Source organism: Quercus robur, chromosome 5 (assembly GCF_932294415.1).
Source record: "Quercus robur chromosome 5, dhQueRobu3.1, whole genome shotgun sequence".
NCBI lineage: Eukaryota > Viridiplantae > Streptophyta > Magnoliopsida > Fagales > Fagaceae > Quercus > Quercus robur.
This window is the reverse complement of record NC_065538.1, coordinates 35,959,166-36,031,254: the sequence shown is the minus strand read 5'-3', so window position 1 is coordinate 36,031,254 and position 72,089 is coordinate 35,959,166. Positions and strand designations below refer to the sequence as shown.

The 72,089-nt window shown below is 37.8% G+C and overlaps 1 protein-coding gene and 2 long non-coding RNA genes across 5 annotated transcripts; 2 read left to right on the top strand and 1 right to left on the bottom strand.

Annotated features, from left to right (window-relative positions):
- The first annotated feature begins 10,962 nt into the window (after positions 1-10,962).
- LOC126729076 (uncharacterized) lies at positions 10,963-11,928 on the top strand. Its single transcript, XR_007656486.1, has 2 exons — positions 10,963-11,476; positions 11,560-11,928. It is a non-coding gene; the product is annotated as an uncharacterized LOC126729076 (long non-coding RNA).
- Positions 11,929-39,717: 27,789 nt separating this feature from the next.
- Positions 39,718-46,615, bottom strand: LOC126725864 (shikimate O-hydroxycinnamoyltransferase). 2 transcript variants are annotated; one of them, XM_050430855.1, is made up of 4 exons: positions 46,470-46,613; positions 45,907-45,954; positions 43,740-44,199; positions 39,718-40,884 (listed from the first exon to the last, which is right to left on the bottom strand). In XM_050430855.1, exons 3-4 carry the CDS (start codon positions 44,175-44,177, stop codon positions 39,991-39,993), a joined length of 1,332 nt encoding a protein of 443 aa, XP_050286812.1. In that variant the 5' UTR covers positions 44,178-44,199; positions 45,907-45,954; positions 46,470-46,613; the 3' UTR covers positions 39,718-39,990. The 2 variants fall into 2 exon arrangements, with proteins under 2 accessions (XP_050286812.1, XP_050286811.1); XM_050430854.1 differs by lacking the exon at positions 45,907-45,954 and having other exon boundaries at positions 46,470-46,615.
- A 20,758-nt stretch (positions 46,616-67,373) lies between these two features.
- Positions 67,374-69,224, top strand: LOC126729075 (uncharacterized). Of its 2 annotated transcripts, XR_007656485.1 has the most exons (3): positions 67,374-67,579; positions 68,160-68,215; positions 68,970-69,224. It is a non-coding gene; the product is annotated as an uncharacterized LOC126729075 (long non-coding RNA). The 2 variants fall into 2 exon arrangements; XR_007656484.1 differs by lacking the exon at positions 67,374-67,579 and having other exon boundaries at positions 68,040-68,215.
- Positions 69,225-72,089: the final 2,865 nt, after the last annotated feature.

The following is a 72,089-nucleotide window of genomic DNA, read 5'->3' as shown; positions in this document are numbered from 1 at the left end:
TTAAACTACTTTCTCTAGAATATCCTAAGCCGCTTTTGTCAGAAAAAAGACTTTTGATGTTCAAGCACTTCGTCAAGTTTCTTGGAGGCAACATGCTCCACTTTGGCAATAGCTTGAATCACTTCAAGCTTCTAAAGTTGTGATTTACAAATATGTATTTTGTTGGCTTTTATTCCGTGCCAAATTTGATTATAATTTTATTCAATCTTGTGTACCTTGTATTTATTGTGGGATGTGATTGTAAGGGTTGTGTGTTAAAGAAAGAGAGAGAGAGTGTGAAGACTCAAGCAAGTGAAGCTAGAAGAATTCTCGCGGGTGTCTCGCAACTAAGCTTCTCGTGAAGTGAAGCATGTGCCTTGCACATAACTGGAATGCGAAGAGTCTATACAGATGGAGACAGCTATGTCTCGCGAGTATCTCGCGGGTAAGGTCTTCCTGCGAGACATTATGTTCTGCCAGTCTATACTGCCTGATACACACTTTCTGTACCCTCATTATATATACACATATTACCCATAAATGTGATAGAGAGCTTCTGAGAGAAACCCTTACAAAAACACTTAAGAGTTAGAAATTGTTATACCAACAATTCTTTACACCTTTGTTTGTGGGATTTCCTCATCTCCTACCTCTCCATTTCCATACCATTGAGAGGTCAATAGCCCAAACACTTACCACACCTTTTGAGAGTGTCCAATGAGGTTTTGGTGCTACTGGGAAACATTGGAAGAAGCCAAGGATGGCAGATGCAACATGGAGCTTGTTGCGGGATCCAGAGAGCTAGACAAGACACGGTTCCAAGAAGCGTTGTTGGAGTAGGAGCTTGGAGAGCTTAGGTACAGAGGGCAGATTAGGCTTGGAGGGTCTCTTGCTTACCCATGTATCCCAACTGATTGTCTAGTGGATCGATTTCCGCTTGGAGGGCGGCGGAGAGGTTTTTCGCCGAGTTCTTCGGTTTCCTCTTCGATAACACGTCTCGGTGTTATCTGTGTTTGCATCTCTCTTCCCTACTCTTGTTTATTTCATTTTACTGCTGTGTTGCTTTAATTAGGAAGTAGAGTAGCACTCTTGTTTGTTTGCTTGCGTTTACATTATTCCGCACTTAGTATTAAGTTAGTGTAAAATCAATCAAGTCGTAATTTGAATTGGGGGTCTAAACAAGCTCTTGTGTTTTCACACATTTCGAGCTTTCAAAGCTCAAGAAACTTGATCTTGGAGTAGGCCTTGATTAGTTCTCCATTCAGTGCCTCAACTTCACACTTCGTTTCTTTGTACCTCACGAGTATACTCTTGTAGTCTTGTTCAGCTTTCTTCATTTTTCTGATGGCTACCTTAGCCATTCTAGCATACTCTCTGATTTTCTCAAGAAGAGAATTATAGGATTCTTGCAATTCCTTGGTTTCTTCATCTTCATCATTAGATTCTTCCCCAATTCCCACAGACTCTACTTTGGTGTGCTCACCAAGTTCTTCCACTAGAAGGCTTAAGTCTTTCGATGAGTCCATAGGTGCAATGGCCATAAATGTAGAGTAATTTCCTTCTCTGTCACAACTTTCTTCCGAATCATAATTGGAACCATCTGAGTCACTAAGGTTGGTTGCAAAGACTTTACCCTTTGCTTTCAAATACGTGGGGCATTCTTTCTTCACATGCCCATGCCCTTTGCACTCAAAGCATATGACCATTTGAGACAGTGAGGAATCTTTAGAATCCTTCTTCTTGAAGTCTTCTTGTCCTTCTTGAAATTTGAGAATTTTCCCTTCTCAAAAGACTTTCCATCTCTCTTGAACTTTAGGAACTTACGAAAGTTCTTAGCAAGGCACGCCACATCCTTTCAACCTCATCCTCATCTGAGGAGTCTTGAGCTTCCAATCTCTCATTGAATGTCTTGAGAGCAAGAGATTTGCTCTTCCTTTGAGATGGTAGAAATAGCTTATAGGTTTGAAGAGAACCGATGAGTTCTTGAATTTTAATCTCATCAAGGTCTTTGCTTTCTTCGATGGCAGTGACCTTTGCACAAAAACTCTCTAGCAATGATCGTAGAATCTTCCTTACAATCTTGGAATCCTTCGTCTTTTCTCCCAAGTTGAATTTTCCAATCACCACTTCATTTAGATTCCTATCAAATGAGTCAAATGAGTCATCTTCACTCACTTTCAACTCCTCGAAGCGTGTGGTAAGAATTTGCAACTTGGTGTCCTTCACATTTTTGGTGCCTTCATAGGTCGTCTCCCAGATTTGCCACGCCTCCTTGGAAATTGTAACATGAGAGTTCCTATGAAATTCGTCAAGAGAAACACCATAGAAAATAGCATTTAAAGCCTTGCTATTAGCATCAGTTGCCACAAGAGCTACCTTATTCCATGTGGATTTTGCAGCCTCTAGCCTAGTCCATCCTATCTCGACAGCGTCCTAAACACTATCATCAATGGAACATAGAAATGCCCTCATATGAACTTTCCAAAAAGCATAATTGCTCCCATCAAAGTATGGAAGAGCATTAAGCGATTGAGATTGATCCATCTCAAAAGGGGTCTAGGATCACACTTAGGTAATGAAACCACAACAAATGCACCCACTCTGATACCAATTGAAAGCTCGAATTTGTGTGAAAACACAAGAGCTGATTAAACCCACAAATTAAAAATTATGGCTCAGTTGATTTTACTCTAACTTAATCTAAGTGTGGAATAGAGTAAATGCAAGCGAACAAACAATAACTACTCTAAGCCATATTCATCAAATATCGACACTAAAATGAAAGCTAAATAAGTAGGGAAGAAGAATGCAAACACAAGATAATACCCCGATGTGTTATCGAAGAGGAAACCGAAGAACTCAGCAAAAAACCTCATCGCCGCCCTCCAAGCAGTAAATCGATCCACTAGAGAATGAGTTGGAGTACATGAATAACAAAAGACCCTCCAAGCCTAGTCTACCCCATGTACATGAGCCCTCCAAGCTCCTGCTACCAACTGACTTGACGAAGCCTTATCTTCTCTAGCTCTCTGGATCATACAATTCAGCCCGATTGCATTCACCAAACAAATGGCTTCTTCCAGTGCTTCCCAGTAGCACCAAAACCTCACTTTACACTCAGTATGGGTGTGGTAAGTGTTTGGGCTATCAGCCTCTCAAGAATTTGGATATGGAGAGGTAAGAGTTAAGGAAAACTACAATGGATTGTGTAGAGGATTGTGGGTATGACAATCTCTAACTCTCAAGGGTTATGGCTAGGTTTTTCTCTCTAAAAAGCACTCCTCTCAATATGAGGGTAATGTGGGTATATATAGTATGGGTAAATAGATGGTATATAAAATATGACAAAATAGCAAAACAGAATGTTTCGTGAATATCTCATGGGAAGGCCTTACCCATAAAATACTCGCAAAAACCAGTTGTCACCATCTGTCATGTCACTTCGTGGGAAGTCTTCTTGCGAGCTACCTGTGAAAACTCCTTTGATTTTCAATTTTTCTTTAGTCTTCACACTCTCTGTTTGTTTTTAGACCCCTTAAAAACACAATTGGATTAACCTAGTAAATTAGCTAAGTGATTACTTAGTTCAAATTTCAGATCTAGGTTAATACAATCATATAATCATATTAATGTAAAATGCGGAATATAAAGAACACAAAGATATGATGACCCAGGAAACCACACCAGTAAAAACCTGGGGAGGATTTAACCTAGCTATCCTCAAGGTAAATCTGAATCCACTATGAAAAAATGGAAGTTTTACAATAGCGACTTAGACCACTAACATCCTATTGCTACCCACCAGTAGAAAACTTACTGACATGACCACGTGCAAGCTCCAAGACCACAGACTCCTTCTTTCTTGGATTCTCCAACAAGTACAAGCACTCCCGCTTGTATATCTTTAAGCTCTTAATGCAGCAACTGAATCGATCACCAAGTTCTTGACATAATCTTGAATCTTGGAAACCCTAAGTATGTGTGAAGGCAACCACCTCTTGATCTCACAAAAGATTCACACACACAGCATAAGGAGCAACCACAAAATATGGCTAGGGTTTTCTCTTTTATACTTAAGACAAAACATAAAACCCTACACGTCAAACGGGCTTGGACTGAAAATTCTGCAAAAAAACATTCTGCCCGAGTTTCGATCGATCGAGTCTAATTCTCGATCAATCGAGCTAGACAGAATTGCACTATAAATTCTACAGTAACTTGATTCCAACTTTACATAAAACTCATACACTTTGAGCAAGTCTAAACAAGACTAAAACCTATTTTGATCATGGTTTGCCAACAATACAAATTAGATTTCTAATACATTAGTTCCTAATCCTTAGAACCTAACACTCTCTTTCACACACAACTCATACAATGAAATCCCACATAAAATACAGGGTATATAAGATTGAACAAAATTACAATAAAATTTGGCACGGAATTACAACCAACACAAAATAGTTGTAAATCACAACTTTACACATTCCTCAATATATTTGTCTCTTTCAATATATGTTGTTAATATTACTATATATGCATTGTTGTTATGCAAACTTATCATGGTTTATGAGAGAAATAATGATTGGCTGGCACCCAGTAAAGGCTAATGGGGATCATTTGTTTTTATGTACCTTGGTAAAATTATTGATTAAACTAATTAGACACTTCCCACACAAAAATAAATAAATAAATAAAAATAAAAACTTAACACCTGGAGCAGAGGAATCAGTACTTTTTCATTGAAACCTATTGAACTAGCTCTCAATCGGCTTGATTTTCTATGTAGGTAGAAAAAAAATGCTGGTCCAATAAACATGAATACCAAAAAGAAATACAACATTTACGGGAAGTTTGGATTAGTTGAAGTCTCCCATCAAATGATGAAATATTTGCTGTCCATGAATTGATTCTTACCAAAAACTTATCAATTACAGGGCTGCATTCTTATTGCATATAGCTTCAAACAATTTGATAAACTGGATTTGGTTTGTTATCTATTTATTCTTTTGAAAATATTTGATTTATGAAAATTGTGGCTATTTAAGAATTGTAATCTTCTTTTTATAATTTAACATAAAAGCCCAGTTTTAAAATTTTAATGCTTTTGTTCTCATGCTGATTTTAATTGTTTGAGATAATTGTAGTGATTGTAAACACCTTTAGGTAAGTAATTATTTGATTAGTTTATAATCAGATCTTTGATAATGAGTAAACCCCAAGGGATACCACAATCTGTTGGGAACCATCTTGAAGTGAGGTATATATATATATATTGTGACTAAAAAATCCAATAGAACCTCATTATGTTTGAAGAATTTGCCATTTTTTATGTAATCTTTACATCTATGAATTCATAGTACAATTATGATTAAGGCTTATTTGAGTTGACTAATGGTTGCTTTGTTATTTTAGGTATTGAATTTTTTTTTATGCATGTTGAGGTTGTTCCATTTTGTTAGACATCTCTAGCCAAGATGCTTTTAGGCTTTACTTGAGGACTTGTGTTGTGTTGGTTATCTTTGTTTTCGTTCTGTGTGTTTGTTTAAATTTCTCTGTGAATAAAATTTGTTCTGCACTATTTTCTTGCATAAAATCTACATTTTACATTTAAAATCTACACTTTTTTACAACCAAAATCTGCACTACACTGCACCTATTTTCCTGCATAAAATATGCGTTTTACATTTAAAATTTGCACTTTTTTACAACCAAAATATGCACTACATTGCACTATTTCAAAATTTTTGCACTACACCATTTCTCTTCTATTAATGTTATTAATGTTTCTTAAATGTTGGTTGGAAATTGGATTCTTAGGGTGTGCTTATTTTGGTGAAACTGAAAAATTATTACTGAAAGTACTATAAATAAAAGTAAAAGTTAGTTGAAATAGTATAGTGGGGCTCATGAATAGTGCCAAAAAGTGCAATAGGGCCATGAATAGTAGCAAAAATAAGTTGAATAATAAAATAATTTTCATTTTTAATCTCTTCCCAAATGCACACTTATTGTTTTGCAGTTAAGGATTTGGCATTTTGTTATCTAGGTTATTTGGAACTATGGATCTTTATCTGTGTAGGACTCTTAGTACTACTGCAAGATGAGAACTGTCAGGTATTTACCAGTCTTCTCATTCTCCTTTATTCTATATTGTTTCTTGTATATTTATTGGTAATACGTTTCTAGAAAGAATTTGAAATTAGAATGTGATTGCATATTTAAGTTTCTTGGTTATCTCAAACTTTGTTTTGTGTACAAATTTGATATTTAACTTGTATATATTGTAACAACAACTTATCAAGTGAACAAGGTGGTGATTCCACAAAGTTTCAAAAGGTTGATGTTGAATGCAATATACAACTCACACCAATATCTGTAACCAAGGAAAACAAAAGGAGTTGTTCAGTGACTTCTACGAAGCAACAAGGAAGAAGATACAAAGATTAATTTAAAGTTGTTTTTCAATTTATTTGAAATATTGATTAGTTAGTTTTTTAAATTTTTGTTTAATACATTTAATGGATAATTGATGATGTGGAAGCCTAATTTTAATTTTAATTTAAGTTTAATTTCTGTTTTTCATTACGTAATTTGATTTTTCATATCAAGGATAGGAAACTTTGAGACTAAAATCTTAATGTACAATCAAAGATGAAGAGACAAAATTATTTACATCTTCATACACAATAGATTTCCCGTGCATCCCACGGGTTAGCGACTAGTTTAAACAAAAATATGTGCTGCCACCATTAGTTTATTACTAAAGGAACTTGAAGAAATAAAGAACATTGAATTTAGAGAATATAAACTAGGAAGCATATTGGTACTCTTTTTATAGCTCTAGTTTATTTTCTGTCAGGAAATTGTGATACTCTGTTTAGTTCAACAATATGATTAGAATTTGCAACCACCGCAACAAATTATTTTTTTAAAGGATGATGTTTGTTAGGATGTACAGTTCTAGTGAACTGACAATAGAGGTTTCAGGTCCAAGGAAAGGAATTTGTGAAATTATGATATCTTGCCCAGCATTGGCTATTGATATTGCTATTAACCAAAATAGAATAAGAGTTTCTCCAGATATAGTTGAGGATGTACTTGAATTTTGAGAATGCTGGTATGTTGGCATATCAGTTCCTTGAATGGGCTAGAAAACAACAAAATTACGTGCACAGTGTCTGGGCTTATCACACGATGATTGAGTTTCTGGCGAAGATTAGGCAATATTAGATCATGTGGGATCTTGTGAATACTATGAGGAACAAGAGCATGCTTGAGTTGAGACATTTTGCATTATAATGTGAAATCCTAGGCTCCGAAGGTAGAGGGGGCAGTTTGAGTTGAGTATATTAAAAAAAAAATATATATATATATATATATATTTTTTTTTTTTAAGGGACCAAAATTTTTTTGGAGGGAGCAGATTTTATCTAATCCAAATTTAATAACTATTCTCTGTTTTTTTCAGGTCAACCTTGACTGCACTGTTTTGTACTAATCCAAAATATTTTTGGAGGCAGCAAGCGATCATAAGTTGAAATGTAAATGCCAATTTCCTGCAATCGTGAAGACAGAGCAAAGCAAATTAACCCTGGATTATTACGAAAAGCTAACTAGTTGGGAGCTATAATTGTGCTGTTAGAGAAGGATAACAATTGTTGAAATTAATTGTGTTCATCAAAGTTCGGAGCTACATAGCCTTGCATTAAGTTGGTTTGTTGTTGTGGTGGTCATTTTAGTAAAAGCGAAAGGCCAAGGAAATAACTTGTATTTAGAATAGGTGAATTGTAGTTTAGTCATAGTGAAAGATTGTAATGACAATCGGTTTAAGAGAGTAGATACTTTCTTATCTTGTTTATTGCAATGACAATTGTAATAGCCACCGGTTTTATTATGTTATAATGGAAATTGAAATGCATTTCTTGCAATGGATTTTGGCACTTAATTTTGTCTTTTATTGGAACATTGTTTATTATAATGGAAATTGGTTGAAGGTTATTAAACGTGGCTTTTGCTTCTGTTCAAGTCATGGTCAACAATAATAATCCATACAATTGGTAAAAGCATTGATATACCTTTCATGGGACTATGGTATACAAACACTGAGTCAGGTTGTTTCAGCAGCTGCTTGTAATGTTTCATCTTTGGCTGGGTGGCACACGGCCATACTGTACCTGATTATAGTTTTCTTACATCAATAAAAGTTCTATCTATTACCTCAAAAAAAAAAAAAAAAAAATAGTACCATTTGTTACCGCGGCTCTGTCCCTACAATTGCCACGCAATATGGGAGATATTTTTAGACTGCATTTGCCTTTTGATTTCCACACACACACAAAATAAATAATTAAAAATTAAAATTTAAAAAATTAATAATAATAATTGATGAGGCATCTTTATTCTTCTTTTATGAGTACTCAATTCTCAATTGTTCCCGCCGCCGCGGGGGGGGGGGGGGGGGGGGGGGGGAGAGAGAGAGAATCTGATTATAAAAAATAATGATAATGCTTCATCCTTTATTCTTATTACTTATAAGCACTCACAGCTGGATAGACTCCACTTTTTTCCCAGCTTTTTTAATGACCCAAAAAGAGATACTTTCTTCTCCCAAAAATTAAGGCATCGAACGTATATCTCAATTCTCAAACAGTGGGATTATAAAATTAATTTTTCTTTTTCTTTTCCTTTTTCATACGTGACGCGAAGCTAGCTTTCCCAAAATGTGAAAATGCTCTTGAGCTGTGAGCTGTGAGCTGTGAAAATGCTCTTGACAGCTACCAAAAATATATTATAGATTTTTTTATGTGATAATTTTTTTTTTTTTTAAATATCTTTTTATTAGTTAATTGCATATTTAATAAACAAATATTTTAATTGGACTGGATGGGAAAATTTAAAATTTAAAGGACCCAATTGAACTAAAAATAAATTAGAGATTTGAAATGAATTTCAATTAGACTTAAGAAGTACAATTTGCATTTTAGTTTTTTTTTTTTTTTAATTATAATAAGTTAATAGCTTCATTTAATTTAATTTACACTCAGCTTTGTTATTTCCACTAAAGAATGAACTTCACTTAATAAATAATTTAAACAAAGAAATTTTTTTAATTTTTATAGTATACCTTTATGTAGGGATGGCCATACCCATTGGGTAATGGATATCCAACCCTACTCGATCCAAATATTTCAAGTAATACCCGGTTCTTAATGGGTAGAGCTTAACCGGGTAGAGTATGGATATTACCCGAATTTTTCGGGTAGGGTATGGATATTATCCATACCTAACCTGTTAAAAAAAAAAAAAAAAAAAAAACCTCTCTTGCTGTCACTCAGTCTCACACTCTCTCTGCCAAAATTTGTGTAAAAAAGGTCACTCAATCCTCTTAATAAGTAAGTTGCGAGTTGAGCAAGATAAAACTTTAGTTAGTCTTCTTAATGCTTGTATTCTTTATTGGAAATGGAGACTTTGGTTATCTGGGAAGATTATTGTTTGTTCATGTTTGAAGATAAATAGTATAATGAGTTACCAAAGACATAACTCTAGTAATTTCTCAACAAAAAAAAAAAAGAAAGAAAGACATAACTCTAGTCTGCAGTGAAATTGGATGCATGTAATGTTAACAGATGTTTTAGCATATCTTCACATTAAGCTAGCATTAGTTCTGTTGTGTAATTACAGAGTATTAGTTAAGGTATGGTTCGGATTGGAGCATTGAATTAATATATTTATCTTGTTCGGATGGTGTTAGACTACAAATGATACAGTCAATTTCAAGCACCTTAAGATGCTAATTAATTGTGTTGTTCCATTTCTTTTCTCGTTGCTGTCTTTGGATTGATTTATTTTTCAACCTATTTGCTCCATTCTCTCTCTGTTTCTCTTAAAAGAATCTTACTGAGATGGTTATGGAAGTGACATTTCTTGAAAATAGTCGAATAATTCCTTCTGTTAATATCAATATTTATGGGAATTGCAATAGATACAAAGTATCATATTTGGCTAGATTCTGCTTTCTATTTGAATTATGGCTTCTTCTCTTAAGAAGTTCTAGAAAGATAAGAACAAAGGAGGAAAAAAAAAAAAGAGTCTATATTGTTAGTTAGCATGAATGTGTTGTGAAGGTTTAGATATAGTGTGACTCTACTATGATATATAAATGAAACTTTCTTGGTTTCATTTATCATATTTTTTTTTTCATTTTTTTATTGATTAGTTTTTCTTTTTTAAGATTGGTTAGTTTTTATGTTATAATGTTTTGAATAAAAAAAAAAATTAAATGGGTTTCGGGTAGGGTATGGATATCCATGGATAATATATCCAGGTAAGATTTGGGTATGGATATTAATGAGTATTGATAATCAGGTATCCATGGATAAACTTTTCGGGTCGGGTATGGGTATACCCGATCCATACCCTACCCATGGCCATCCCTACCTTTATGATGTAATCGTTCTACATTAGATTTGGCTAGTGCAAAAGAGGATGATGAACCCATTATTTGGTTAGAAGAATACCCCTATTTTCTCTTCTCTATTGTACAACGTGATTTTTCTTGAATAAAGTCAACTATTATTTTCTTTTAAAAAAAATAAAAAAATAAAAAAAACTTTACCCATAAATTTATTTATCCTAAATAGTTTAGAATCGATGTTAACTAATGAAATTGTTTGAAAATGGGTGTTACTTAAATAAATAAATAAATAAAAAGTCACTAAGCTTGTAGCCAAACTTTACTCATAATTTTTTTTATAATAATGACTTGATGAGCAAGTTGAATTGGTACATGTACAGAATCGACCTGATTGAGTTTAGGCCAGAAATGTTTTTTGGACTAAAATAGGTTACTATTCCAATAACTTGGGTTCAGCCAAGTTATTGAGTTTGCATCCAATTTCGCCAGATCTACCCATGGCCATACATTTACCGAAGTATGTCCTGGGCAATCCATTCCAGCACGTATATACTCAATACTACAAGACCACTAGAGCTAAGAATAATATTAATAAATAAATAAGGCATTTGTTATTGGTTTTTGAAGTGATAATTTTCTTGGCTTCGCTCCTCTTTAACGCAACCATTTGTTTAGTTCCTTTTAACTTTTCTAAATGCATAATACTATAGCCATGAGTTGCATGGGCCATTCTTGTTTATTCTCTGATCACCAGAAAACACCTTCCTCATCATTCCATTCTTACTGTACATGAAGAAATCCAAAAGTTCTTATATATTGCCATCTTTATCCTCCTACCTATGAGAATAGGTTTGCCCCTTATCCAACAGTACCCCACCCCCTAACCAAAAAAAAATTCGTTCGCCCTTAATCAGAAGATCAATATGCCCCTAAGCGAAAAGAGATCAATTATTTGTGGATGCTTGTTATTCATCTTATGCATTCAAGTCCTGTCAAGCTTGGGTTTGGAAAGCTTTTCCACATTAGAGAATGAAGGTTCCAAGCTCTCAAAGCGCTTCATGCAAGACCGAGAAGTTCATGGTATGAAACTTGTTCCTTAATAAATAAATGACTTACTGTTTTTTGTGTGTAGCCTTTGACATTTTAAAACCGATTTTCTACAGCAAGAGTCGATGGTGATTTGAATGGAAACTGTGATGAGAAAGGTTACATTCGAAAGCAAAAAATATATGAGTCGGAAAAGTCGCAGAGAGGGAAGGGATCTTATGGTGGTGGAAACATTGCTCATCGACCACGCCCCACGACAAGAAGTGCAGCATCGTTGTTAGCAAAGCCCCCAATTTTCATCTCTACCTTAATTTGTTTTATCATAAGCTTCGCTTTGATGATCCATATTTTTCCCTTCCCATTACTCTAGGTATAAATATGGATATGAAGTTCGATATGTTGCTACGGATTCTATTTCCTTTCCCCTATTTCACATCTTCCTTCCCCCTAAATAAAAAAATAAAAAATTTCTCCTTTCTTCTTTTGGCCGTTATTCCCATTTTGTTTTGGTGTGGCTTTTTTTTTTTTAATTTTTAGTTTGAGCTTTTTTATGAGCACCCTTGAACTTTTTTGTGTGTAATTAATGTTATTAGCTAAAAGATTACAAGACACGTGATTTTTCGGAAGTTTGTAGCCTTTACGCACTTGTGGGAAATATTTGTTATTCTACTATTGTACACTTGTACAAGTCATGCGAGTCATGCGATCCTTTATTTTATTTTATTTTATTTATTTATTTATTTATTTTGAGAAATAAATTTACACAAATAAAAGTAATTCTAACGTAAAGGTACACCACAACTCTACTAAAAAATCATAGTAACTTTTAAAAAATGGTAAAACATGTTATATTATACACAACACACTCTCTTAAGTGATGTGGAACAATTATTTTTATTTTTATTTTTTTAGAAACTAAATTTCAAAACAAATTTGTGATACACTAGTAAGGTGTAACAAGAATGACAGTTGTAACTCTCCCGCTCTTTCTCTTTACTTCCCAAAATGTTACACAGCCTTATGCAAGAGTCCACTAATGAGTCTGAAGGCCCATTAATGGGCGCAAAAAGCCATAAATGCAAAATCCTACTAATGGACAAGAAGGCCCAATTAAAAAGAGTGCAAAGTGTCCATGCATGTGAGCTGAGCCCAACTCATAGGAAACCCTTAAAAGCAAAGAGACAAAAAGAAAACTCAATAATTTGATTGTGGCATAAGAGCTGTGACAGAAAGAATAGATGAACACCTATACCCCCACCCCCATCAAGAGCAAGAGTCTAGACATGGCAAAACGGGCGGGGCGGGACGGGGCGGGTTCGGGTTCGGGTCGGGTCAATCGGGCTGCGGGTTAAACGGGTCACGAATTAAAACAGGTCATTTTAAGCGGGTTAAAAACAAGTTCGGGTCAATCGAGTTGCAGGTCGGGTCGGGTTGACCCGTATTTTTCCCATGAATTTTTTTTTTTTATAAAGAAAACAATATGTATTTGCCATTTGAAAAGTTATACAACATATTACTTGATGTAAAATACATTATTTTAAATTCACAACTTATATCAAGAATGAACTCAGTTAAACTTATTAATACTTGTTCAATAATTTTAAAATTATACAAATCCAAACATTGCTATCTAGAACAAAATAATACAAAGATAAGTAAAACAAATACACAAGTTTTATTTTTACACAATATCAACATTCCAAAAAATAAAAAAATAAAAATTACAAATGACTTATTGGATAACTCATTTGATAAAAAGTAAAAACATATAAGAAAGTTACAATTTTGAAAATTAATTTTATAACCTATTATCAATTGTTATTGGCACTCTATTTCAATTTGAGATATACATTAAAGTTTGATTGCTTATTTATTTATACATGGTCTCTTTTATGAAGATTATATCATTGTTAAGCAACACACACTATAGGAAATATCATAGTTTATTTTGAAAAGCCGTTAATTTTGAACATAAATTTTTAAAAATAGATCCAAGAAGTCATAATTTATACTAATTTGATACTTTGGCTTTCCTATTTTCACACTTGTGAATGTGTCTCACATATGTCTACAATTTTAAATCTGTTTTTAACTCTATTGTAACTAGATTATCTTGGCATGTACTTTGCTATTTGATATCTAAAAATCTTTACTCATTACAAAATGCTCAACCATTTATCTTTCAATTAATTTGCATGCAGTTATGTAAATATATCAATTGTTTCCTTAAAACTCACAATAAACAATTAAACCAATATTATCTTAATTTCACTATTTTTTTTACCAAAAAAAAAAGTTTTAAAAATATGGTTTGGGTTCAGGTCGGGTCGGGTTGACCCGCAAAGTGACACATGATGACATGAGGTAGGATCCCTAGCTTAGGCCCAAGCATGAGGAAACAAGCTTAATTAGAAGCTGGAGATTAATTGGTCCTCTCTCTCTCTCTCTCTCTCTCTCTCTCTCTCTCAGAGATCATCAAATGAGACATATATAATTCAACGGTAAAAAAGGGAAGTCCTCTCAGAGATCATCAAATGAGACATATATAATTCAACGGTAAAAAAGGGAAGTCTAAAAATAGCAATCTACACTCTTAGCAATTAGCATAGCAGGTGTATTTTTCCAACAAGAAAGCATCATCTACACTCTCACTCTCACTCTCACTCTCAGTCCATATTTTGTGATAAAGCTACTAATAAATAAATACCAACGTTGTTTTGCAACACCTACATTGCCCAGTCAACCAAAAAAAGGAGATATATTCTATTTTGAATAGGGGGTGTTAAATGGGTGGATACATAAAACTCATTTACCCATTTATTGCTCATTTAACTAATTACATCTAACCTAAACCCAACCCAACTCAATTATCATGGGTAAACTCCAAATTACCAAATAATCAAAATTACCAAAATGCCTCTAAAACTTGAAAATGACCAAATTACTCACAAAACCCTTAAAATTACCATAATACCCCATAAACCTAAAAAATAAATAAATATATATATATATATATATATCAAATATGCTAAAAAAAAAATCCATTAAAAATTACCAAAATACCCCTAAAAAAAAAAACTAAACTACCCCTAAAACCTAAAAATTGATCACAATACCCCCCATAAACTTAAAAAATAACCAAAATACCCCTAAAACTTAAAAATTGACCAAATTACTCCCGAAATCTAAAAATTACTAAAATACCCCCTAAACTTTAAAACTGACCGAAATGCCCGTTAAACCTAAAAAATAACCAAAATACTCCAAAAACCTAAAAATTACCTGTGGGAGGGGATGATCTGAATGTAACATAGAGCTTATGGTCCCAGTGCAAGGATGGAAAAAGGCCCATTCGCACACCAGTCCGAGCTTGACACGTGGACAAAAGTCTAAGAAGGGAAGACGTAGAAACCTGTCGTTCGAGGAGCCCGAGGAATGAGCACACCTTGGGAATTCTTCAGCTGGCAACTTGCACCAAAGAACAGGGTACCGTGGAAGACAATAAAGACGTGCAAGTAAAAAAGAGAAGAAATATCTAGGTAAAGTAGCCATCACCTCCACATTTAATGCCCTGTATCAACTCAAATGGCCGCATTAATGAACAGTAATCCCATAGCTCACAACACACTCTACCACCTCTAGTGGAGTCTTGATGGGACAAGCATCCAAATTACTACCTTGAGACGTACATGTGGAGGGCATAGATGCAATGAGAGGGACTATATAAAGGAAAAGAATCCCTCTTGGAAAGGGGTTGAATGATTGAAGAAGAATGAGAAGTGATAGAGTATCATCTTGTATCTAACACTTAAGCAAATCTTTTATGAACATCACCACCTCGGCCAAACCCGAGGAAGTGTTTTATCCATATTTTGTACTTCTTTTGTTACTTTATAAGCCTTAACTCAACCGATTTCATATTTGGATCATAGCAAAGCATTAAAGTTGACCCTACAAGCCCATCCTCTAAACAATTAATTGCATTGGGCCTGAAATACCTAACTCTACTATTCTAAGTGGGCCTAGTAATTTTGGGCTCTTCTAATTGGCATCATCTGTGGGAATTGTCATCTTTGAACTTTGTGATCTAAGTTTTTGACAATAGTTGGAAAAATTGGCAAACTCCAAGCAAGATAGAGAAGAATCAATGGGTTCTCAACGAGTAGACCAATTTGTCAACTTAGAAAGAAGAAGAGACTGTGAGGCAAATCAGACACCCAGCGTTAGGGTCAAAATTGTTTACTCGGACCACATTAGTCGAAGTCACTTGAGGCCAAGGAATCATGTTTCGCATAAGCAAGAGATGCAAAACCTCATATTGGAGGTTGACCACCTACATAAATAGCTTCAACATAGACTGCATGTTAGGGGGGATAGAAGACCTCCATCAAGCCAAAGCTTTGATTCAGAAGAGAACCGTAGTTACAGGCAGAAGTCTAAAACTCCCCCTAGTGAGTCTCTCACGACGTCCTCCCATACTAATGGTAGGGAAACGCGTCGTAGGAGAAGAAACAGGAAGTCAAGTGGCTATGAGTAAGGCCTTGCGCCAAATCTCTAGGTCACCTTTTACACGCTGCATTGAAAGGCCCAAACTCCCACACCATTTTGCTTAGCCCACCTTCACCATTTATAATGGAAGGACTAACCTAGTGGAGCACGCGAGCCACTTTAATCAAAGAATTGCCATCCACTCCAGGAATGAGGCCCTCATGTGCAAAGTATTCCCCTCAATTGATGGATTGGAGGAAGGCTTAATAAGTTCTTCTTAGGGGCTAACTAGGGCATTTAGGGCCTGATTTGTGAGTTGTAGTAGGGTCCCTAGGCCTCTAGACTCTTTACTGTCCATGGCAATGAAGGATGGTGAGACACTAAAGACTTATTTTGACAGATACTGGGAACTTTTTAATGAAATCAATGGAGATTTTGAGGATGTGGTTGTCGGGACCTTCAAGGTGGGGCTCCCCATGAATCATGACTTGAGGAAATCCTTTACCATGAAGCCCACTAGAAATATGCTCCAACTGATGGATAGTATTGATGAGCATAGGAGGGTCAAAGAAGATTTGGTGTAAGGCAAAGGGAAGGCCAAGGTTTTCACCCCCAAAAGGAGGGATCCTCAGCCTGACAAATATAGTCTTAACCGGTCAAGGAGAGATTTTTTCAATCAACCTCCACAGTCCAACGCCTCGGTGGTCAGCTCGGTGTTCAAGGAACTCGTATATTGGATCCTTGAAAAGATAAAAAATGAGTCTTAATTCAAGTGGCCCAACATGATGGGAGGTAACCCCACCAAATGGAATCAAAACCTGTACTACCAATATAATCAGGACCGGGGGCATACAACTGAGGACAACAGAACCCTACGTGAACATTTAAAGCAATTAGTCAAGGTAGGGAAGTTGAAACAGTTCATGCACCAGTCTCCTAGGTAGGGAAGCTAGGCCGAGCAAGGATACTAGTGAGAGGCCATTCCGCGCCCACCATAGGGAACCATCAATGTCATCCTTATCACACCAAGTAGGGAGGCAAGCTCCTCTTCTAGAATTATGTTCATAGCGTTAAAGCTAGAGCCTGAGGAGCAGGTCCAAGGGTGCATAAGGGTTAAGGTGGAATCATAGCTGATCTTGGGCTTCTTAGATGAAGATAAAGTGGGGACCTTTCAACCCCATGATGATGCACTAGTAGTTACCCTTCGGATTGGAGGGTTTGACATGAGAAGGGTGTTGGCGGACCAAGGAAGCGGAACTAAGATCATGTACAAAGACTTATATAAGGGGGTAAACCTGAAGTCTGACAATCTAAGCAGATATGACTCATCGTTGGTAGGATTCGATGGAAGAACCGTGATCCCAAGGGATGATTAAGCTACCAGTGCAAACAGGCAACGAAGTAGTCGACATGGAGTTCATTGTAGTTAATGCTTACTCCCCTTTACACGGCAATTCTAGTGAGACCTTGGCTTCACGCTATGGGAGCAGTCTCCTCGACCCTACCTATGAAGGTGAAGTACCCCACAATGGTCGAGTAGAAGAGCTAGTGGGAAGCCAGATAATGGCCAGGCAGTGTACGGTTGCTGCTATCAAGCACTATTCAACTGAAATGGGCTCTTTCAGCCCAAATGATGCTTCATAGCAATTAACGGTCCAAGGGCCTAAAGACTTGACTGGGCCTATAATAATTAGTTTGCAATGTGAAGAGCTGGAGAAAGTCATTGTTGGGTCAGACGAGGATAAATATTTTCATGTTGGGACCTAGTTACCCCTAACTAAGAGGGAAGAATTGTTGGTTTTCTTGAGGGATAATCTAGATGTTTTTGTATGAAGTGCATATGAGGTGTCGAGCGTAGATCTAGAGTTCATATGCCACCGCCTTAATATGAACCTGGCTGTTGTGCCGAAAAGGCAGCCTCCTTAACACTCTTCCAAAGAGTACGTCGATGTAGTGAAAGAGGAAGTGAATAAGCTCAAGCAAGCTAGAGCAATCAAAGAGGCATTTTATCCCAAGTGGTTAGCCAACACTATGGCAGTTAAGAAGAAGTTGAGAAAATGAAGGGTTTGTATGGACTTTATCGATTTAAACAAAGCCTACCCCAAAAACCCCTTCCTAGTCTCCCAAATCGATCAGCATGTAGACGCAATGTTTAGCCATCCTCGGATGAGTTTTTTGGATGCCTTCCAAGACTATCACAAAATGCCATTGTCACTGCCCGACCAAGAAAAGACTGCATTCTTGACCCTTACTAGGAATCACCATTATCGAGTGATGCCCTTTGGCTTAAAGAATGCTGATCCACTTATCAAAGAATGGTGACAAGGATGTTTGAAGCCCAGCTAGGCCAAAATGTCGAGGCTTACATAGACGATATGGTTGTAAAGAGTAAGCAGGTGTTTGAGCATCTAAGTGATCTAGGAGATGTATTTTCAGTACTCAGAAAATATAAATTGCATCTTAATGCTTCCAAATGTTCCTTCGGCTTGAGTTCAGGGAAATTCGTAGGTTACACGATCAATTATCGAGGGATTAAGGTTAACCCTAACCAAATCAGAGCCATCCATGATTTTCACCCACCTCGAAACCCAAAAGAGGTGCAGAGGCTAACTGGGATGATCGCAGCCCTAAATAGGTCTATCTCTTTGTCGGATCATCGCTATAGGCCTTTTTTCCAATTACTTCATAAGTAGAAAGACTTCACCTAGACGGAAGAGTGTAACAAAGCTTTTGAGGAACTAAAGAAATACTTGGTGCATCCTCCCATCCTTTCCAAGCCCGAGAAGGAAGAGGTCCTGTATGCTTACATAGCTATCACGGACCATGTAGTAAGCCTAGTCCTAGTTCGAACAGACTCTGGGTGCAGAAGCATGTATATTATGTAAGCAAGTCCCTTCAAGAGGCAGAAACCTAGTATCTACCCCTTGAGAATGCCATCTTAGCCATCATACATGCCACGAGGAAGCTTCCCCATTACTTCCAAGCCCATACTATTGTTATCCTCACTTAGCTCCTTTTACAAGCGTTGCTTTAGAGGTTGGACTATACGGGAAGAATAGCTAAGTGGGGAACTATGTTGGGAGCATTTGACATCAAATATTTACCTCATGCAGCCGTAAAGGGGTAGGTTTTGGCTGATTTGGTGGCAAAATTCATTAAGGCGGGGGGGGGGGGGGGGAAGGTCCAAAGCCAAGGTGAAAGGGACTCCCGACGTAGAGGTTTCACTGATTTCCACTCCCTATCCCCCATCCTGGAAGCTCTACGTGGATGGGACAACTAACTAGAAAGGGTCTGGGATTAGAATTGTTCTAATATTCCCTAAGCAAATAACTATGGAGAAATCTCTAAGACTTGGTTTTCCAACTATGAATAATGAAAGGAAGTTAGGAATGATTACTTTGAAAAAGGTTGGAGCCAAAGCTATGGAGGTTTTCTCTGACTTAAGATTAATCGTGGGACAGGTGAAAAGGGAATTTAAAGCTAGAGATCAAAGGATGTACTGGTACATTGGTGAAATCAAGCAATTACAGTCCAGTTTTAATGCTTTTTTCTATAAAGAAAGTTCCCATAAGCAAGAATTCCCATGCTGATTCATTAGCAACCTTGGCCACCTTATCAAGACAGGGTCTACCCAGAGTTATAATCGTTGAAGATCTAGTAGCATCCAATTGGGATAATCAAGTTCCAATAAGGGTAAGCAACATACACGTTACCCTAAGTTGGTGGATCAGGTGTTGTTGTTTTTAAAGGACAGGACACTACTTGAGGACAAATCTGAGGCTAAGAAAATCTGAAGGAAGGCACCGCAATACTGGCTTTCAGAAGAATAGAAGTTGTACAGATGGTCATACTCCGGGCCATATTTGCTCTATATCCATCCTAAAGCAGTAAAGCCACTATTGGAAGAGATTCATAAAGGAATTTGTGGTAGTCACACAGGAGGAAGGTCCCTATCACATAGAGCCACTACCCAAGGATATAGGTGGCCCAACATGCAAAGGTCTGCCCATGAATATGTCAGGAAGTGTGACTAGTGCCAAAGGTATGCCCCGAACATCCATTAGCCAGGAGGAACCTTGAATCCTCTCTCCAGTCCATGGCCATTTGCACAATGGGGATTAGATAAAGTTGGTCCTTTCCAAAGGGCAATTGGGAACCGAAGATGGCTCATTGTTGGAATTGATTACTTCACAAAACAGGTCAAGGCCGAGCCTCTTTCCAACATCCGAGATCAAGATGCAAAGAATTTTTTCTGGAAAAATATTCTCACCAAATTTGGAGTTTTGCACACACTAATCTCGGACAATGGGCCCTAGTTTGATAATAAAGCTTTTCGAAGGTATTGTTGTGAACTAGGACATATATTCTACTCCTGCTTACCCTCAAGGTAATGGACAAGCTGAAGCTGTGAACAACGTCATAGTGAATGGACTAAGGAAGAGGTTAGATAAGGCAAAGGGGAGATGGGTAGACGAGTTGCCGTATGTGTTATGGACATACTACACCACACCTAGAAGATCAACGAGAGAGACCTTCTTTTCAATGACGTATGGCTTCGAAGCAGTCATCCCTCTAGAGATAAGATTCCCGACATTGAGGACCAGAACCTCGGCCATGTTTGACTCCTCAGGTCACATACCTTGGAAAAATTAACTCTTATTAAATGGTTAAGTGTTAACAGAACCTCGACCATGTTTGACTCCTCGGGTCACATACCCTGAGTAAATTAACTTTTATTAAAATGGTTAAGTGTTAAATAGAACCTCGGTTATGTTCAACTCCTCAAGTCACATGCCTTCGATAAATTAACTCATATTAGAATAGATTAAGTGTTCAATAAGACCTTGGAATGTGTATTTCAGGTGAACTATTGCACGTTAAAAAAGAATTATAAAAAACATATGACACTGATAAAAAGGAATAAAGCATAGGAGAAATAGATCAGGACCATATACACAAACTTGTTAAAATGAAACTTTATTTATTTGATAGATAGAAGAGAAATGACAAGGTACAATATTAAAAGGGGGGGGGGGGGATGGACTACACTTAAACCAAAAAAGGGGGGGGGGGGGTTGGGAATAAGAAGAAGAAAGTGTCTCTTCTATGAGGCAGCCTCTGGATCAGCGACTTCGCTCTCCTTCTCACCCTCTTCAATGGGTTGGGAGGCCAGAGTAGCGAAGCTCGTCCCTCTAGCAGCGGCCTTGAGAGTTTCCGTTAGAGCCAACGGAATGATGACCTTCTTAGGATTCCTTAACTCTGAGGCAGGATCCACCCCTGTGGCATTTAAGGCCTTTACCCAGAATTGAAGACAATACGCTCGATAAACCTATATGACTAAGGACCTCAAGATTGCCTCTGTTTCTTTCTGGCCCATGTCATACCAGGCTTGCTCTACCTTCTCGATCTCCTCATCCTTACCCTTAAGCTCCTTCTGTTAGGCTTCGATATTTTCATGAGCAATGGCCAATTTCTCCTCAGCCTTTTGAAGTTGGAAGAATTTCTCCTCGACTTGCTTCTCTGCCCTGGCTAGGGCAGCTTTAGCACTTTTCCTTCCCCTCTCAACCTCAAACAGCCTAAGGAGTAGCTCTTTGTATTTTTTCTCGGTAGCAATCTAGGCCTTAATGGTAAAGACACAGCGTGCTTCCTTATCCTTAAGTTTGGAATGGGCATGGTCCACCCACTCTCCAGCCACATGAGCTACCTGGACTACCTGTACAAACAAAAGAGAGTAAAAAGTAGAGTTAGTAAAGAATGTACGTAAAAAATAAAGGGGTAATTTTTGGAAATATGAGTGGGAATATGGAGATAAACACCCACCATGGCAAGGTCCCTTTTTAGAGTCAGAAAGACCTCATGCTTCTTCAGGCTCTTTAGGTTGGCTATGTCTTGAGGAAGGAGCAACACTGGCTCGAGAGAGTTGGCCACATAACCTGCTAGAAGTCCCTAATAGATGAGTCAGAAGGCAATGGGGCTCCATCCAACACCAGTGAGGGGTTCCAGATAGGGATTTTGGAATGATAGTCTAATGTGACCTAGGAACAAGAACCCTCAACAGAGCTCTTTTTCTTTTGTCCCTTAGGGACTTTGGACCCTTTAGGGGGTTCTTGGTCCGTAGTAGGTTGTATCTCACCTTTCTTGGACACCTCCTTCTTGGACTTCTTGTTCCTCTTGCTTTTCTTCTCTCCAAGTTCAATAGGAGAACCCGAGACAAGAGTGGGGTAGGAGATTAAGGGTCCAACAACTCGAGAGTAGCACTCCCAGCATGAGACTCTAGCAGAGTTAGCAAATTTGGGGTCCTCTTCTGTATCACCATGCCTTCAGGTACGTTCAGGATCTCCTGGTTAGTGCTTACTTGATTCAAGCTGGCTTTGGAAGACTCAGTGAGGTCGGTTTGGTTGAATACTCTAAAGTCTTCCTCTAGGTCAAATATCACCAGCTCCCAAGCAGGCTCTTGTTGTTCCTCGTCTGAGGGTATAACTTCCTCCCCAGCTTGGATGATCTCGGCAACCTGCTGAATAATGTCCTGAGTTCCCTTCGGAAGTGTACCAACTAGGAATCCAAAATTTGGTGTGTTGTCGCAGACAACCAAAAATAAAACCTATAAGTAAGGATCGTTCCCACGGAGAGTATCTAGCCTAGTTTATACTACATGAACAAGGAGGGGGAGGGTGGTTGAGTATAATGAAAAAAAATTTAAGAAAAAAAACAACTAAGGAACAAACCTTGGTATAATCTAATAAACCCTAACTACTAAACAACCCAAGACAAGCGCTAAAGGTTTAATCTAGTAGCAGCCTTAAGAATTAGAGAGATCGATGAAACTAAACAACACAAACACAAGTGGTTGTATTTAATTTAGTCGAGCGTTCTTCCTAAAATCTAATAATTTCTGACCTAGCAAATCATTAAATCTTGGTTGCTTCACAAGTTAGAGAAATCAAACAATTACGGATTTGATATCTAACCTAGCAGTAGATTGCAATGAATAATAAACTAGTAGGCCTCCTAGTATTTAAACAAGAAAATCATGAAAATAGGCACAGAAGAACATCTTATATTCAAAGCATAAATTGAACAATAAAAACAAATTAGATCTCACAGTTTTATTGATTCCAAGGCTTCAGTTTCCTTCGACCAAGTATAAAAGTTTAGGCACGCAGAGCCATGATGAAAGCTCAAAGGAGAAAATCAGAGAAAAGGGGAGAGAGAGGAGTGTGTGTTTAATTCTAATTTCTCCTCCCCCTTTTACACGTTAATTCCCCCTTTCCCAAGCCTACAAAATCTCCTAAAAATATTCTGAATAATAATATCCAAATCTGACTAATTAAGTAAAATATTAAAAATAAAACAAAGTCTTAATATAACTAGGAAAGTGGTGTTTTTCAGCTGGAATTTTTGTGCATCAGATCTGGAAGCTTCCAAAAATAAACCGCATCAAATCTGCGTATTAGAATTGCAGGCAAAGGAACATTTCAGAATGTCAACAATGCAGATGCAGCAACCTCATGGCCGATTTCAACCTTGATACAGCCCGTATCTCTCAAAACTCAAAACATGAAAGTTGTAGAGCTTTGTCTTGGTGCTCCATATCATCTTGAATCATCTCAATCGAAAGCCTGTATGAGAGAGTTATGCCCAGATTATGAGGCAATATCAAAGCTGTCCAGAATCGCCCAATTAGCTACGTTTTGCACTTAATGCCTCCATTTGCATCCTAAATCAAAATATAAGAATAATGAGTAAATTTAGGCACCAAATAAATATAAATGACTAAACATTAAGGGAGAAAAATATGACATTTTGCATTCTCATCAGCCTTCTTTATCGGGCCATGTGTGGCTTTCCTTTAGTCCTTGTGAGTGGGAATGCAAAGCTAACCCATTGGGTTGGAGCTTTCTCAAAGGCTTCCACCACCGTTCGCCATGCTACCTTCGTTACATTTTGGCTCTGTAAATTCGTCTTTGGTTCGCACCCATACTATGCTATAAAGCCCCTTTATTTTTAGTTAGCCATAAAGATTTCTACTAAAGTGAGTCTACCATTGGCCCTATGTTCTTGGGTCATCTATATGTTCAGCTATAGAGTGATGAGAGGCAAGCAGGTTCTTGGGTCATCTTCCTTAATGAAGTTTGCCACGACTCTGCTGGCTTTGCAAAGTGGTATGGCCTCTACCCATTTGGTGAAATATTTTATGGCCACAAGGATCCATATGTACCTATTGGAAGGCAGATTGACTGGTCCCACCAAGTCAAGCCCCCAAGTGTGGAAAGGCCATAGGGTGAGTATACTCTACAAGCTCTATAGGTGGGTATGGATCAAATTGGCTTGCACTTGGCAGCCGTGGCATTTCTTTACAAAGACTACTGCATCCTTTCTCATAGTGGCCCAATAGTATCCCATCTTAAAGTTGCACCGGTATAACTTCTTTCCTCCCTGGTGTTCTCCACATTCTCTTATGTGCACTTCCTTCAACATCTCGTTGGCCTCTTTTGGCCCAAGACACTGCAGTGGGTCTCTATCATACCCTTTATTAAAGAGAATTGCCAATTTCCTGAGCTTATACCTTTCTCCGTGCTTCTGTGGCAGGAGCCCTGTTGCCAAGTATCCCATGAATGGGCTCCTCCAATCCTCTCCATGGCAAACACGGCGTAGCATTCTTCTTTATCTATGGCGAGATGGCAAGCTTCACACTAGGTCTAAATTTGATCTGCCTCCTTGCTCATATTTGACCAATAGAAGCCCGCTCTCTACAACCTTCAATACAGGCTAACCTCCTTGTAGAAACCACATGTCTTGCTGTGCACTTCTTCTAGCTTTCTCTGGGCCTCCTCGTACCCCACACATCTTGATAGAATTACTCCTAGCATTCTGCGGTACAGTTTTCCTTTCATCAGGACATAGTCCTTTACTATTTTCAGTTTTGCCACATCTTCTTCCCTCAATAGGGTTTCCTTGATGGGAGCCTTCCAATCTTCCTCGTATTCTTCTTTTTCTAGGAATTTTTCCTTGAGCACTTCAATTACGGATTCTCTTCACTTCTTAATCTCAACTCTAGCACTACTTACTTCAAAGGCTATTTGTGAGCCCAATGCAGCTAATGCATCTGCATATTGGTTCTCGCTCCTCTAGGCATGCTCTATTTCAAATGTACAAAAACTTTCCTCCATCCTTTGGGTTAGTGTCTTGTATAGGGCCAAACATGGTTCTTTTAAAGAAAATCTTCCTTTGGCTTGGTGGACCACCAAGTTAGAGTTGCCTATCACCCTTAGGTGTTTGATCCCCATTTCGAGGGCCATTGCCAATCCCATCAGGTAAGCTTCATATTCTGTTGTATTATTTGAACATGGGAACTCCAACTTGAATAAGAGTGCTATGGTCTCTTCATCATTGTGATAAAGGACCACTCCTACTCCTCTTTAGTTCGCCGTAGAGGAGCCATTGAATTTCATAGCCCATTGTTCTCTTGCCATTTCTATTGTAGTTACTTCTCCAGATACCTTATCGTCTAGTGAGAATTTCTCTTCTTTAGGAAATTGGGCCAACAAATCTGCTATGGCCTGGCTTTTTACCACTTGATCTCATGGGACTTTTTCATCAAATGTCATAGGCCAAGAAGTAATGGCGCAACCTTTGCAATCCATAGATGATTTCCAAGCATACTATTTCCGCCCTGGGATAGTGTGTCTTAGCATCCCTTAAGGTGCGGCTTATGTAATAAACTGGCTGCTTGATGCCACCTCCATCTTCCTAGGCTATCAACACCCTAATGGTAGACAGGCTTGAAGATAGATAAAGCAACAACAGTTTTCTGCAGACCAAGGCCTGCACCGTGGGTAGCGTCATCATGATCTGTTGAAGCCTCTGAAAGGCTTTTTGTTGTGTGCTGCCGCATTCAAAGCTCTGTCCCTTTATAACAGCTTTGTGAAAGCTGAGGTAATTGATGTTATGCCCATTATAAACCTCCTATTGTAGGAGACCTTGCCCAGAAAACTCTTTAATTCTTTAACTGTGGCCAATGGCTTTATAGTTGATATTGCCGTTACTTTGGCCGGATCTACGTTTATCCCTCTACTATGGACCAAGAGTCCCAAAACTTTTCTAGTAGATACTCCTAAAGTGCACTCAACTAGTTCATTCTCAGCTTGAAAAGTCTATGCTTCTTTCGAACACCTTTCTTAACACCTTGACATGGTCTTTTTGACTTTACCACAATGTCATCCACATAGTCCTCCATTTCTTGGTGCATCATGTCATGAAATATGGCAATCATAGTGCGCTGATAGGTTGCGTGCGATTTTCAGCCCGAAGGGCATCATCATGTTGTAGAAATTCCTAATGCGCATTCTAAAGGTAGTCTTTTCCGCATCTTTTAGTGCCATTTACATTTGATTGTACCTGCTGAATCCATCCATAAAGGAGAACATGGCATTCCCAGCGGCAAAATCTATTAGCAGATCCATGTTAGGCAATGGGAATTCTTCCTTAGGGAAAACCCAATTAAGATTTCTAAAGTCAACACAACATCATATCTGCCTGTTCTTCTTTTTCATGGGTACAATGTTTGATGGCTACCGTAGGTGTTGAATTAGTTTGAAAAACCCAGCTATTAACAGCTTCTGCACTTCCTTTTTTATCTGCTCCTCTACTTTAGTGTGGAACACCTTGGCAGGTTGGGCCACTAGCTTGGCCCCAAGTTCCACGTTGAGTGTGCGTACCACCAATCCTAGGTCTAGCCCAGACATTTTGCTATAATCACATACAAAACCATCTCTAAACTCCTCCAATAATAGAAACAATTATGCCTTTTCCTCTTTTGACAGCTTCGAACTTATTGAAATTAGTCTTAGCTTCTATGGATGTGGACACAAGGGGGGAAAGAGTGCTAGAGTCGCCACCTAGTTATATGGTCTAGGAACCATGAATATAGCGTCCTTTCAAGGAAAGACCTTTGATCTTACTACCAAAGTTTGGGTTCGGAGTTTAGGTATGCTCTTGGGAAGGTGTTAGGCACCCAAGATCGCCCAACTCTAAGGTTGGCCTCCCATCATTGTGTCTAAAGTCTTAAACTTATTAAAACCACGTTCGATACTTGTATCTATACTCACACACACACTAGCATACATCTAAGCATACAATCATGGCATCATTCATCCCAAAACACATACCTATCTACCCTTAAACAAAAGAGAGCCAAACACAAAAAAATCCTAACATTCATCTAACATATAAAAAACCCTATCATACATCTAAAACAAAGCAGCAACTTAAACAAGGCAGTAAGGCATTAACATATTACGAACCCTAATCATACATCTAAGCATGTTCCATCATATCTCAAAGTAAAACCTTAACACAAATGCATGGACATTGCTAGTGCATGACTTACCCTTTACTTACCTCTTAGCAACATAGCACCTATGGCATCAATGCATGAGCATGTGAATTAATGACATTAAAACTAAAAAAACCCTAATCTAAACATGTGATTACAAAAAAAAACATGTTAAAAGGTGAACAAGCAAATATGGGGCTTAAAACATATGAAAAAAGGCTACACTGAACAAACATGTGAAAGAAAAAACAAAACAAACAAGAAATTAGGGTTTCTAGGTAATGGTATCACGCACGCTAGAACAGGTCTGTGTACGCATGAATTCAGCCTACATGCACAAGCTAGATCATGCATACGTAAATCCTTACCCAGAAAACCTAAAAACACTAAAATAGAGCAAAACTTTCAAACAACAAATCTAACATCCTAACATGCTTAAAAACATAAAGAAAGCCTAAAACTAACCTAAACAAACATATATAAACATAAACTAAACAAAGAAACAGATTAAAGACAGAAATGGAAAAAGAAAAGTTTAAAAGAATACCTCAAAAAAAGAAGTTTTCAAGTTTGATTTTAACCATTCCCCTCAGTCAAATCTATCACGATTCAATAAAACAGTGATTAGAAACTTTAAACTCAAAGGATTAGGACTAGAAAAGGTCTCAATCAAATAAAAATGACTTGAGGATATTTTGTGAAAAACTCCCTTTTGATTCACTATTTTCTAGTGAATCTTAGGTTTTTCCCGTGGGATTTCTGTGTGTTTTGAAAATGTACCATGTAAGGCTTTTTATTGTGGAAAAAATAGGGTTTGGAATGGCTCCCAAAAGATATGGGATTCATTCCAAACCTTAGCCGCTATTGCAAAAAACTTGTCTTTCTTATGTTTTTGAAACCCTAGTTACGTACGCAGGAATGTGACTGCATACGCATGCTTTGGCTCACGCACGCAGGTTGCAACCTAAGTACGCAAGCCGAAGGCTACTTTGGTCATTTTATTTCTAAAAATAGATTTTTGCTCATTTAAAATGTTATATTTTCCATTTTAACACTTCTTAAGTCAATTTAATACCTGATTGGGCTCCAAACTAGCTTTGGGCCTCAGAGTTCGAGCATTTTTAGGAACGGGGGCTTGAGTTGTAAGGGGTACAAAATGCAGTGTCTACAGTGGGTCCGTGCCTAGGTCGATCTCTTCCAGCTTTTCTTCTGTTGTTACTTGTACCTCTTTTTCTGTCACAATCCTCTTTTCATCTTCCATGCCACTCTCTTCCCCTGAACTTTCTTGGGCCATGTAGCATACTAGGGTCTTATGTTGTTGCTCTCCTCTGGGACCCCCTTGCATGCTGCAAGTAAGCCTCGCGCACCTTTATAATTTATATATTATCCTACCATCAGGTGCTTGGACCCTGACGCATCGTGCCATACTATCTAGCTCCAAGGTTGGTGCCTCTTTTCTCTTCCTTTTTTGCAGAAATAACTCCCTTAAATCGGGTTTTGGGTCATCTCGAATGTCCTCCCACTTAGGGATGAAGGTGATAGCCGGCTTGTATACCAAGCTTTCATTTGATGGTGCCTATTCATCGTAGAACATAGTTTCGACCATGTAAGCCTCTACTTGCTCGAATGGGGATGGGTTTGCTACAATCTGTATCATTCTATCATTCAATCTCCCTTTCACTCACTAATGATAGGTGGACGGAATGAGACGGTGGTTATGCAGCCACGACATTCCTAATAGTATATGGTAGGAAACTTCTATCTCCACCACATGGAATCGAGCCAAGAAGGCTATTGGGCCTACATTCAACCAGAGCTATATGTATCCTACTATGTGCTCACATTTTCCTTCAAACCCCGTCACCTCTATCTGGTATCCTTGAATCTTGTTCTCTAGTATTCTTGCTGCTTGCAATGTGCTGAGTGGGATAAGATTTACTGAAACGCTTGTGTCAACCAGGGCTCTCTTAACGGGAATTTGATTTATGGAGGCTACCAAGTAAAGCAGCCTTCTATGGTCTGGGTATCCCACCTCCATGTCTTTGTTACTAAAAGTGATCTCGTTGGTATCTTGTAGGAAGGCTCTGTCAGTTCGAGCTTTTGCGATAAGACATTCTATTCCTGCTCCTGAAGCGATACTTACCAAAGCTTCTGTGACCATCCTTTGTTTGTTTGCTGTATGCTCCAATTGGTTAAACAAATTCTTGAACTGCGAGCTTCTCTACAAGGTTATGATGGTTGTGGTTGGTAGTGATGGTCTTTGCTCTTTGTCTTCACATGAGTCTGCGTAAATGACAACTGCTGATACCTCCTTCCCTTTGTGATTAGGGAGTGGGTTCCTCTAGACCTCTGGTTGGGACAGTTCAAGGGTTCCTTATTTGATCCTACGATGTACTAATCTGCAGAGTGCCTAGCATTCTGTGGTAGCGTGCTACACATAATTATGCAAGTGGCAAAAATGTGGGTCTCTCCATTATTCTTCATTGGGCTCTCTAGAAACATGATTTGGTTTGAAAACTCCATCTACAATCCACTTGTCTAAGAGCACATCTAGCTCCTTCAATTTACACAGTATTGGAGAAGGGCTCTCATACTCCCTCCATTCTAACTTCTTTCTCTTCTTGCCAGTGGACACTGTCATGGCTTGCGGTACGAATTTTCGTTCTTTAGGCTTGTTAGAGCTGGGCTTCACTAATTGGGTCATTTTCCTAGCCTTCTATAACAAATGGGCAAATTGGGAAATTTCTAAGTTCTTTAGGAAAGCCCGATATTCCATAATCATATTGCCCATACACATTTCCATCAATGTCTTCTCCTCGTAGTGGTCATAGCAGTCAAGGGCTATGTATCTAAACCTATTGATATATTTCATAAGGTCTTCACCGCTCCTTTGCTTAGTACCTTGCAAAGTTACAAGTGTCACCGTTTCTTCTCCATGGAAATACTTGGTGTAGAATACATCTACCATATCATCCCATGTTGGGATTGATCCAGACTTCAAGCCAATGTACCAGGTATATGCCCAGTCACATAAGGACTTTGAAAACTCTTAGAGGCAAAGGTCCTCGTTTGTTACATAAGGACCAAAGGTATCTATAAACTTGCTTACATGCTTAACGACACTTCCCCTCCTGCCATCATACTGTGCGAAGGTCTGCAACTCGTATCTATCAAGGTACGGCTTGTTGAGTATCCTCAAGGGATACAAAGGTCTCCTTAAGTAAAATCTTTCCTTAGGCGCCTTGGCCTTTTCTTGTTCTAACAGTGCTGCTACGTTAGCCATCATGACGAAAGCTATTCCGCGTTCTACGGGCCACCACCCATAAGGGTCCCTTCTTTGTCTACCACATGCTCGGGGTCATGTTAACTCCCCTTCTCCTTCATCTTATCCGCCTTTAACTGGTGGATCTCCTCCATCAGTTGCTACTGGGAATGCTGTACTGACTACTGCACTTCAATAAAGAAGTTAGCATTGTTAATGGTTTTCCTTTGTTACTGCTATGGCCCAGCCCCCGCTGCGTGGGCACCCTCTACTTAATTAGGCTGGTGCGGAGTGGTTGGCCTTGACTCCGCCTATGATGGCATGGCACTCATATTCTGCATTGTCTTTGATCTTGGGGGCATAACTTGTGAGGGATTTGCTTGCTTTCCCTATCTATCTCCCAACTCCCGAGTGGAGTCACCAATTTAAATGTGGGGGCCTTTCTTGTATTGTTGGGCCTTAACCCCTTCTGCTATACTATGGCCTGTTAGTCTGGAGTAAGAGAGTTGAGACTGGCCTTGCTAGGACTACACTTTAGGCCAGCTTGTGCACAAGTTAGGCTTACCTGATGTAGACGCGTCTTAACATAAGTTTTGTGGCTAGACACAAGGTGTGGTCACAACAGGAGTGACTATCACAGATATTACGACAGTAATATACTACAGCAGGATAACTAGAATAATAAAGCGTACTAAATAAAGTTAACATAGTTATAGCAGAATAACACAACAAGTAGAAATAACACTATAGTAGAAAAAGGCAAATAACTTAGTTACTTCTAGCCAAACAATAGGAAATTGTCCCAATGAGTGTAATAAAAATAACTCATCTATTGGATTGTGGGTTAAACTATTTAGTAGAAAAGAACCCAAGAAAGGAACCAATCCCTAACGCGGGTAACCTCAACAGAGGCTTCTACCATAAAAGTTACTCGTTCTAGAGAAAAGGTCTATGTGGTTTGAGTTTCTATTTACAACCTTCAGAGAGTGGATATCTCAAGAGGGAGAGAAAAGGTGGTCTATCGATGCATGCCTCTATTCCTACCACACTACTTTCTCTTTAGTTTTCTTTTACTTAGTCTTTTTTGATTTTCTTTTTCTCTCTCCATGTTTTCTCCTCCCTATTCTTTCCTACCTCTTGCTTCTTACCTCCCCCTTTTACTGTTCATGGCTACCCCCTTTTATACCATCTGCCATTATAGAATTTATCCATTTTGTCCCTTAACCATTTTTGCCTTCTTGTGGGCATCTCTTCAGGACTGTCCACTAACCTGCTAGTTGTCTAGCCATTATCTCTGCCCAGAGTGTGTTGGTTGCAGTACTCTTTATTTCTAGACAAAATTACTTGTCTTGTTTCTTACTCTCTCTGTACCTGTTTCACCTTAATGGATAAGGATTAAGCTACCTCACCACCTACCTTTATGGTATGCATCAAGTGGCCCCAGCCCACACATACCTCTTTTAGGTGAAATGCCATCCCAGCAAGACATTCCTCAAATAAGCTTAGGCGAGAACCTCATAATAGACCCCCCTTTCTCCCTACTGCCAAACCACACCCTTTGAATAGCTTGACCCATGGCCCACCTCCCATGTATTGGCTGGGTACAAGTAGGTGGTGCCATGGTCCTTTGTGCGAGCTCCACTCCATTTGTGTTTGTCCCCTTTTTGCTACTCTTGCGTTGACTGGTTTTGTTATGTGTACTGGTTTGTGCTTATCTTTTGTGGCATGAAGGATGCATGGGCTTTTGAGCTTGTGTTTTCTTCCTTTTATCCCTTCTTAGGTTGGGTATTGTCCACACGAAGGCCTTTGTCTCCATAGCCTTCTAGGCCCATGTTTTTTTGTCTCCCTTCTTCATGGTTGTGGGCCTTTTAGCCATTAATCCTACCACACTGCTTCATTGTACTTGCAACCTCCCTGTTTGAGCCTCCCTAACTGCCTTGCCTTACTTTTACTTCTTATTAACCCTATGGGCTTGTTGGATGGTGTTCCTGCCATGTCAGCCCATTGACCCATTAATTCTTTCCTTTAGACTTCCTCGGCCCATTTACTATATCTTTACCTCTTATCACTCTTATGGGCTTGTGGGCCATCATTCCTACCATGTCAACCCATTGAGTTTAACACTTTATTCATTGGGCTTCCTCGACCCATTTACTTCTTCTTTACCTCTTATTGTACACATGGGTTTATTGCCTTATTCCTTAGGCTTCGTTGACTTATTTACTACATCTTTACCTCTTCTCATTCTTATGGGCTTGTTGGCCATCACTCCTACCATGTTAGCCCATTGAGTTTACCACTTTATTCCTTGGGCTTCCTTGGCCCATTTACTTCTTTCTTTACCTCTCATTGTCCCTATGGGCTTGCGACTTCATTCCTTGGGCTTCCTTGACCCACTTGCCTCTTTCTTTTACCTCTTGTTACTTTCATAGGCTTGTTGGCTATCATTCTTGCCATGTCAGCCCACTAGGCTTGTTGCCTTATTCTTTTTACCATTTGCCCCTTGTCTTCCTCTCATTTCCCTTATTGTTGGGCTTCTTTTGCTATTAGGCCTTTTGTCAAAAATGGGCATCAACACCCTGAAACCTAAAAATTGACCAAAATACCCCTAAACCTAAAAAAATGACCGAAATTTCCCTGAAACATATAAAATGACAAGAATGCCCCTTAAACCCATAAGATGATAAAAATACACCCAAAACCTAAAAAGTGATTGAAATACCTCCAAAATTTTAAAAAAAGACTGAAATACCCCGAAATCTAAAAAATTACCAAAATACCTTAAAACCTAAAAAATTACCAAAATACCCCCAAAACCTAAAAAATAATTGATATATCCTTGAAACCTAAAATAAGATTGAAATACATCCAAAACCTAGAAAGTTCTTTTTTAGGCTTTGGAGGTATTTTGGTAATTTTTTTGTTTTCGGGTGTATTTTGGTCATTTTTAGGCTTTAGGGGTATTTCAGTCATTTTATAGGTTTCGATTGTATTTTGGTCATTTTTTAGGTTTAAGAGGTATTTTGGTCAATTTTTAAGTTTTAGGAATATTTTGGTCATTTTTAAATTTTGGGGGTATTTCAATCATTTTTTTTAGGTTCAGGGGATATTTTGGTCATTTTTAAATTTTAGGGGTATTTCAATCATTTTTTAAGGTTTAGAGGGGTATTTTAGTCATTTTAAGGCTTCGGGGGTATTTCGGTCATTTTTAAGTTTCGGGGGTGTTAATGCCCATTTTTGACAAAGAGCCCAATAGCAGAAGAAACCCAACAATATAGAAAATGTGAGAAGGGAAAAATAGTAAAGGAATAAGGAAATAAGCCCAGCAGCCTAAAATGGGAGGACTAATGGTTTCCAGGCCCACGAGAATAAAAAAGAGATAAAGAAGAAGCAAATGGACTAAGGAAGCCCAAAGAATGAAGTAGTAAGCCCATGGGAATAAAAAGAGGTCAATGGGCCGAGGAAGCCCGAGAAATGAATTAGTAAACTCAATGAGTTGGCTTAAAGGCCAACAAGCCCAAAAAGTAATAAGAGGTAAAGATGTTGTAATTGGGCCGAGGAAGCCCAAAGGATATAGCAAAAAGCCCATGGGAGTAACGAGAGGTAAAAAGGAAGTAAATGGACCGAGGAAGCCCGAGGAATGAAATAATGAAATGGGCTAGCACAGTAGGAATGTTGGCCAACAAAGGCTAAAAGAGGTAAAGATATGAAAAGTGGGCCTAGGAAGCCCTGAGCACAAAATTGACGAAGAAATGTGCTGGCATGGTAGGAACATCAGCCCACAAGTCCACGGGGTAACAAGAAGTAAAAGGAAAAGTAAAAGTTATAGCAAACACGACGAAGTGATATGGCAGGATCAATAACCAAAAAGCCCACAAACATAGAAAAGGAAAACATAGGCTCGATAGGAAGACGAGGGCTTTTTCCCAAGCAACGCCCAGCCTAAGAAAGGATAAGAGGCAGAGAACATGAGCCTAAAAGCCCACACATTCTTCACGCCACAAAGGATAAACACCAACCAGTACGTACAGCAGAATCAAACAAACATGGAGGCAGTAGAAATGGTGTGAAGGCTAGAAAGAAACAAATTCAGATGGAGTGGAGCATGCACAAAGAGCCAGGGCACCACCTACTTGTACCTAGCTAATACATGGTAGGCGGGCCACAGGTCAAGGTATTCAGAGGGTGTGGTTTGGTGGTGGGGAGAAAGAGGGGGTCTATTTTGGGGTTCTCGCTTAAACTTCTTTGGGGAGACATCTCACCCAAAAGGGGTAAGCATGGGCTGGAACCACTTAATGCATGCCATAGAGATAGGTAATGAAGAGACTTAATCCTTATTCAGATGAAGGAAGTGAAAAATAGAGAGAGGTAAGAAATAAGACAAGCAATTTTGTTTGGGAATGAGGAGTGTTGCAATCAACACATTCAAAGTAATGGTAGTGGCTGAGTAGCCTGCAGGCCAATGGGCAGTCTTGGAAGGAAACCCATAATGAGCCAAAAGCAGTTGAGGAGTAAAAATGGTAAATCCCACCATGGAAGATAGTATAAAAAGTGGTAGTTGTGAACAATAAAGGGGGAGGAACAAGAGATGGAAGGAAGATAGGTAGAAAAGGAAAGAAAAGAGAGAAAAGAAAAGAATATACAGAAAATCAGAGAGACATAAGTGGTAGGAATAGAGGCATGCATCAATAGACTACCTTTTTCTCCCCCTCATGACAAACCCACTCTTTGAGAGATTGAGGAATGAAGCTTAAACCATTTAGGCCATTTTTCCAAAGTGTGTAACTTTTATGGCAGAAACCTTATTTGAGGTTACCCACATTGGGGATTAGTTCCCTTCTTGGACTTGCTTCTGCTGAGAAGCTAAGCCTACTTTTCTAGTAGACAAGTTCCCTTTTTCATTATTAATGCTTATTGGGTGATTAGTTCGTTGTTTAGTTATTAAACTATCTGCTATAGCATTATTTCCATTTGTTGGATTATTCTGCTAGAACCTTATTAAGCTACCTTCCTTTATTTAGGTGTTAGTATCATTTATTTTGTATTATAGTTATTCTATCATACTGTATTCCTGCAATAGCATCTATAACAGTTGTTCCTGTTGTGGACATGCCATACACTTAGCATGGGATGGCTAGACTTGTGAACAAACTGGCCTAAGGCATAGTCCGTTTAGGCCAGCCCTAACTCTCTTACCTCAAACCCACGTAGTATATCAGGAAGGATTGAAGCCCAACAACACAAAAGGCCCACCACACAGGGGTATTTTGATCATTTTTTAGGTTTAGGGGGTACTTTAATCATTTTTAGGTTTCAGGGTTTATTTTGGTCAATATTTAAGTTTCTTGGATATTTTGGTCATTTTTAAGTTTTGGGGGTATTTTGGTAATTTTTTTGGTTTCGGTTGTTCATTTTATAGGTTTCAGGGGTATTTCGGTCATTTTTAGGCTTCAGGGGTATTTCAATCATTTTATAGGTTTTCGAGGTATTTCGGTCTTTTTTTAGGTTTCAGGGGTATTTCAATCATTTTATAGGTTTAATGAGGTATTATAGTAATTTTTAGGTTTAGGTAATATTTAAGTCATTTTTTAGGTTTAGGTGGGTATTATGGTAAATTTCAAGTTTCAGGGGTAGTTATGTCATTAGGTTTAGGGGGTATTTTGATAATTTTTGAGGTTTCATGGGTATTTTTGGTATTTATAGTGGTTTTGAATTATTTTAGAGTTGGATGATTTGTAAAAATGATGTTTGGATCATAATTGGGTCTAATTGGATACCTAATTAAAACCCAATTAACATTAATGTTAATTGGGTTAATACCTATTTAACCCAATTAATAATTGGGTGGGTTTTTCTTATTTAAGAGCATCTCCAATAGATTAGGCAAATTTTTGTACTGTTTGGAGAATGAACAGTGACTTTTACCTTTTAACTATCCACTTTTTCAAATACACTTTCCAACAGATTCTCTATCTCATTCTCTATCTCATTTAAATATTATTTCTTCATTCATTATTTATTATTTTTTTAACGACTACACATCTTCTAACATTTTTTTATTCAATACCTTATTATTATAATAGAAAAAAAATATTTGAAGAATGAACAGTAGCCCATCAGACTTGATGAGCTACTATTCATGAGCCAAAAAAAATTTCAGGTATAGAGTGTCTGTTGGAGAGTCATTTTGTGGGTTTACTCTCTATAATAGAGAGCATTTTGTGTTTAGAGAGCCTATTAGAGATGCTCTAAGTGGGTAGGTTTGGGTAGGCAAATGAATTTGGGTTAATTTTGTCACCCCTAATTTTAAGGGAAATAGCAAAAGTAAAACCAAGAAGAGTGTGTGTGTGACAAAACCAAGAGAATAGCTATTATATATATTTTGTAGAAAATAAAAGCTTATTCAAACTAGTAGATAACATATTATTGTTTACCAGAAGGATAAGTTTAACATCAAGAAATGTGGAAATGCTTTGAAATTATTCTTGTCAATCATTATTGTCATCATCTTCCTCATCATAAAATCAGTGAATATTATATAAATTCTTAATGCAAAGACAAAGAAACTACTAAATACTCTCACTAAGGAACACAATATGAAATTTAGTAATTTTCAATACACATTTTACTTACCAGTTGTTGATGCCCATTTTTGCAAATCCGTACTCAAAAGCCCATGAGAAAGAAAGCCCGAGAAGAAGCAAGACTCAAAAGCGCATATGGAGGAAAGCCCAATGAAAAGCAAAGCCCAAAGGCCCACCAAGAAGACCAAAGAAAGCAATGTAAGGGAAAGTGATCTGCAGTAGAATGCAAATCTGCAACAGAATACAAATCTGCAGCAGAATACAGATCTGCTGCAAAATATAGTTCTTCAGCAGAATGACTTCAGCAAATTAAGGCAAATTGGACCCAAGACCCTTTTGATCCAGTTAACATTATTTGGCCCATAAAGACCCAAATCCTTTTGTATAAAAGAATATGTGTGAAAACTAATATGAAGAAACACGGGGAAATGAAAAAAGGAACAGTAGGAAGTGTTAGTAGTAGGAGTTATGTGAAAGAAAGAAAATCCAAACCAAATGAAATGACAAACATAGTAGGAAGCGCGTGAAAAAATAAGATAGAGACATACGACAGAACGAAACAAGGTTATTCTGCTACGATAAAAATAGTATGGGAACAAAAGAAGACAAAAAAAGAAGATAATGAAGCAAGCATACAAGGGTCGGAGCACCACCAACTTGTACCCAGCCAATACAAGGGAGGTGGGTCCACAGTCAAGGGGATTCAGTGGGTGTGGTTTGGTGGTGGGGGGAAAAGGGGTCTATATTTGGTTTCCAGCCGTGACTTTTTTCGGGGATATACCATATTGGGATGGTATCTTACCCAAGAAAGGTAGTAGATGGCTGGGACCATCTGATGCATGTCATAAAGGTAGGTGGTGAGATAGCCCAATCCTTATCAATTTGAACCTAGAGGTAGAGGAATACAACAAAAACAAACAAAATGGAATTTTGTCACGAAATGAGTAGTGGTGCAGCAAACGTATTCTAAACAGAGGTAGTGGCTGGGCAACCAATGGGTTGGTGGACAGTCCTGAAGGAATGCCCATAACAAGCCAAAAATAGTTGGTGGAGCCCTAGGAGTAAAAAGGAGAAATCTCATTGAATCAATTCACTATAAAAGGAAGAGGTAATCATGGATGAAAGAGGAGGCATTGAGAGGGAGAGGCACTCAAGGAGAGGGGGATCCAAAAGGGAAAAGACCCAAGGGAGAAAAACAACCCATGACAAGATAGTAGTCAGAAACTAAAGAGTAAAAAGAACAAAGAGAAAGAAATAAAGAAAGAAAGAAAGTGGTAAAAAGAAGAGAGAAAACATGGCAGAAATATGGGCATGCATCAATAAACCATCTTTTCCCTCCCTCTTAGCAAACTTGCTCTTTGAAGTCCCCCAAAAATAATAGCTAGTAGCCATTTAGGCCTATTCTTCAAAATGTACAACTTTAATGGCAAAAGCTTATGACAAGGTTGTTCAAGTTGGGGTTGGGGTTGGGGTTGGGGTTGGGGTTTGGGTTTGGGTTTCTTCTTGGTTTATATATTCTATGGGAAGATTCAATATTTGATTTCGATTGCAAATATATCTGATTTCACTCGTTAGAACTTATATTTGTTGTATTTAGTTGTTCTGTTGTAGCACATTTTTTATCACTTTCACTGCATCAATTATCCTGCTGTGGTATCTTCATTTACAGTACTAGTTATTCAACTGTAGCACATTTTATTATATTTACCGTGTTAACTATTATACTTGCTAAACCTTTTCTGCTAAAGTTTTCTTATTTCTTTGTTATTACGTGTTTTACTCTTTAACATGAACCAATCATTATTCTATCATATGCACATGTATACATTGTAGCTCATGTTTTGCCATATATTTTATATATGTATATGTGAATACGTATAAGTGTATTTACGAATATATGTATGTATATATTAGAGAATGTGCTAACCCATGTAAACTAACATATACTTGATGGGTATTTTCTTTGGGTTTTAGATTTGTTTTTGTGCAAGAAGTGAAGAAATATTTTCTGTAGTGGAAAATGAAGAGTAGTCATTCATGTTGCAGAAAAGTGTAGAACACTTTATTACACAGCAGAACACTTTACTGCATAGTAGAACACTTTACTACACAGCAGAAAGTTAAGAAAAGCCAGCTCTACAGTAGAAAATGCAGAAATGCCACGTTGCAGAAAAATGCCGAAGACGTTACTGCACAGTAGAAAGTTAAGAAGAGTCAATCTTGTGGCAGAAAATGGAAAAAAGTTCATTTTGCGGCAGAAACAAAGAATAAGCCCACTTTGCAGCGTCTTCCCTTGAACTTTGGACTCAACGTTTGCGTCCAAACTGACAGCGGCAGAATGGCACTTTGGAGCCCATTCCGTGTAGCGCTAGGCCCAACTTCCTTCTTAGAAAAAACTTAGACTAAGTGTTGTCTAATAACATCAATACACGGTAGAAGAACGTAAAAGAACTCTCAACACACCAGTCAAGAATTTCATTAGTAGCCAAAGATCAGAACTAGCTTGTCTAGTTATTTTATTTTGAGTGACTTGCATTTTGTTATTAATACTTTAATGAGCAAAGGAGAAAGTTTGAAAAAAATACAAATAGAAGAACTAATGTAATTCATAACTAAACAACCTTATGTGACCTAATTCTATTATATGAAAACATTAATTATGCTTATTGTAAATTTAATATCAAGTCAGAGATACATTTTTTTCCAAGTTCATTTCAGTATAGAAACTTCAGATTTCAACTGAATCAAATCTAATTGACACAAACCATGTATGATAAAAACACTGGGAAGAAACGCCACCACCTTTGGAAAATTTTTGGCATATCCGAAGGTGAGGCTAGAATTCAACCTCGAAGAGTTCCTCAGGCATTTCATTTCCTCAAATTTCATATAACAACTTCTCAAATACTTTCATATGTTCAGATTGCAGAGCAATGGCGACTGATAAGCTCCCATCATTAGTTGAGCTTGGTATTATAAATGATAACCCCTCATACGGAATCCCACCAGGTCCCATGAATATGGGCCTACCCCACCCAAAATCAGCATCATGGATTGGCAGTCTAACCCAGCTAGTTATACCAAGATTTGGACAACGAAAAGTATGTGCCCCACGAACAAGGGCTGATAGATCAGGCTGAAGTTCTAGATAGTCAAGGGCTGATCTCAAATAATCATTGTCCATCCGTGCCAACGCATCATGAATTCTGCTTGCTGCATACCATGTTGGTTTAGATCGGAGATCACCTGCTAAAGCTGTTGGTGTGGCAGTGAAGATCACATTGCCAAAGTAACCAGGTGGGAGTTGGGGACGCAACCTAGACCGTCCATCAGTTGCAATATACAATTTGGTTTCTTGATCATCAGGAAGTGCACGAGCCATGCATGTGCATCTCCACACGTGACCTGACAGCATCTCATATGAACTATAGTTGATTGTGTTTCCATCTTCTCTGGACTTAGCTTTCAGTATATTCAGCTGGTCTCGAGTTATTTTGAAAATTGAGATTGTTGTACACTCGGGACCTGATTTTGTAGATTGAACAGGGTTTTTCATTGGAGGAGCAGGCTGGTATTCAATGTGCTGGAATGTAGGTTGAGGTGGATCACGGGCCCGTAGTAGGGTCCGGTCAATGAACGGTGGAATGGTAACATCAAGACCCCGAGCTACATCTGACCATGCATTCACAAAGTGGAGACCAGAAAATCCATCTGCCACGTGGTGTTGCATGCCAACACCAAGTGAGGCCCCTCCACATTTAAAATATGTTACCTGCACAACAAGAGGAAAAGTGTAGAGTCCGTTAGCTCAACTGTAAAAAAATAAAATAAATAATAATAAACTAAAAAATTACTTAAGTGAATAAAGTCATATAAGTGGAGTTATCTAGACATTAACTGTTTTTGTCAGTAGTTGAAATTTGGCTCTGCTGTCGTATGACCTAGATAAATGTAGTTTGAGACCACCAAAGAAAGTATCTAAAATCTTTCATAAATTTTCTAATTCACAACAGCTAAAGCCAGAGATCATAATACCATCTAATTCACAACTGCTAAAACCAAACAAAACAAATTGCAGATAGCATTCTCTATTAGACTAGAAGGTTCACTTGCAAAGCATGTGAGCTGTAGTTTCTAATTTGTGAAAAGACAGATTACTTTTACAAGAATTTGAAGCCTCTTATTATAATCCTACACTTATTGCCTGATTTCTGATATTGAACAAAAAGCAAGGATCTTTTGGGAAGAAATAAAGGGAAGTACTACACATTAAAAAACGGAAATACAAGTCATTGATGTCCTGAAGCTGGACTTATTTACCAAGCAATCAGGGAACCAGTGGCAGGTAAATATTGATCCACGCCTAAAGGATCATATCATCAAGAAACTTTGTTTTTGTTTAACTCCTAGAAATTTTTAGTGATGAATTATGTATCATCAAGTAATTGTTTTGTATACCATTGGGAATAAATTAAATTGGCTTCTGAGTTCTGAGGTAGGTGGCTTGTTAGGGTATTTTTAACACCAAAAGGAAAATCACTAGTACTATCAATCAACAATTTTCCTCCAATTCTGAGATAAAACAATGAAAAAGCAAGCAGAGGCAAAAACAAGTTGTACTGTTATACAGTATAGTCCCTCACTGGCTCCCTCTCTCTCCACTATGGCATTTTTATTTTTTGGTATCAGACACGGTTTGTTTAACTACCACTAGAGTTTGAATTTATATTATTAACATAAAAGAAACATTTAGTTTCCATTGAATAGACAAAAGGTGCAACCCCCACACCACCCCCCCCAAAAAAAAAAAAAAAGAAAAGAAAAAAAAGAAAAGGGTAGCCATATCCTTCTAGGAATTGCCAGTCATATAATTATTATGCATCATTTTAGGCAGCTAATTCAAGAGAGGTGGCAACAATCTAGTAAAGATAATAAGTTGGCAGAAGAAATTGTTAGGTGCTCTATAAACCATCCTGCTACCTATCCAATAGTCATGAATAATAAGGTCAAATCACAATTCAAAGGTCCTGGTCCTACCACAGTATTGTGAGCCATTTAAGACTTTCATTCTGAGAAGTACCAAATAAATCAATATTATTGACAAACATCAAAATGTCTTATGACCAAGCATGCTGTCACACAGTTGAAAAGCAGCTAGATGACTAAAATGAGAATGACTAACATTAAAAAAGAACTTCATTTTAAGTAATCTAAATGTTCCACAGGCTGCTTTCGTTACCAATCGATAAGTGTATCACAGATCATGCGTCAAAAACATTAAGTAACAGGGAAACCATTACTTATAAGAAATGGCTTGGTATACTGGATATTCTTCTTTTGTGAAAATGAATCAATTTTTCTTCAATGATTTGTTGCTGCATTCTACATTTTATCTAGCAATCATTTTCAATTTTTATTTTATGTTACTTCATTTCTTTGGCTTTCTTTAATTGATCATCCCTTTGGGTCAAATGGTTGAACCATTCAATGATTCATTAAAATATTCAACTTGACCTTGAAAAAACCAATAAGAAAGAACTTTTTTTATTATAGAGTTGAAATGTTCAATGAATCATTGAAGATTTCGATTTAACATTAATGGAACCAACGAAGGAGTCAGGTTGCTGGAATCAAGCTCCACCAATCATATTCCTTCAGTGACACTTTTCTTTTTGTGCTGGTTCTATTTTTTTCCCCCTAGGGATGTTCATTAGAAATTTTAACATGTAGCCCTCTTAGTCTTACAGATCAGGTCCTATTAAATGAACTTTGGTTAAACAGTTACACTATGACATAAGCCACTTGAATTTGTTTACAAGATTCTTCAAGCTGGGAAAATCTAGAAACAAAATCATTAGCCCAAATCTTGAAGAATCAAGTCAAATTTATTAGCAATTTGTTTGATTCAAATCCATCATTGGGCATTCTGTAAACATAAAAAAGAGCACCATTTCAAAAACAGATAATTCAGTGCAATACCAAAATAAGAACTAGCTTTAGAATGTATATTTATTTGGCCCCTCTAACCGGTTATGAAGTAAGTAATAAATAGTTAGAGAAGCAACTTGAGTGAGCCAGATTTTGCTTTCACAATTTACAAGTTGGCAAACCAGGAAAACTGCTTTCAATTGGGAAAGATATTCCAAGTCAAAATTAGACTATGTTATGGCCATTGTGATTTCAGCATTTATATGATGATGATATAAATGCTGAATTCATAATGGTCACAACACTAGGATAATAATTGCCATGGATGACCTGTTGATTTCCTAAATGATACATTCCTTACTTCCAAGGGGGCCAGAGCTACATATAACCTTTTACACGAATTCAATAATAATAATTATTTATTTTTGTATTTCAGAAATTTTTTTTAACTTGTTATTACCATGGTTGGGCCCTTAAATCATATGAAGGAATCCAAATAAGAAAAAGAAAGCCATTATTACTCCCACCACCAAAGTATCCCAGCCACTTTTACAGCCCAAAAGAACAAACCGAAATCAAATTAATATCTTATGACTGCCAACAGCAAACCAACAATAACAAGAAAAAACAGCTATTAATTGACAGGAGAACATTAAAGTTGTAGTAATAAATATAAAGTAGAGAGAGAGAGAATGGTACCTGCAAGACCAAGAGAGGATAAGTCTCAATCCCTTTGGAATAATCGATGGAAGGAATGAGCTGGCGAAGTTCCAAAGTGGGGGAAAAGTCACCGAAATCATCGATGAGGGAATTGGTGTGGGCTTCCACAAACAGCACTCCCTGCCCATTACAATCAATCTCGATCCTACCATCTTCGTCACGCTTCAATCGACCAGCCATTGGGTAAAACAGGACTAAGGCCTTGCTCAGTGCTTCTTTGAGTACTTGGGAATCCAACAACTTCAACTTCTCCTTCTTGTTATCATCAACATCGCAACTACTTGGTCTGTAAAAGTAGACGCTGGGAGTGTGGAACCGAGGGACCACAAGGTCTACATTCGAGTTCCATAGACTCACCGCTGGGGTTTCCCCCGCCGGCCGAACCATCGTCGACTCCTTCACCTCCACCACCAACATCTTTCTTTCTTTCTTTCTTTCGCTGCACCCACACCCACCATAACAGTATTAATTCTATTTTTAATTGCAACTGTTAAAAGTCTTACAACAATTCATAATTACCGCCGTATCAAAAAAAAAAAATCATAATCACCGCATTCGTTAAGGTATTTTTTACTAAATTATTTTTAAAAAATTTTAATATCACTTTTAAAATAATAATCAATTACTCTCTTTTTCGTAAAAAATTTATTTGAGAAACAAAGTAACTATTAAATACACACTTAATTATACTCTTTCACCAAATTCAAACATATTAATTATATTATTTAACCTAGTAGTATATTTTTTAAATTTCTAAATTTACCTTGTTTCGCATAATGCGCCAGAAAGCAGGTATTAATTTAATTAATAAATTAAAAAATTAATTTAATTAATTATTAAAAAAATTTAAAAAAAAAAAAAAACGTAAAGCATTAATTGGGTGCTGAACTGGTAAAGTAGAATAGAGTATCGATGGAAATAAAAATTTCCGTGTTTGGTTTGGTTGGTTGGCCAAACCAAGCCGAAGAGATAAGGGTTAAGGCCCCCACCCAGCTCACCTAATCTTAATTTCTTAATCCATCCAAATTAGGCCCAAGTTATTTTTGTTAAGCAAATTCCCAACTCTTTCAATTGAGGAACAAAGGCCCACTACAGAGGACCAACACAATAATTCTGCTCTAATTTAATTTAATTTGAGGTCTAAACTAAATTTTAATATATATATATATATATATATGTATATATTTTTTTATCTATAATTGTATTAGTGTGCAAAAATCTATAATTGTATTAATGTAAAATGAGTTGATAAAATGTAACTGTAAATGTAATATTAAATAATTGAGTGGCACTAAGAAAATATTAACTTAATCTATATTATTAATAACAAGATTTCTTGTTTGGGTTTTAATATCCTCACAGAAATTCTTAAACTCTCTAAAATCTCTTTATCTTTTAATTAAATAATTTTAAAAAACTCAAACCAATTAAAAGAGTAATTTATTCTTCTTAAATTTTAAACTTTTTTCTCTATCTTCTATATTCGGTCAAAATTTAAAATATTATCTTTATCTCATTTTTAAATATTATTTCAAGTTACTTTACTTTTTTTTTATAAATAAAATATACATAATTATTTATATATCACTTTTAAATATTATAATACTAAACCAAAAAAACAAATAAATAAATAAAAATATTATTGCATGACGAGTCTAGTATAATAATATTTGAGTAGTACTTTAATATTATGTTAGGTTGTATAGGTAGAGGGAAAGGGAGAAAAATAAGTAGTGAAACTGAGAAAGGGTAAAATAGAAAAGAAGTTTTTATTTTTTATTTTTTATTTTTAATAGATGTGCTTGTGTAGTTGTACTTGTAGGTAAAAGAGAGGGATTTTTTTTGGGTAAAGATAACAACAAACCACCGCCAATAGTTATTGTCAATGAGAACTATTTTTTGGTATGCAACCAAACAGTAAAAATTAAATCATTTTCTACTGAAAATATTTTTCATTATATATAAAACATTTTGCTTCGAAATAAACAGATAGAATGTATAATTAATGTATTTAATATTTTTTACAAAAATAAATTTAATTAATTAGCATCTGACTTTTGACACGTCATCTTTTGTGGGGGTAAACTAAAATAATAATAATAAAAAATTAAAAGTTAAAATAATCATATTGAAATCTTAGTCTCACCAACCAAAAGACAAAGTTTACTCTGCATCCGGTGTAAGGCAGGATATACTTTTGCCAACCAAACCAAACATATGTAAAAAGAATAATAAGAAACTGTTAAATTTGAGACGAAATAGTAAATACACAGCGTGAACAATTTCAAATTAGCTTTCATTATTATTAGTACTTTATTGAAAGCTACCAAAAAAAAAAAATTATATCCTCCATTTCGTTTGGGCAAATTCATCGCCGGCCCCAGAGATTGTGTGTTAGGAGGACTTATGTTATGATGAATGTAATTTGCATGTGAGAGATTCCTTGGAAATGCGATACAAGCACAACATATGTTCTTCTCAACAAAAAAAAAGGTACAACATATGCTTTGCTTTATTTTTTTTACAATTTGGCACAAATAGCAAAAAATAATAAATACTAGTTGCTAAAAAAGGGTTTAAAATCCACTCATTAAAACGAGAAGAAGAAGGAGATAAAGAAGAAGAAGAAGAAGTTTTATTTATAATTATATTCCTTGCAAGAAACAGAACAATTGATGAGACAGAAAGAAAAAGGAGAAGGAAAATTACCAGTAAAATAATGTAGAGAAGGAAGTGGGCGGTAGAGAGCGGAATTGGGCAAGAAGGATAGGGTGGGTTTTCTTTTTGGTTGAATTGGTAGAGATCAGAATGGAGAATGGAGAATGGAGAATCGAGAGAGCTTAATAATATTAATAAGACAGTAATATATATATATATTAATAAAAAAACGGTGTTTATTAAACTGGCCAAGCCTCTTCTGTCACTCACCTACCGCGCCAACTACGTTGACCAGCCACCACACGCCACGTCATCAGATAGTCTCCCCACCACCACCAGGAAAGTGCAGAGAGAAAGTTGGTGAGATGCCGACCTATATCAAAACTATTATATTTAATTAATATTTTTATATATAACTTGGTAGAAAAAACATCATCATTCCATCACAGTTTTTACAATTCAATACCCCTTTACGCTCTCATCCTATTCCTGTGCACTCCCCCCACACTTTACTTAACGTGTCAGGCGTTATTGCGTGGATCCCACTTCTGGTTCTAGGGGTTGGTGGCCTGGTGGACTCACTACGCCCTTGATATGATTTTAGGATGACCGCCGCGGTTTTTGGAACACCCTTTCCAAATAATAATAAATATAAAAAAATTTAGTTAGTTATCACGTTTCAAAACAATGCTGAAAACTAACATCTCAAATGTTTAAAACTCGAGTTTTAAGATAAAACCCAAGTTTTTAAGTCTTGATTTGTAAGGGGATGGGACTGATGTGGAAAAAAATCCACGTGGAAATCGAGTTTTAAAGACTCGATTTCTATAAATTGCAGAAAAACGCCGTTATAGGGTTTTAAAACGTCACTACAAGGCTTAAAAACGCAACTATAGGACTTCCAGAGCCTGGTATGGGTGATCACACTTATAAAAAAAAATTGCAGGAAAATGCCGCTATAGGGTTTTAAAATGTCACTATAAGGCTTAAAAACGCCACTATAGGGCTCCCTGAACATGGTATTGGGTGATCACACTTATAAAAAAAATTTGCAGGAAAACGCCGCTATAGGACTTTAAAACGTCACTATAGGACTTAAAAATGCCACTATAAGGGAAATTTTTTTTGCATGGAACTCGAGATCTATGTGACATTTTCAATCCAAATCGTCCAGCCAAACACTCGCAAAGCGAGTTTATAAAACTCGGGTTTTAATATGGATCTTGAGTTTCTAAAACTCGAGATGCTATTTTTCTTAAATCTTTGAAGCGTTGCCTAACTTACTACTTTGAATCCCTATTAACAGCTATTCTGCACATTCCCTCCGGTTTTTGGTTGGGTATACCCAAACTTTACGCCAAAAATTTTACTCATGGATACTTGGGCCCAATTAATAATTGAGTATCATCCAAACCCAATTCTCATTCCAATACAAATTTAGGTTTGGATTTGATGATCATAGTTCTATTGAATTGAATTACGGATGGCACGTGTACCAACAAGCAAAGACACATACATGAACAAGATAAACAAATATGCAAAGGTATAACCAACATATAGTAATCACACAAGATGGCATAAAGCAAGCAAAGCAAGGTGCAAAGCATGTTATCACACTCAAGGATAAAACCTAATCATGTTATAATGCATGACGAGTACTAAAATTATAGGCTTGTCCATGGCAATAGACGAGTATTAAATCTACAGGCTCGTCCATACAGATGACGAGCATTCAATCCATAGGGCCGTCCATGAGGGGATGACCATACAACATTAATGGCGCACTCATTAATGATGATAGGCCAAGAACGTATTGACTCCTTGTGATAAATTAATTGATTAATTAGCTAAGTTTATTAATTAATCAAATTAAAATGCAAACGCGTGGTAGCACAAACAAATCACCAATTAAACTAAGTATGCAGCGGAAAATAAATTGACACGGTGATTTGTTTATGAATAGGGAAAACCAACATGGTAAAAACCCCACCAGGTGATTTTAAGGTCACCACTCCTAAAATTCCACTATTATCACAACAAGCGGTTACAAGTAAAAGAATCTCAGTACCTTATACCAACCTACAGTTGAACCCTTACCCCAATACCCAATTATACTTGTTCTGTAGTGACAATTTCTCCTTTCGATGCACGGCTCCCAGTACGAGATTAACAAATTGCGCGAATCCCAGTACGCAACTTTAATCACCAATTAGAGAAGGTTGTTGGCTGCAAAGTTCTTTAGTTCATCCCAACAATGAAGATCAAGAAGATGCTTGGTCACAAAACCCTACGGTGCATAAACACAACAACTTCTTCACAAGAATGATGAACTAGGGCAAATTCTGTTTTCGGTCACATTTTGCTTGAACAAACTTTTGCTCAACACTTGTGCAACTTGTGAACACTTTGATGGCCCTTAAAATAATCCTTTTATATGTCTAGGGTTGTGAGAAAAGAAGACCCAAACACATAAACATGGATTGGAGTCAAAATAGAACTGAAAACCTGTTTTTCATAAACCTAGACAGATACCCTATTTGTCGAGCTGCTGTCGAGCCACGAGACTAAACAGCTCTTTAAGCTCGATAGATGGCTAGCTATCGAGCTTTAATGACGGCACTTTTTAGCTTGTTTCTTGGACAGATTTTCATGGCTTTAACACTTGATCTTGAAACGAAGTTTCTTGAAGTATTAAATACATCCTAGATCTACCCAAATACAAGTAAAGTGCGTTTTGTCAAAAGATTATCCAATTACATAAAATAGTGACATATGTTCCTAACAAGTGAATCATATATGTCCTAACAAATGGTTTTGTAACCGACGAGCTCCAATGGTCAGAAAGGCCAATCATAAGCTAGTTAAATCTCTAGTTAAGTTTAGGCAGACGTTACTCAAAATAGCCAAGAGAGCCATTAAGAGGCTGCCATCAGTTACACTCATAATGAGCCTTCCAACAACTGTACTAAGACTATAAATAAGTCAACAAGCACTAAGAGAGAGGTATGCACATTCCAACATATAGAATTACATTTTGATTCTCTGAGAGATATTGAGAATTCTACTGACTTAATCATCAGAGAACTGTTGGCTAACAACACTCCATTGTCTTTCTTTCTCATCTTTGCAGGGAACTTTACATTGTCAAAGCCTTGACGTTGTCCTCGGCTGACGATCATTTTTGGCTTCATTAGTTTAGCGCCATTGCCAAGGAATGTAGATATGAATCATACATATTGTCGTAGCTCTACCATTCAAACGATGCAATGGATCCAAGTTCAACGGGCCCACTTGATCCAATGCAAATGACCCAGCAAATTCAGTCACTTGCAACAAGTGTTAAAGAGCTGACCAAGCAGAATAAGGAGTTGAGGCATCGCATCTCCTAGGGTAATAGCAACATGCCCCCTCCTTGCCAACGTAACTGAAACAATGATGAGGGGGAGGTTTATAGCCCCTCAATCAATTATAGAGAAGAAAGCTCTAGGCAAACTGAGTAGTCTAATTCTAGAGGAACAGGGCAATCCACTTCTAAGCAAACATAATAGCCCAATTGAAACAATGACGAGCTCTTGAAAAACACGAGGAAGGAAATGGACGAGATGAAGAATGCTCTAAAAGGGAAGTCAACCAAAAGTTTGTATGGGATGATTAAGAGAACAGAGTCACCATTTACCAATGAAGTCGTGGAATGCTTACTCTCACCGAAGTTTTGATTCCCTCAATTGGAGTCTTATGATAGGCATACAGACCCGTTAGATCACATAGACTCTTTCAAGACATTGTTGAATCTTTAGAGGACACCTGATGAAGTGATGTGTAGATCATTCCCAACGACTCTTAAAGGAGTTGTTCGAATCTGGTTTAGCAAGCTAGCATTGTCCTCAATAGCAATTTTAGAACAGTTAAGTGACTATTTTGTTCAACACTTCATCGGGGCTCAGAGGCATAAAAGGCTAACTTTGCATATGCTAAAGGTGAAACAACAAGAAGGAGAGACTTTAAGGGCTTATGTGAAATGTTTCAATCAAGCAATCCTAGAAGTAGATGAAGCAGACGACCAAGTCCAATTGGCGACCTTTAAGGTTGGTCTAATGACGGATCTCCTATTCAAAGCTCAAAAATATATGATTGGAGAAGATGCGTTGATAGCAAAGGGGATGGATGCAAGCGAAAGATAGATGACATTAACAATCCTTGACCTAAGAAGAAAGAGAAGAAGGATCGCTCCCCTAATCGGAAGAACGGAAAGGGAAGTTTGAACCCTTTGAAAAAAATGGTAAATTTCACCCCTCTAAATATGGTTGTGGAGAAAGTTTTGTTGCAGATCAAGAATGATACAAGCTTTAAGTGGTCGAAGCCTTTAACTTCATTGCCACACAAACGAGATCAAAAGAAGTATTTCCAATTCCACAAAGATCACGACCATACTGCTGAAGAGTGGGCCAAATTGAGGAATTAATACAAAAAGGGAAATTACAAAAGTTCGTAAAGAAGGATCATCATCGTCAATTGCCAGAAGAAAAGCCCAAATAAACAAGCTGACGTAAGAAAAGATGACGAGCAAGAAAATGCCAGGGCCACTATTGGTGAGATAAGAATGGTTTTTGGAGGACTGGTCACTGGAGGGTCATTCAAATCTTTACGAAGAGCCCACCAAAGATAGGTTAACAATGTTCATGTAGGACACCTAGTGACGAATTATAGAAGGACTAGAGTAGAGGACATTGTGTTTTCAGGAAAATGATGTCAGAGGAGTGAAACAGCCTCATGATGACCCACTGGTAATTATGCTTGCAATAGAAGGATATAACACTCATCGAGTGTTGGTCGACAATGGGAGTTCAGCATCATGTATATGACGGTCTTCCAACAAATGAAGATTGACCTAAAAAGGCTTTTTACCTTTTGAGTCTCCCTTGGTTATATTTAGTGGAGACCGAGTTTATCCAAAAGGGATCATTTCCCTATCCATCACAGTTGGAACCTACCCTGCACAAGTAACCAAAAATATTGATTTTATAATAGTTGATTGCCCATCTTTCTATAATGTTATTTTAGGATGACCAACTCTAAAAGCTGCTACTTTGGTATATTGTCTCAAAGTCAAGTTTCCAACTGACCATGGGATAAGAGAGATTGGTGGAGATCAGGTGTTGGCCTAAGAATGCTATCAAGTAGTACTTGTAGGGGAAGAAAACATACCTAGATCATTGAAGAAAAGCAACAAGAACTAGTGGAAGAGTTAAAGACAGTGGAACTGGTAGAATGAGACATATCCAAAACCACCAAGATAGGGAAAACTTTGTCTTCAACAATAGCAGGTAGCCTCCTATCTTCCTTGAAAGAGAATTTGGATGTGTTTGCCTAGACCCATAAAGACATGCCAAACATAGACGGAAGTGTCATAGAGCACCATCTAAACGTTGATCTAAAGGAAAATCCCATCTAGCAAAAGCGACAAGTATTCACCCCTAAGCAAAACAAAGCCATTATGGAAGAGGTAGAAAGTCTCCTAGTAGTAGGTTTCATTCAAGAAGTTTATTACCCAAAGTGGTTGGCTAACATTGTCAGGGTAAAGAAGTCAAACGGGAAGTGGAGGATGTGTATTAACTTCACTGACCTCAACCAAGCATGGCCAAAAGACAGCTTCCCTCTGCCAAGGATTGACTAGTTAGTTGATTCAATGGCAGGACATGAACTACTGACGTTTATGAATATCTTTTCAAGATATAATCAGATTCGCATGAGCAAAGAAGACTAGGAGAAAACAACGTTCGTCAAAAGCTAAGGGCTCTATTGCTACAAGGTAATGCCCTTTGGACTAAAGAATCCTGGGGCCACATATCAAAGGTTGGTGAACCAAATTTTTAGCAAGCAAAATTGGGGGAAATGTAGAAGTATATGTCGATGACATGCTTATCAAGAGTAAGACGAACGTAGAACATTTGGACAATCTAAGGGAAAACTTTGACATGCTTCGAAAATACAAGATGAAGCTCAATCCAACAAAATGTTCCTTTGGAGTATAATCAGGAAGGTTCCTTAGTTTCATGGTGTCCCAGAGAGGTATTGAAGCTAATCCTGAGAAAGTGAAGGCCATTCTGGAAATGACGTTGCTCAAAATTGTGAAAAAGGTTCAAAGATTGACAGGACGGGTCACAGCTTTAAACAAGTTTAATTTAAAAGCTACAGACAATTGCTTGCCCTTTTTCAAAACTCTCAAGCAAGCTTTTGAGTGGACTAAAGAATGCGAAACATCTTTTAAGAACCTGAAGGAGTACTTGATGAAACTACAATTCCTGAGCTTGTTAGTAAAAGGAGAAGACCTTTTTCTATATCTTGTAGTCTCCCAAACAGCAGTAAGTTTTGCTTTGATCTGGGAAGAAAACAGGGTGTAGAGTTCAGTGTATTACACAAGCCAAGCCTTCCAAGATGCAAAAGCAAAGTACCCTTGTCTAGAGAAGGTATCATTCACGCTGATTGTAGTGTCGAGGAAACTTCGTCCATACTTCCAAGCACATCCAATCATCGTAATGATAGACCAACCCATCAAGAAGGCCATGAATAAACTAGACGTAGTTGGATGCTTGGTGTAATGATTTGTTGAGCTCAGTCAGTTCGACTTCAAGTACAGACCTCAGTCAACAATCAAAGCCCATGTATTAAATGATTTTATTGCTGAATTCACTTTTCCAAGTGATGACTAAACACAATTTTGGACGATTCACGCTGATGGATCATTCGTTAAAGAACTAGGAGGTGTGGGAGTCATCATAATATCTCCTAACAAGGACATCCTTAAATATGGAGTACAACTTCAATTCCCAACTGTAGATATCGTATTTTGTTTACCTTCGATTTGCGTGCTGGATCCTGAAAATTTCAAAAATATTATCTTTTCTCCATGGGGTCACGAAAACATCTAAATTGACGTGGCGCAACTCGTTCGAGCATTAGAGTACTCAAAGTGCCTTTTCAGATCAAATTGACTAAAAAGCCCCTAGTCAACCCTAGGGTCAAAATTGGTCAAAATTATCCCAAAACAATATTTTTCATGTTTCTACATCAAACTTGAGCTACTTGGTGATTTTGTCAACTTTGACCAAGTTTGACTCGAGGTTGACTCTTGGGGGCACTAGAAACTCTAATTTTTATCTGACCGTCAGAATAGGTTGGGAGTAGCGCCATTGTGAAGATTATCAAATTCCATTTCCAATGACTATTCATGGGTCAAAATTGGAGTTAAAACGGTTGAGATATCCAGAAAATTGTGCATAGCACATCAACACACTTGCCGAGGACATAACTTTTGATTCGACCGTTGGATTTCCAATTTATTTAGTGTTCTGGAAACTAGACATCTAGAGATTTCTAGGGACACTAAGATCAGCTCAATCAGAGTCCTAGAATGCCTTCAAATTCCCATTCAAAACTAAACTTGAAAAAGCCAAAACTGCTGATGTTAGCAGGGGTGGCCACAGCCTTTGTGTGGCCATCGGCGATGGTTGGCGCACATTGTATAGTCACCGGAAGCTGAAGAATCAGAATTCAACTATAAATGCTTCTAAACCCCTCATTTTGAAAAAAAAAAAAAAAAAAAAAAAAAAGAAAAAAAGAAGAAGAAGAAGAAGAAGAAGATTTTGGGCACTTTTCTAGGTAGATTCTCTTTCTCTTCTCTCTAATTTCTTTTCCAAACACCTTTGGTTCTTCTCTTTTCTATACAATCACAAGGTAGTGTTCTTGCACCCAATCTTCCACTCCTTGGTTCCATACCTTGGATTTGAGGTTTAGAGGTGTGGATGTAGCTTTTTAGCTACAATCCACACCCTTTTTTCTTTTCATAAATTTTTCTAGCTTTTCCTTGTTCAATAATATGCTTTATTGCTTTTCCTAGCATGTTCTTACTTCCTAGCATGTCTTTATGGTTTTTCTAGCATGTTTCCTTACTTTTGCCATGATTTATCACTTTGATGTTGTTGGCCTAGCCTTCTTGGGCTAGGATATGTCTAAATTTAATGTTTGTGATTAGATCCACATGCTTTTAGGCTCTTTACAATGTTTTTTCTTAGATCTACATGCCTATGTGTTCTTTACCATGTTTATGCTTAAATCTATGTTTCTTTGGGCCCCGTGTTATGCCTATGCTTAGATCCTTGTGTTTATGTGCTCTGTGCCATGTTTGTGTGATTAGATCTATATGTTGGTTGCTATATTATGAGCTTCTATAGCCTTTTTGTCCCTTGATATCTCTCTTTCTTGTGTTTTGGCCCTTATTGGTGGGGTGTAGATCTAGATCCCGTGGTCTAGACCTACATCCACACACCTAAGCCTATATCAAAGGGTTTGGATCATTTTCCTATATGCATGTGTATGTTTGCTTGCTTCTATACTTTATGTCTATGTATGCCTCTTTAGATCTAGGCCTTGCCATGCTTTGTGCCCCCCGTGGGTTTGTTCTTGTGTGGTTGCATCCATCCCGCTCGTGGCTTATTGGGGTGTGAGCACTAGTGAGATGCATCCCTGTGATGCCGGTTTGCTCGATGCATACCCTTTCTCTGCCCCATACGATTTTGCTTGCCATGCTTGCCCCATACGGATTGCTAGATGCATACCCTTTCTCTGCCCCATACGATGTTGCTCGATGCTGGTTTACATGCTCTCCTTATCTCCTTTGTTTCTTTCTTTGCTTGTTTGCTGGCTTGTTTTCTTGTTTGTTACATGTACAAGCATGGAGTAAGGGCACGACCTCCTAGGCACGAGCAAAAAGGGCAAAGATGAAAGCAAGAAGACGCAAGCCCAAAAAGGGCAATGATCAGTAGATTAGGGGGCCTAGCCCTTCCATAGTGGTTTTCTCTTTCTCCCTCTCTTTAAGCCTCGTTTCTAGAGCATATAATATGGTTCCCCCACTCCTTGTACCCTTTATCTTTCCTACTCCATGCTTGGGCTACGTTCCCTAGGTATGGCAATGTCTGTTTTACATTTCCTGTACCTTGCTGGGTCATGCCCTTGGAATGTTGGCAATGTTTGATTTACTTTCCTACTCTGTGTGATAGCATTGTGCATTATGTATGTATGTATGTGTATATATATATATACATATATATATATATATATATATGCTTGTGCGTGTGTGGGTGATTGTGCACTTTGTATGATGGACTCTCATGGTGTGAGTGACCCTCTTTGGCCATGAGTACTCTTGACCTTGTGGCATGAGTATAAGGTCAAGGCAATTGTTATAGGTGCATATTCATGTCATACTGTGTGCATAGTCATCGTGGTGTGATTGTCCTGATCCATGTCAATAAGTGACATCGGTTTCCTTGTGTATGTGCCACGTATCAACGTGTTTAAATGCTTTGAGGGGCTCTGGCTCATCCTAGCAAAAGCACGTTAGCACGCGCCATCTACACAGGCACAAAACCTTGGCGGTGCGCCATAGTGCAACAAATGTGAAACTTTGCTAGATTTTCATCGTGAAAATGGGGCATTCCCATTGCCTTATTCTCACGTCGAAAGCTTGATGAGAATAATGTTTTGTGTACTATGACGCATCGAGGCGAAACGCTGCCGGATTTCTGCAATGAAAATAAGGCTAAATGCTGTCGGATTTTCACCATGGAAATTTGGCAATGATTCCAAACGCACTTGGAAAGCATCGATCGAGACCACACCCATTCTGAAACCAAACCTCAAAGCCCAATATGTTTAAAGCCCCAAAAGCTAATGCCAATAGCTTGTATTTAATTGCCAATGTCCAAAAATTAAGGTTCTACCAAAACAAAGGACTGTCCTTGGATAGGCGTTGTGGTGTACCTAACACCTTCCCTATACGTAACCAGACTTTTGAACTCAAGAATCAAGATTTTTTACCCATCCATATTAGATTAGGATAAACAACATTTTTCTTAGCCTAGGATCAGTAATAAAATCAAATAGAGACAGGTGAGCAATCACACCTTAGAAAAACCAAATGATTGGTGGCAACTTCACTTACCCTTGGTAATTTTCATAAAATCAACTCATATTCTAGTCACACACTAGAGGTACAACACACCTCCATATCCACATATCATTTTCTTGCACTGAGATAGAGAGAAGGCGCGCGAGTGTCGCCGTGATGGGTGGTCAAGTAGCCATAAGGTGTTGATAGACTAGCAACTCCAATGGGGACACTTAGAGAGTTTAGCCTTTAGAGCTTTTGATAAGACCCTAATCTTTGGACATTGGCTTTCAAAAATATTGAAATTGGCATTAGCCTCCGGGGCTTTCCTTTTTGAAAATTGCTATTACTATATCCTTGTAAACTACTTTCAAATCTCAAAAATATTTTCCAAATTTTTTTTCAAATGGTTTTCCAAAAATCAGCTTTAAGGTATTTTCGTATGTGTGAAGCTTTTTTGCTTTCCTAAAGCATGCTTTACAACTTTCCTTCACATTTGCGAAACTAGGGTAGTAGATTTAATTTCTCCTGCACCTTTATCTATTCATATATCTGTTGTGCTTGGAAAGCCTTTCCCCTTTCATTTCAAAATGCATGACATCACCCTTCATATTGGGTCAAACTCGTACTCAGCGTTGAAGGCGAATGCCAAAGTCAAACCCGTGAGGACTAGGAAGAGCCAAATCTGAGTGAACATCCCAGCTTAAGGCAGGATATCCTTCATAGGATTGTTTTCAAAATAAGTCAAAGGGAAAGTGTCTAGTTTCTGTTTGCAAGTTTGCCCTTTTTGCTTGCATCAAAGAGTTGTGCTCTTCTCCAGGTTCTATCCATCCTATTTACACAACATCTGTGATTAAACCCATAGGAAAAAGCAACCCCATTGCTTGCACATTAGATCATACCTAATCCCTAAGGTTTTCCAGTCCTACAAGGGCATGTATGCATACACTAATGGCTTTGTAATGTAAATGTGTACAGATAAAATTTGTGGTAAGTAGCCGAAACTCCACACCAAGGAAGACATTGCTAAGAGTTCAAGATCTTCTCTAAGAAGGCAAGATGATTCAGAATGAAGCTCTTCATTGTAAATTGAATTTCCTTGTATTGTAAGAGGCCCATTGTTGAAGCCATTGTCTATAGCCCATGTTATGGGGGCATTGTAAAAAGTCAAAACTTTGTAAAAGCATTGCTTTTCCATGTAATCAAAAGAGGAGGGATTGTCCCACAATTTCAAGCATGATATAAAAGTTCCAGTTACTTGCTAAGCTTGTGCATTAATTCTGCATCAGTATAGAAACTCACCATGATAAATACCCGATCAAGGGTCCAAGCCAATATTTCGAGAATGATAGGTGCATTTCAAATAAGCAAAAACCAAAACTAACTTTGTGTTCGTTTTGTGTTTCCACATTGTCAAATTTTCAAATGTACCCCATTTCTTTCTCATCCGATTCTTTTCCTTTCCAAGATTATAAAGAGAAAATATTGCTCAAAGGAAATAGTCCAAGTTACCATCACGTCGTGATCTCATTATCACTAGGTCTTGTGCTAGAGAGATGTCAACTAGTAATCCTTCAGCTTCTGAAGTAAATGTTACTGAGTTCATACAGATGAAAGAGTAGATGGCATAAATGATGCGTATGATGCAATAGCTAGTTGTAGGAGGGAACCGAGATTCATCTGGTCCCACTCTAGGGAACTCTACCCCCTATTTTGAAAATGAGGCCCAACCACCACCAGATCTAAATCAAGGCTAAACCATGCCACTATTCACCCCATAAAGGGATAACCAGGAAGTAGATCCTCCTAAGTATAAGACCTCAGAGTTTGGTTATGGTCAGGTGATAAGTGTAATTTTTACATGATTTTTATTATCCTCTTATTTATTAAAATTGCTAGTTTTCCTTTATTTCTTTTGATTTGATTTGATTTTTATTTATATTTATCTATTCATTTTTGCTTTGAAGGAATGAGAAGATTTCAGATTAATCTACAAGGGCTTTACATGCAAAGTGGGGCTAGGCCAATTGAATCAAGTCAACTTTCATCCAGCCAGACATGAATTTAAGAGAAGACTAACCCAATTAAATTTAAGTCCAACCGGAGCAAGGAATCAAAGGAAATTTGCACCAAATCCAAGTCTAATTCGGATTAGGATTCCAGCCTGCACATCAGTTAGTATTTCAGCATAACTTTGGGCTCAGATGTCCAATCGAGATGATTCAAGTTGGGCTGGAAAGTTAATTTAAAGGGATACAACTTTGTAGTTTACCAAAAGCCCTAATTCTGAAGTTAAATGGGCCAAAATAGTCGGTTAAGTGAAGCCTAAAAATCTGGGATTTTCTCCAAATGGGAATTCACCTTGTAATAGGATTCCTTTACCTATTTAAAGGCTCTTTAGGGAAAAAATTGAGTGTGCCGCATTTATATAATTTTCTTTGGAGTCTTTTTGAGGACAAAGGGGCACCGCTTTATGTTGATCAACCAATTCCCATGAAACACATAAGTTTTATTTGTTTTCTTTTCAATTTTATTATGAACTAAATTTTATTTTCTAAAGCATTGATGTAGTCTAGCAATGAACACACAATTTATATTCTGAGTTATTTTATTTTTAATATTTCCATGATTGAGTGTTTAATTCTTATTCTTAATGCTTAATATTTCTTTTTACGAATTATTGATTGATCAATTGAATGACAATGAGACCGAGAGGTGATTTGTTATTTTAGTTCTAGAATTAAACACCATTAGTTAAGCGAAAGTAGAGATGCTTTACCGCGATTAGTGTGATTTTTCAGAAAATTCAAAGTACGTAATGAGTCTCCAATTAATTAAATTCACATAGAGATATGGAATTGTTATTTGAAGATATTTTTGATATTATTCGAGAGAAGATATTGAATACTTAAGGAATTTTTAATCATCAACGGGAGATTATTAGAATTTAATAATTAGGAAAAATAAATTGTGTGGGATTTGTTAGGTGAAATCAACTACTCTAGATCCATTCTTATCATATTTTTTTTACACTGTTAGATTTTTACGCTTTGTTAATTCTTTTTATTCGTAGATTTACTTTTATTAAATAGTTTAATTTAATTCAGATAGTAGAACATTCCATTTATTTTCGATTTTCCGAATAGTAATTAATTTAGTGAATTTCGGTATTCAATAACATAGTTAATCCCTGTGGGTTTGACGTTCGTTTTCTAAAAACACTTTACTACTTGTTACGATTTTGTGCACTTGCAGATTATTTTTCGCGAGCATCAGGTCAAAAGTCAAATGGAAACCCTAATTGAGAAAGTCCATATCATAGAGGGCTCCGGTGCCAGAGGAAGTGTCGATCTAGATAGCATGACCAATTTCCCTCAGGTCATTATGCCTCTCAAGTTAAAGGCACCTGAGTTTGCCAAGTATGATGGCACTGGAGACCCCTGCACCCATCTGCGCATGTTTTGTAAGAAGATGGCACCCTATGGAGACAATCAACCTTTGCTTTACTAGATTTTCCCTGATAGCTTGACTGGCCTTACAGCCATATGGTATGTGAGATTGGAAAAGACCTCCAGTTGGAGAGAGATGGCCAATGCATTCTTGGAGTATTACTAGTTCAACATTGAGATAGTTCCTGACAGCATAGTTCTTCAAAGGACAGAAGAAAAGAGTGGGGAATCTTTCCCTGAGTATGCCTAAAGGTGGCGTGAGCTAGCTACCCAAGTGCTTCCTCCCATGATGGAAGACTAAATGATCAAGTGGTTCATTGATAACCTTAAGCCTCCTCACTACGAGAAGATGATCAGTGCCCAAGTCACTCACTTCGCAAGCTTGATTCCTATCAGGGAGTGCATTGATGAGGGTATTAGGAGCAAGAAAATAGTCGAACCTAAAGCCCTTAATTCTATGATAGAAAAACATGTGAAAAAGGAAATTGGCCGCAAAGGGAAGGAAGTCGATGTCCATATGATTGACAAAACGCTTGAAGGGCCAAGGGGTGTTACTTTTGCTTATACAACCCCAAATGCCCGGCCTTATCAGCAATAGGTTCAGCTAGCCTAGGCGCCTTACCGAGCATTCAATCAGAGGGGAAGGCCCAATCAACCTTAATATCCCAAGGCAGAACCATAGAAATTCTCTCTGTTACCTATGCCCATGGTAGCGCTTTATGCTTATTTGTTGGAGAAGAAGCTACTGACTCCAGTACTTGTGAAGCCCAGAAACAATCCACCTCTGCCCAGTTTCGATACATCATAGAAATGTGAGCACCATTTCGGGGCCAAAGGGCATACCTTGGAAGAGTGTGTGTAGTTGAGATACCAAATCCAAGATTTCATTAACAACGAGCTAATATAGTTCGACAACACGGCAGGGCTGAATGTCATCACTAATCCCTTGCCTCCTCATTTGGAAGGGAACGTGAATGCTATCTCTATTGTGGAGGAAAGGACCCCAGGTTTCTCATCCCCCTTATTCCCTTAGAAAGCCATGCTACGGGCTTTAGCCCAAGAAAGTCACATTGTTCTGGAGTACATAGGAGCCCTAGGCTTCGACTAGGAAGTCTGCTCATTCTGTCACAATGTGGACCAACATGCCCTATTCGATGTAGAGTGCTCAGGGCACAAGTTCAGAGCCTAGCTGACTGAGGTATCATTTAGATTGAAAGAGAGGTCGTGTGAAGGATCGATTGCATGGTAGCCAACCTATGCTTTCCGAGTACCCAAGCTGGAACTAGCCATAGCACTATGACCATAGGATCAAGGAAAGACTAGGATGAATACTTGCAAGAGCGCCTCTGTAAGGTTACTCCAGGGATGAGGACGCTAGCTTCTCCAACTTCGGTCATTATCAAAGAGATCATAGAATCACTTGTGGATTTAGGAGCTCCAGCTCCAAAGAAAGCACAAGCCATACTAGCCACGGAAGGTGTAAGGTTGAATTTAATCAACCATTTTATTGGCTTTATTCCATGCCAAATTTGCTTGTATTTCAGCATTTAGTAACCCTGTATTTAGGTGGGCTTGTTGTAAGGGTAGTGAGTGAGATAGAGTGAAGTTTGCTCAAGAGTGTGCAAAAAAACAGAGACTCGCGGCTTGTTCTCGCAGGTGGCTCGCGGCTTCAAGCCGCCAGACGCAGCACACGTGCCAAGGATGCCAGAAGGTGAACAGTCATGCTAGCTGGAGCACTACAGGACAAAACAGGACAACTAGCCATACGGTTATCTCGCGACTGGATCTCGCGACTCAGTCAAGTCGCGAGGTCAAGCCGCGAGCCACCCCTGTTTTGTAAATCCTGACGTTTCACATTCCTCTCTTACTTCAGTATAAATACCTCTTTTACCCACAAATGAAAGAGAGCTTCCAGAGAGAATTTTGAGAGAGAAACCCTAAAGAAAAACAAGATTGATTCACCCACAATCTATACATTAGAGTCTCTTCAAATTCCTCAACTCTCTTCCTCTCCATTGTCAAATCCTTGAGAGACATTTTACCAAACCTTGTTCTCACCATAGTCATCACTGTGAGAGGGCTGTTTGGATTTCTGGGAAGCAGTTAGGAAGGAACCAATCTACATTGGTTGATGCTACGGTCTAGTAGCGGAATCCGAGAAGCTAGAAAAGAAAAAGGTTCGGCGCAACCTCGTTGGAGCAAGAAGCTTAGAGGGCTTAGGTGCACTGGGTAGATTAGGCTTAGAGGGTCTATTGCTGTCCATGTATCCCAACTATATTTTCTAGTGGATTGTTTACCGCTTGGAGGGCGGCGGAGAGGTTTTACGCCGAAGGCTTCGGTTTCCTCTTCGATAACACATCGCGTGTTGTCTTTGTGTTTGCATCTTCCTTCCTTTTATCTTTGCCTTTTTATTTGCTGTGGGTTGTGATTTTAATTTGGCTTAGATAGCTTTTCAATTCCATATTATAGCTTATGTTAATTTTCCGCACACTAGTTGTGTGACATAATGCTTGAATTGGCTAAGTTGTAATTTGGGGGTCTAAACGTTCAAGGGTGTTTATACACATATTTGAACTTTCAGAAGGTTCCACTCCTTTGGTCTTGGCATTTCCTGTAGTCGCAGAGCCATCCCCAGGATTTATCTAGAAGGGAACCCCTGTTGTCCCCACCATTCGAGGTTTTGATCCTCTAATTCTGCCAATGTTTATCTCAAGAATCTCTAGGATACCTGGCCCGAAGGCCTTAGATGCACCTTTACCTAGTCCAGTCATTATTAGTTTGAAGATGTTCTCCCTAGCGCCTAATATGCAAACTCAAGAAGGCGTGGTCATCCATTTGCTAAAGCCCTTCCCTTATAAAGATAGCCATCGTGTCTAATTGAAGTACGATGTGACTTTGATATCCACCTAAACTTTGATAGGCCAAAAACGTATTGACCCCTTGTGATAAATTAACTAATTAATTTAGCCAAGTGAATTAATTAAGTTAATTAACATGCAAATGCGTGGTAGCACAAACAAATCACCAATAAACTAAGTATGCAGCGGAAAATAAATTTGACATGGTGATTTGTTTATGAATGGGGAAAACCAACACGGCAAAAACCCCACCAGGTGATTTTTAAGTCATCACTCCCGAAATTCCACTATTATCACAACAAGCGATTACAAGTAAAGGAATCTCAGTACCTTATACCAACCTACAGTTGAACCCTTACCCCAATACCCAATTGGACTTGTTCTATGGTGACAATTTCTCCTTTTGATGCATAGCTCCTAAGTACGTGGCTAACCAATTGCACGGATCCTAGTACGCAACTTCAATCACCAACTAGAGAAGGTTGTTGGATGCAAAGTTCTTCAGTTCATCCACACGATGAAGATCAAGAAGATGCTTGGTCACAAAACCCTATGGTACACAAACACAGCAACTTCTTCAGAAGAGATGAACTAGGGCAAAACTTTGTCTCTGGTCACAATTTGCTTGAACAGACTTTTCTCAAAGTTTGTGCAACTTGTGAACTCTTTGACGGCCTTTAAAATAATCCTTTTATATGTCTAGGGTTAGGAGAAAAGAAGTCCCAAAGACACATTCATGGATTCCAAGAAAACAGATCAGAATTTCTATTTCTTTTTTAAACCTCGATAGATAGGAGGTGTCGAGCACACGGGCTGAATAGCTTCTTAAACCTCAACACATGCTAGCTGTCGAGCTTTAATGAACTTGCACTTCTCAGCTTGTTTCTTGGACGGACTTGATGACTTCAACACTTGATCTTGAAACACAGCTTCTTGAAGTATTAAAAACACCTAGATCTACCCAATTACAAGCAAAGTGCATTTTTTCAAAGGATTAGCCAATTACATAAAATAGTGAAATATGTTCCTAAAAAGTGAATCACATATGTCCTAACAATCTTCCCCTTAGGCAATCCGTGACAAAACCACAACAAACAAATGAACATATGAGAGAAGTCATAAATCACTTAACTCATATTCACTTGTTGAATAAAATAAAATCTATTCAAACACAAACTCTTGAGAAACTTTGCAAGAGAGAGTTTATGGCAAGTAGACTTTAACAACCTGTATTTCTGAAACACTTTAAACAAAACTCATCAAGGCATCTTTGTGTGAAACAGAAATAATAGATTACATACAAGTACTAAGAAGCATGTGCATAAAGAGAGAAAAGAAACAACACATGTAAGGGGTATGTGAAAGAAACATACATCCTCATATATAAAGAAAATAAGTACAATGTATGTCAATAATGGTCACAAGACCCAAAGTACAAGAACAATGTATCTATAAAAGAAAGAAAAGAAAAGATACATAAAATCCTCACTACATCCCTCAAGATATCAACACTAGCCCTAACAAAAATGTCCTATACTAACTCTCCTCCTAAGTATGACTACTCTCATATACCAAAACTATTCCCCATTTTTGGCACGAGTGACAAAGGGTAAAGTGTCAAGTAGACATCTCATCGGTAGAGCTAGCATCTCCATCATCATCATCAGAAGCATCGTCGTCATCACCATCATCCTCATCCTCATCCTCAAAATCAGAATCAGAAGCCACTGGAGGAGGTAGAGGAGAAGCCTCAGGAGCAAAACTGCCCATGATCGCCTGATGTCTAGCAATGTGGCCAACACGGATGTTTACTTGATACAACTCTGTAGAGAGTGTATCTAGGCGAGCATCCATGCGCTGAAACTACGCCATGAGGTCTCCTAGTGACACATCGCTCGTGGAAGAGGAGGGAGCAGATGTGGATCGAGTAGATCAAGATGAAGCCGGATGGGTGGGAGCTGCTGAATCCGTTTGTCACAACCTGAATTGCGCCTCTCTATGTTTAACGGTAGCATAGTCTATGGCATAAATATAAGCGAAGTGGTCAGACACAGGAAAAGGGACAGAAAAATGGCGTAATATCCTCGTGATAGCGGAAGGAAAGATGAGCTTATCATGGGACACCGAATCTAGATGAACATCTATAATAGAAAGAATAAAATGAGAAGGGAAATCAATAGTAAGATGCCCAAGAAGGGACAACAAAAACTGAGCACGAGGCTCTGTAATGGAGTTATAATGAGAGAGAGGATAGAGTACAAAGGTCATCACCATGTTCAAAAACCGAAGGCCTTTTGCAAAGCCTGAACAGTAAGTGAACTGACGCTCACCCCATTCGGAAGGACGCTCACAAAAAGTGGATTTGAGCTCATCCTTGGACACAGTCCGCAGACGTTCACAACTAGGGTAGTCAGGGAACTCTACCCTAGGAACCCGAAGCACATCCGCAATAAGCTGCAGTGTGACAGGAATGCGCATACCTTGAACGCGAGTGAAGAAAAGAGGTACTAAACGATCAATCCCATGCATGTTGGAGTAAAACTCTTGGATAAGCATGAGAGAACAAGTGACCGAGACGTCATATAGTGACTCCCATCCTCGACTGTGAATGACATCGGGAAGGTCGGTGTCGGCGAAGTTCGCCAGAATGACTTGGTGTTTCGAATGAATGCCGCGTCTAAAAAAGTTCTCTGAGAATGCCTTGTAGGCATCATCATCACGGAAGCAAAGAGAGATAGGAGCAGAATTAGAAGAAGAAGATGTCCCAGAACGAAGAGGGTTTCGAGCCAAAGTAGACTTAACGTTTTGGTGCCATAGACACTACTAACGTAAACAGAAAGAGAGAGGGGAGAAAAAGAGACAATAAAAAAAGCTCCAAAACAATTCAAATATAACAAGTATATTGAAATGGAGTACGTATGCATGGGAAATGCATGAACATGTGACATGCAAAGTAAATTGCATCATGGGCTCAGCCCAATCCAATCCTACCAGCACACAATCAATTGCACAGATCTAAAATGCATGATAATACTGTTATTATGTTAATGTGATGCAATGCATGAGATTTTAAACTCATTTAAGCAAAACCCATCCCAAAATTTCAACAAACACTCATCAATTTTGAAAAACCCAAAATTTTTCAAAATCCCCAAAACCTAGGTTTCAAAACATGAAATGCATGAAGAATGAGAGATTAGAAGCATACCAAGTGAAGAAACTCTTGAAAAAGCTTGAAGAAACCTTAAGGAGAAGATTGGGAGTGAGATGAGAGTGTTTGGGAGATAAAGAAATAGAGCTTTCGAGAGAAATGAGGTTCAGATCGCATGAGGAAGAATATATAGAACCTCAGTAAAGCTCAACAGATAAAGGTGTCGAGAGGTGTCGAGCAAGGTGTTGAGCCAAGTGTTGAGGATTTGGCCGTCGACAGATATAGGTGTCGAGGTACAAAAACATTAGACACAAGAGATGAGGCTTGATCGATCCATCAGGTGTCAAGAAGCTATCGAAGGGACAGGAACTTTCTCGATCGATCCACCAAGTGTCGAGGAGGTGTCGAGATTGCGATAAGAAAATGTTTGGAAGCTCGACAGATAGCCAGGTGTCAAGAAGGTGTCGAGGAGGTGTCGAGCTAGCTTTTAAAAACAGTTTTTCGAGAGGAGAAAAGCATAGACATAAATGCAATCAATCATGAGACTCAATCAATGATCCAAACACCATATTAACCTCTCAAAATCATCTCTCAATAGCAATTTTAAGCACATGGATCCCACACACACACACACACACTAAACAAGTCTAACCAATTTTATATTTAAAAAATAAGTCAAGACAGTTTAGTGAGCATACATTAACATATGTAAAACCTTGTGATGGCCAAATCACATTGTACCTACACATGTATCAAGAGTAGCAAAGCATACTGCATGTTGTGTGTAAAAAATATTACAAGATTGCATAAGTGTATACATGTTATGACGATTTAAGATATGAGAAAATCACTTTAACTCACACACAATCATAACTATTTGATGGAGACTATCACCTTTGAGGTACATCCTATAACTCCCACATTTCTTAGAATACACGCTTGCAATCATATTTAAATGCATTTTGATCTTTTTGTTTTTTATTTTTCTTTGCATATTTTTCTTTTTAAGCAAATCATGAATGGGCATATAAGAGATAGAAAAGAAATACCCAATTATGTTAAGCTTTTGACATTCCAATTTTGCTATGCCAAAGCACACAAATGTCATTGACATTGCACTTTTGCTATGCCAAAGCATACATATGTCATTTCATGATTGGCGGGTAACAGTGGTGAGATGGTTATTTATGCCATTCTCTTAGAATTTTCTAGTCATTCCCGTCAAAAAGAGTGATACGAGTGTTAAGTACAAGATATTACTTAATCTTACTCATCACAAACAAGAGTGTAACACCCGCCTCACTTAAATTTAATTTTATTGCTTCTAAAGTGAAATTGATGAATTATTTAATTTATTGTGAAGGTGATATTATTTTATATTATGATACCTACAAAGAAAATAAATAAAAGATGTAACATGAGAGTTATTTTGTGGATTATTCATATTAAACTTTTAGTCTCCTTATCAGTTAAGGACAAGGATAAGAGACTAAAACCTAATTGGATTAGGAGTTTAAGTGTTTTTGGAATTCTTTAGAGTTCTGGCCCATCTAAACAACCTTAATATGAGTTTAGTGGGAATTGAAGTCTTGGGAGGCTTATTTAAGCTTTTAGTGGGTTTTATATTTGAGCCCAAGTGAAAATAATTTTAACGTGTTAGTAGGTTAGGGTTTCCTGCTGAAAGATAGAGAGAGAGAGAGAGAGAGACGGTAAAGTTACAAGAAACAAATCCTGCATCCGTATGGTCGTGTGGTCAGGTATACCTCTCTCTCAAACCCTCATGGAAATAACCTAGTTGCTAGAGTTTACGCATGGTAGTGGGGCTGGACTTTTGAATCTTGTAATCTATATTGTGGTCAAGTTCTAAACTTTTATCAATGCATGCTTCAGGTCACTAAGTCCTACGGGTAGGAATTAATTGGTGAATCTACTGTGTTCTTGCTATGGCTTACGGGTAGGATAGATCTTTGAATATTATATATATATATATGTTAGATAAACTTTCTAACACTCAGTACATACTATAGCTTCTATGTCCTACGGGTAGAATTTTCTATGGATGATATATATCATTTTGGGTTAATATGATCTACAAGCATGTGATCATTTGGAAGCCAACTTGTACTGGGAGAATTTAATAATATAAGAGATTTACTTTTCGGCTCATTAGAATTGTTTACTAGGTATTGATTTTGGAGTACTTGATAAATCAATTGAGTACTAGATTAGCTATAGTTTCAGAATAAGTAGTGAGATACGAATTTTAAGAGTGAAACTTATATTTTTGTTGCTGCCTTAGTGTATCCTTTCTTATTGAGTCGTCTTGTGTTTATTTAGGTTCTAATTGATATTGTTTCAGACCGTTGAGGTGAAGCTTGGTTTAACAACTAGAGGTAAGTGGACTTCAGAACATGACGTCTCTCAGGACGTTTATATCTACATATATTTATGGTAAAAATATATTTATATATACATAATTGCAAAAGTGAAGTTTCCAAAAACTTATACTATTATCAATGCTTTGTATACATACCTGAACTTTATTATTTCTTAAGTGTTACCTTGAAATTGTATGTGTTAAGAATGACTCAAAACTATATTTTTGAGAAAGTATTTGTTATAAGATATATGATTGCTATTGACAATATTGTAATAAAATAAGAATGTTTTCAAATAGTCAGCTAGACAATCTGCAACCTTTGCCAACACAGGGTTAAGTGTTGGTCTTCGGCCGATGTAGTGTTATTGTGGTGTGGTGTAGTGTTATCGTTTGCTCTTTGGAGCCAGTGTTGCCTCTTTGAGGTTAGTGTTATTGTTCCCTATGGGAATCACCCACCGAGTGTTTAGCAGCTTATGTCTTTGTCTGGCTAATGTTTAATGTTTTCCACATCAAACTATTGTTTTATTGTTATTGGCTGTTACAAGTGGAAAATTTTTTTATTACTATATTAAATTGTTTCTACCTATCTAGTGTATTTTGGCCAATTAAAGTGGTTACTATTTTATTTATTGATTACAATATTATGTTAAATGTTTTGTAAAGACTATATTTTGTTAATGATACTAATGTTTTGTTTTGAAAGACATCCTCATGTTATGTAGTCTCTTATTGGGCTTCTAGCTCACCCCCCTTTCTCCACCTTTCAGATTAGAGCAGTGGAATATCTTTTGGTGGTAGATCATTGGAGACATAGATTGAAGACTTCTTTTGGAGCTATGTTAGTTGAGGGATTGTTTTAGTATATTTTCTTAGGATAGTAATTTTGGCATTTGTGGAACTCTTTGAGATTGTATTTGGAGACTTTATTGTTAAAGTTTTTGTTTTATGGATTTCATAGGAAAGATTTTGATTATTTGAAGTTTATTTGTGGATATTTAATTACGCTCTGTTCCATTATATTATTGTTGAGTATTTCTAAGACAAGTTGTGCATCTAAATCCTTGGTATGGGTTTGGGGTGTTACAAAGAGCCACAAAGCTCACTTGCTTAGTTATGCATAAAGATGCTCATCTAAGCTACAAAAGATACAAAGTTTAGAAAACTTTGTTTCAATGGCCATCCAAGGTACACAAGTACCAATGTACACAAATACACTGTTTTTGTATTTTTATGATTTTTAAATTTTTTTTATATGAAAAAAAAAAAAAACAAAGCAAAATTGGCAAAAAAAAAAAATGTTAAACAAAGCAAAGCATAAAAACTAGACTGACTCAAAACAAAAACTCAAAGAGAGAGAAGAAAGTGATAGAATCACTTGGAGCCCTTTCCTTCCACACCTTGGAAGAACCTTTCCTTTGAGTGAACCCTTGAATCGGTGGTGAGGGGGAAGAATTGAAACCGTTCAAGTTTGAAAGGAACAATAGGGCTTTGAGAAGATCTCCAAGAGGAGCAAGAAAGGATTGAAGCTGATTCTGGTTCCCAGAAGCTATCACGTCGTTGCTCTGTTGAGTGGCTAACCACTTATAGCAATTTGGTCGAGTATGACTAGCAACTTCACAATGATGACAGAGATGCTGCTTCTTCTATTTAGGCTTTTGGGAGTTAGCCTTCTTAGCCCTAGGGTTTTTAACTTCCTTCTTATCTTGCTTAGGGGGGTGCTCCTAAGATAGATTTACCTTTGTCTAAGTTCTTACTAGCTAAATCAATCTTAACATCATTGTTCTTAATTTCAACATTATTGCTAGGAGGAACAAAAACAGTAGTACTAGTAGAGGCAATATTAGAGGAAGAGAGACCATACCCCAAACCTATTCAATTAGAAGTAGATTTCTGAAGACTGAGCATCTCATCAAGCTTTGCATTTGAAGTCCTCTTCAATTGAGCTTTGACTTGAAATAGCTCCGCTTCAAGCTTCTTAGTCTTCTCAGCCAAGAAATTGTTCTCGAACCTCAGTGCTCCAATAGTCTGATTAGCTTCATTAAACTTTGTGGAAAGCTCTTCACGATCAAGTTCCACATCACTGAGCTTCTTGGTGGTCAGCCTATAAAGTTTCTCATGTTTCTCAGAAAGCTTGTATAATTTCTCATATGCTATATGGATATCATCTTGATCATCTATCTTCTTAAACTTAGATCCACCAATTCCTCTTCTTCTTCCATATCTTCAACAATCCCATCAGTAAGATTGACAGTGGCAGCGAAGGTATTCAAGATTCCTTCATCCTCATTGTCGGAATCACCCTCAGGCTCGGTGTCACTTAAAGTAGCAGCAAGTGCCTTGCTCTTCCCAATGCTCTTGAGATATGTAGGACACTTCTGTTTCATGTAACCGAAGCCATAACACCCAAAGCACTTAGGTCTTGAGGGAATAGTGTACTGACCACCATCTTTAGCATCCTTCTTCCCTTTATCTTGGCTCTTAAACTGAGAAGAATTGGGTTGCCTGCGGTCCTTGTCAAAGCCCTTTCTATTAGCATTCTTCATAAACTTCTTGAACTTCCTAGTGATGTAGGACTTCATCTTGGAATCTTCATCGTCTGAAGACTCATCCATGTCACTGCTTTTGGCCTTTAGTGCCATACTCTTGCCCTTACCTGTCTTGCCAATCCTAGTCACCCTAGCTTGTAAGTCTGCAGATTACCAACCAGCTTAGTCAAAGGAATCTTGTCAATATCCTTTGATTCCTCTATCGCCGTGATCTTGGCATGGAATCTCTCGGGCAGAGATCTGAGCACCTTTCTCACAATCTTTGGTTCAGGAATGGTTTCCCCAAGATTGAACGCTAAGTTCACTATGTCTTTCAGCTTGGCATAGAACTCATCAAATGACTCCTCCTCCTCCATCTTAATCTCTTCGAAGCTTGTAGTGAGCCTCTATAGCTTTGAATCCTTGATAGCCTTTGTTCCCTCATAGGTTGTCTGGAGAATGGTCTGAGCCTCCTTGGTAGTTTTAGTTGAGGATATCTTCTTAAACTCCTCATTGGTGACCACACTGAATAAAGCATTCAATGCCTTGCTGTTGAAGTTTACCGCCTTAATCTTGGCATCATCCCAATCGGCCGGTGCTTCCTTCGGCTTGGTCCAACCTATCTCAACAACTTGCCACACTTTCTCATCTAAAGACTGCAAGAAAGCTCTCATGCGTACTTTCCAATATGCATAGTTAGTGTCATCAAATAAAGGAGGTATGATTAAAGACTATCCTCTATCCATGACAAACAGGGGTCAATGGATCAACATAACAAAGATTAACCCTAATCAGAGTGTGTCTGCTCTAATACCACTTGATAGGCCAAAAACGTATTGGCCCCTTATGATAAATTAACCAATTAATTTAGCCAAGTGAATTAATTAAGTTAATTAACATGCAAATGCGTGGTAGCACAAAAAAATCACCAATAAACTAAGTATGCAGCGGAAAATAAATTTGACACGGTGATTTATTTACGAATGGGGAAAACCAACACGGCAAAAACCCTACTAGGTGATTTTCAGGTCACCACTCCCAAAATTCCACTATTATCACAACAAGTGGTTACAAGTAAAGGAATCACAGTACCTTATACCAACCTACAGTTGAACCCTTACCCCAATACCCAATTGGACTTGTTTTATAGTGACAATTTCTCCTTTTGATGCATGGTTTCCAAGTACGTGACTAACCAATTGTGTGGATCCTAGTACGTGACTTCAATCACCAACTAGAGAAGGTTGTTGGCTGTAAAGTTCTTCAGTTCATCTATACGATGAAGATCAAGAAGATGCTTGGTCACAAAACCCTACGGTGCACAAACACAGCAACTTCTTCAGAAGAGATGAACTAGGGCAA

Coding starts and splice junctions, on each gene's coding strand:
- LOC126725864 (XM_050430854.1), bottom strand. CDS start 44,177: ATGTTGGTGGTGGAGGTGAAGGAGTCGACGATGGTTCGGCCGGCGGGG. Junction 40,885..43,739: donor ATCCTCTCTTGGTCTTGCAG/GTACCATTCTCT, acceptor CTTGTTGTGCAG/GTAACATATTTTAAATGTGG.